We start from the raw sequence: 72,089 nt of genomic DNA on the forward strand, positions 1-72,089 counted from the left end.
CGTGCAGGCATGCTTCGTACTCGGTGACGTTGTTTGATGCCGAAAAAAGGATCCTAAGGACGTAACGCAGTTTGTCCTTGTTAGGCGACACGAAAAGTATCCCAGCGCCGGCGCCATTGATGTTCAAGGACCCATCGAAGAACATTGACTAGTGGTCGTAGACGTCGGAAACGGGAGGCTCGTTGAGATCCGTCCACTCTGCGTTGAATCGACCAGGGCCTGAGACTTGACTGTGGTACGGCTCTGAAAATCCAGGGAGAATGGGCATAATTCCATTGCCCATTTTACGATTCTGCCGTTGGCGTCTTTATTGCGCAGAATATCCCCAAGGGGAAAACTGGTGGTTACCAAGACCCAATGGCCGTCGAAGTAGTGCTTTAGCTTCCTCGACGTTATTAGAATGGCGTATATGAGCTTCTGTATTTGTGGGTATCTGGCCTTAGACTCGTTTAAGACTTCGCTTATGAAATAAACGGGTCTTTGGACCTTGTAGACGTGACCTGGCTCATCTCGCTCGACCACTATTGCCGTGGAGACCACCCTGTCGGTTGCTGCAATGTAAAGGAGTAGATCTTCATTGGGCTGAGACGCTGTGAGGACAGGTGGAGAGGTGACGAAAGTCTTGAGCTGGGTGAACGCAGCGTCAGCTTCCTCTGTCCAGGAGAATTTTTCCGACGCCTTCAAGAGTTTGAAGAAAGGAAGGCCTTTTTCTCCTAGTCTTGAGATGAAGCGGCTGAGAGCGGCCATACATCTGGTGAGCTTCTGAATATCCTTGACATTCTTAGGTGGTCGCATGTCGAGTACTTCTTTTACTTTTGAAGGATTCGGTCGTATGCCATCGCGGCTGACGACATTGCTGAGTAGTAGACCAGAAGGGACCCCAAAGATGCACTTTTTGGGGTTAAGCTTCCACTTATACTTGTTTAGTGCCTTAAAGGTTCCGTCGTCTACACAAGCCTCGACGAGGTCATCACGAATCTCGTCGTGGAGGCATTGCTGGATGGCCCGTTGATAGGTGGCTCCGGCGTTCTTGAGTCCAAAGGACATGGTCATGTAGCAGTATGCGCCAAAAGGAGTAATGAAAGATGTTTTGATCTGATCATCTTTCTTTAGCGAGATCTGGTAATAACCAGGGTAGCAATCTAGAAAAGAGAGGACTTCGCATCTGGCCGTTGAGTCGACCACCTCGTCGATGCGAGGGAGACCAAAAGGATCTTTAGGACAGTGTTTATTGAGATCAGTGTAATCAACGCACATTCTCCATTCATTATTCTTTTTGCGTACAAGAACTGGATTGGCAAGCCAATCGGGATGATACACTTCTTTTATGAATCCGGCTACTAGAAGTCATGTTATTTCTGTCCTAATAGCCTCCTTTTTGTCACGAGCGAACCGTCGCAGCTTTTGCTTGATGGGTCTTGCGGTCTTCGAGACATTTAAGGAGTGCTCGATCAGGTTTCGTGGGACGCCTGGCATGTCTGCGGGTTTCCATGCGAAAACGCTCACGTTGTCCCTTAGAAACCTAACGAGCGCGTCTTCCTATTTGGGATCCAGGTTGGCCCCGATGAGGGCCGTCTTCTCAGGGCTGCCTTTGACCAGCTGTACTTCCTTGTACTCCTTGGATTTTGAATTCTTCCTGGCGGTCTCCTGCTCGGGTAGTCGGAGCTGGTCGTGAGGGAGCTGTGCAGCTTGGGCTGTTGTTTCTGCCATGCGAATTGAAAGATCGATTGCTTCAGTGATCTTGAAGCTCTCTTCCTCGCAAGTATATGCAGTGTAGACATTACCCCTGACGGTTAGGACGCCCTTCTCCGTGGGCATTTTAAGGACCAAGTACGAGTAGTGTGGGACCGCCATGAATTTTGTCAGCGATGGTCGGCCCAATATCGTGTGGTAGGTCCCGTCAAAGTCAGCGACCATGAAGTTGACGAACTCTGTTCGAAAGTGGTCGGATGTTCCGAACTGGACAGGCAGAGTTATCTGCCCGAGAGGTACTGAGCTTTGCCCTGGCAAGACTCCCCAGAATTGAGCGTCATAGGGCTTTAGCTATGCCGGAGTTATCTTGAGAGCAGGCAGGCTATTGCAGAAGAGGATGTTGATGGAGCTTCCCCCATCGACGAGCACACGCTCGAATCTAATGCTGTTAATGCAGGGATCCAGGATTAGGGGGAAACGTCCTAGCTCCGGGATGGCGGCCCACTGGTCCTTTATGTTGAAGGAGATCTCTCTATGCGACCAGGGGGCAAATTTCGTATCAGCGATCAAACCATCTGCGCTGTCTATGTTGAGGCAGGCTCTCTTTAGAAGCTTTCTTTCTCGCTTGGACTCGATGGAAACCCTGCCCCCAAAGATGGAGTGGACCACATCGGTGGGACTGACATACTGGTGTCGTGGGTCCCTATCCTGGTCCTCGTCCTCGTCTTCGTGATCGCGCCCGTCTTGTTTCCCGTTTTTCTTGGCGGGGTCGTCTTGAGCAGCCCGCCGCGTAAAGATGCTTTTGAGGACGCGGCATTCTTCCATGGTGTGGTTGGACTTTGGATGCAGTTGGCATGGTCCCTTCAACGTCTTGTTGTAGTCTTCTTGGTAGTCCCGCCGCCCGTTGGGGCGCTTGACTGTATTCACTTCATGGTCGTGGTCGCGGGGGCGCTTTCCTCTGAAATCGTCGCGATTGTCGCGCCGCCTGTCCCAACCTTCCCTATGATCGCGGTTGTCGAGGCGACGATGGTTCCTGTTGTCGAAGCGACCATGACTATCATCTCACCGAGGAGGCTGGTCGGGTCCTCTCGCATCATCCCGGATGAGTTTTTCTGCGTCATCAGCGTCGGCATAGTTTTTGGCCGTGGCAAGAAGCTCGGCCATCGTTGTTGGCCTTTTGCACAGTAGCTTGTTCCTCAGTGCTTCGTGGAAGCGCCGCCCTTTTATGAAAGCAGATATGGCCTCGTCGTGTGAAATTTTCGGGATCTTGAGGCGCATATCCGACAATCATCGGATGTAATCGCGCAGTGGCTCGTTTTTTGTGTCCCGTATCCTTTTGAGGTCGTATTTGTTCCTAGGCTGTTCGCAGGTAGCGATAAAATTGTCGATGAAAACTTGGCATAATTCTTCCCAGGAGTCGAAGGAGTCCTCGGGCAGGCCTAGGAGCCACTGGTGACCAGCCTGGTCGAGGACGACCGGGAAGTAGTTGGCCATGACGTGCTCATCTCCTGCTGCTGACCGGACGGCGATCTCGTATAGGGTGATCCAGTTTTCTGGGTTTTCCTTGCCGTCGTATTTTTTGAGTTTTTCGAGCTTGAAATTGCGGGGCCACACGACTTGGCGGAGGTGAGAGGAGAACTGTCTCAGGCCCGGAGGACCGTGCGTTGCGTCATACTCAATACGACGCAGGTTTTTGTGAACTGCTCTCTCCGTGGTGCGCCTGTTGATGAGGTCCCGGGCGTCTTTGGGAGGGATGTTGTATCGAAGATCCCTGTGCTGGTTTACTTCTTGACCACGCCCGTGATTCTGCTCGTGGTGACCGCCAACATCCCGACCGCCGTCGTCACGCCGTGAATCTTTTCGATGATTGTTGGGGGAACGGCTGTGGTGGTGCCTGCTGGGCTGTGGTGAGGTCCGGCTGCGATGGGTCTGGTCGGAGGAGACCTCTGTATAGGAGATAGCTTGGACTCTTTTGAGCAGAGTGGCTGTCTGACCCATCGCGGCGATCATATGTGCTCGAACGCTGGATCGGACCCCCTGGCATTCAGGACTATCAGAGAGTCGATCTAGATTGGCCATGGCGACAGCCACATTGGCGCTTGGCGTTTTGTAGACTGGCTAATCCCCGACCATGTCGAAAGCATCGGTGAGATTATGCGGCGGGAGCTGGCGTTCCTCGCCCGCGCGTCGTCGGGCGCGGTCAGCATTGCGCTGCTCGCGGAGCTGCCTCTCCTTGTCAGTTTCTCCATCGACAACCGGTTCGTCGGCGCTGACGTTGAAAACGAGGTCTCCTCACCGGGGTGGGAAGACCGGGAAACGAGAGAAACCCGGAGGATATGGTGGCAAATCCAGGTCGTAGTCCTCGTCCTCGGAGTTTATGACTTCAGTGGGAACGGAACCAGTGCTCGAATTTGTGCTAGAAGCCTGGCCGTCCGGTAGTTCTCGGATTGTCACCATGTTGACGCAGTGACGAGCTGGTCGACCGCTCCACTTTGACAACCAACCAGCCTCGTTAAAGAGGGATTGGACGTGCCGCGAGTAGAGAGAGGCCGAGTTGTTCAGGCCGCAAGGATAATCCTCCTCCGGATCAGCCTCGAGCTTGACGGACCGTCCTGAGGGGGTGGAGGTTATCGTCAGAGACGTTCCCAGCAGTTCGTGTGTGATGACACGAGTTGGCCGGTAGGAGTTGAAAAAATCCATTGATGTGGCTTGATCAGGCTGGCACGAGATCCCATCTACTAGTCGGGAAGCTTCGAGAAGCTTGAAATCAGCGCGATCAAGGGCTCGGAGAAGATCCGAGCCATCGATCTTCTTTCCCTTGTAGTGCGGCAGCGGTGGTCAGGTGCTCGGAGCCAGCATCTGCATGGTTGGAGCCGATGCCGCCGTCGTCCCAGATTGGATCTGGGTTCCTTCCGGAACCGTGGTCGTGAGACCGCCGCCGTGCGTCGTCTACGTGATCTGGCCGACGGTGAACGTGAGGCCTTCAGGCACGGCCGCGGAAGCTGGAATGATGACCATCTTGTTCGCCGGAGAAGTTGTACGCACACCCCCTTCCTGGCGCGCCACTGTCGACGAAAGCTAGTCGGCAGTCTACCTTGGGGTATACCCACGGTAGTAGTTTATCGGTAGACGGTGCGCAAACTACGAACTCGATGGTGACCGAGACACGGACAAGCTTTTTATCCAGGTTCGGCCGCCGAGCTGGCGTAACACCTACGTCCTGTGTCTCGTTGTATTGATTTGTGTTGAGAGAATAATGATATCCTAGGGGGGTCCCTTGCCTCTCCTTATATAGTCCGGAGGGCAGGGTTACAAATCTGGAAACTAATCCTAGTCGGTTACAATTGCCATAGATAGTTCGATATCAATTCCTATAACCGACTAGAATCCTGCTTGATCTCTACGTCTTGTTTTCTTGTGTGAAACTCCGAGCTGTCGGATCAAGCCTTGAACTTGTCTCGTAATGGGCCAAGCCTCCTGGCCCAAGTCTAGCCGTAAGGGTATAGGGGTTTATACCCCCACACCTCCACTATCAGATTTCCACCTCTTAGCAATCCCTACCGCAACTCTACTTTATGGAAGCTTCTCTCAATTCTCAGGAACTTCACTACCAACTGCATTTTCTAGCTACTTGTGAATTGTGGCTATGTCGCCTCCACCTCCATCAGCAGGATAGTTGTGATAGCTAATGATGGTTCAGAGAGTCACTCATATTGCTTCAAGCAGTTGTCACCTTCCACAACCACTGTGAAGTTTGAGCATAGCCTTGCCTTCAAGCAGTAGGCTCTCATGGCATATGCTAGTGTTGTCTTGCTCAAGACCATCTAATTAGCTCGTGAGGGGATTCATTCAATTGTATTTGATGCCATCAATATAGGCATCGGGAGTGGCACTGCCCCGATTGATTTCTCTCCTCTACCCTATGCCCATCCTTCCCAACTCACTATCTTTAACATCCCCAACTAGCTTGTAGTTGGGTGGATGTTTGTCAAGTCAGTTCCATATCTTTGTCTCCACAAAGCTTTGTGAGGGAAGCATGTACATGACTATGATGACCATGCACCTCGATGTCTGTTCCATGCTTGCACCTTTAATTGTTGGAGTCCTACACTCAGAGCTTGAACAACAGATCATCATCTATTTGGAGGATCTGGTGTGGCCTTTGAGAGATGAGATTTCAGCTACCAAGTTTGTAGCTACACGTGTGGCCACACACTTGAAGCATGTGGAGCTTCCAAGTGAGGATCCCTCTGTTGTTGTGTCTAGCTCTTCAGCCCATGTTCTCCCATTTGGTGCTCTCTAACATAGTTGATCCCCGCTTCCCTTGTAGAGGCTTGCACGTGATTGTGGTGCCCTTGGAGACCCCCAACTATTCAAGTAGTAGAGTAGACATAACTAGAGCTGTCACTCTTATAGGCGATATTCTTATGGTGGAGGATGTATCTAATGATGAGGAAGCTACCTCAAAAGTGACAATTGAGGACCCTATCTTTCTCATCACCATCGAAGATGCCATACAATCTATGGGTCAAAGCAGAAGTCCCCCAACTAACAAAGGATCCACCGATAAAGGCGATGTCTTCTCTGTATACCACAACTAGGAAGGAGAAGGCGTGGTATGTCCTCCTATACATCCCTCTTCACAACCTTCCATGACAGCAAGATACTAGTGTAAGTCCTACATGGTAGGCCTTCGCTTTGTCAAAATGCCCACCTTGCACAATGCATTTTTTGTTGGGAAGGATGAGAAGCTCAACGACGATGCAATGCAAGATGTTGTAGAATCTTTGAGGGATTTGCTACTGCTAGACCTCCTCAAATCATTGATGAGTTTAAAAGATCATGCCTTCTGGGACCTTGTGGCGGAGGTCTCTTTATCTCTTTGTAAGAGCAACTCTAAGAGCATAGGTAAATTTGGATAGGTGCATAAACTGGCTCTCCAAAACAATTTAGCTTATCAAAGTACAAAAGTTCCATAGTAGCTTTTCTAAAACAAGCTCACTATTTTTTCTAACCTGTCGCTAGTCATTAGGTCAGCAATGAAGTATGCACTACTACAGGAATGATTTGTAGGGGTGGCTGGGGATGGTTTGAAAGGGTGGCTCGTCTAGCTACCCCTGCTAGGGTGTTTCTACAAGAAAGGTATTTGTAGGGGCGGTTCTCTGACCACCCCTACAAATGGACTTTTAGGGATGACTGGTGTTTTTAGCCGTCTTAGAGCATCTCCAACAGCTCACCAATATTTTATTCCCAATAGAATGATATTGGTGATCACCAATACAACTTTTTAGATTATTGGGGGGGAGATGTCTCCAACAGATCACCAATAATCTCCCCCAATACAAAGGTCCACCTGTCAGATTATAATTTTTTATTTTTTTTCTCTTCATCTTTTCTTTTCTTTCCTCTCTCTCTGTCTATGCAGCGACTCTTTCCTCTCTCTAGCACTCGAGCACAGCCTGCCACTCCCCACCCATCGAGCACAAGCACTCCCCATTGCTCCCCACACCCATTGAGCATGAGCACGGCCTGAGCAGGACCCCGCCTGTCGTGGCCTCCCCTCTCCTCCTCGCATCTGCCATGCACACACTTCCTCCTCCTCCTCCTCAGATCTGGATTTGGCACACTCCTCGAGTCCTTGACATGCAGCCCTTCCTCGATTCTTTCTTCGGCTGAACGGTCGCTACCCCTCCACAGAACTTCCACGAGCGATGGCGGCAACCACGGGCGCTCAGGCGGTGGGCAGCAAGCGGCAAGCCATGCTCGGCCGGCGAGCTCCGAGGTACGCGCGGGCGAAAGAAAAAACTGGACAGTGACGGTTGTGCGTGCACCTATAGTATCGGGGGAGTTGCATCTCCCCCTTTATTTGAGGGGAGTTGGGCTTGTTTTTGGTGATCACCAATTTATGGGGATGAGAAGAGGGGTCTGTTGGAGCTGAGATTTTGAGCCAACTCCCCCAATATAACGGATTGGGGATAGGGGAGTTGTTGGAGGTGCTCTTATAAATCCATTTGTAGGGATGGTTCAATCTACAACCGCCCCTGCAATATATTTTTCATAAAAAAACAAATATATAATCTAATCACAACGTATATATAATTCAAATTCAAATTTGAGCACAACATATATGCATCCACAAACACAATTGCATTACATATACAAGTCCAATTCACAACAATATATACTCCCTCCATACCCATAATTCTTGACATTTAGGACATGATTGTGCTAACCAAGGAGTGATTAATTAGGGGTTAGTTTTCCATGTTTGCCCCTAATAAATATGGTAGCCGAAGCTCTCTGTACAAGAAAATAAACTAGGGGGCTATTTGGTTGGCCGCATGAGACCATACATGCATCTCGGAATGCAGCGTGGCCCTGTTTGGTTGCCTGCATGCAGGTTTGGGCCAGGCTCTGGGCATGCAAAAAGGAGCCCTCAGCCAGGCTGAGGAGGAACGCCCAAATCGGCCGTTCCTGGCCAGCCAGGCTGGGCAGATGCAGCCGTTTACGTGGCTAATTGTGTATTAGTGCGTGATTAGTAAATATCAAGTGATATTAGTATACTTTAAAGTTGATTAAGATATAATTAGATAAAATAAGACCTATAAGAGTGTATTCGTACAAAAATAAAAATTATAATCACAATCTTATAATATTTTTATCTCATACAACTTACCTTCATACAGGCAACCAAACAACATCTAATCAGAGCCTGGCTCCACATATGCATGCAACCAAACTAGGCTTCTAGCATGTATCCAGCCAGGCCAAAAGCAGCCTGGCTCCCTAGAGCTGGCCTGGTTGGGATGAGAAGGGAACCAAACACACCCTGCCTAGCAACTAGAGCGTTGCATCCTAGGTTCGAGCCCTGGCAGCAGCCACTCAGTTTTGCTTGTTACTTTATTTTACATGCTAGCAGCTAGGTGGCCTGCAAGGGACGCGAGCGCGTGCAGTGGCCAGCTGAACAGACACCGCGCTTGGCAGAGGAAACGGACGTGAGCGCGTGCAGCTTGCAAGGGATGCGGGTGCAGCGTCCAGCCGAACAGACGCCGCTCTTGGCAGACCAAAAGGACGTGAGCACAGAGGTATCCCCGTCCGCGCCAGCAGCTGCCACCACAGAACGACAAGTTTTGCAAAATGTACACGGGATTCCAGAACGTCAACTTTTTTAGTATGGAGGGAGTATAATCCATCATTACATAATCATAATTCACAAATTCAAGCCGTTCCACAAGTCAAATTGCATGCACATTGTTATCAACGGCCTAGGGCTAGCTTTTCAATCTCTTGAAGGTGTTGGTACTTAGGACTACAACCTAAATCAGAAGCTCACATGGTAAGTGCCTTTGACATGCACAATCTTGTCCAATATGAAGTTACAAAGGTCACGACTCACGACGAGCTCTAAGAGTTGATCATCCTTGTATGTGTCTCTTCTATTTTTCTCTTCTTTCCACTATAAGAGAACGAGTTTAGGTCTAATATTTCGTAACATAAGCTAAGTTTTTATACTATGAGCGAAGAGATTCAACTTACCAAACAAGGGTCTCTCCTGTAGGCAGCAGCGTTACTCATCATACAACATATGTAATATCCACAATGTAGACTCCTAGGCCTTTGCTTGAGAAACTGTGTGTGTTTTGCATATGGAAATGTTAAGTAATGCTATAGACAAGCATGTAATGGAGTGCCAAAGTAAGTTATACTTATTGAACATATAGCTTTGATAGCTTATCTGATTATTCTATGATTAAATTCATGCAGCAACCAATTTGTATAGGATAAGTATAACTTACTCAGATAAGCTATTTTGTATCGAACAAAAATATATTGAACAAAGCTTTTAAGTATACAGTCAAACTTACTTGAAGTTGTATGGTACCCATATGACTTCGTTATGTTGGAGATACATAAAAGATACGTCAATGTATGCCACAACCTTAAGGGATTCTTGCCTTATTTTCTTTATCCGGATGTTCTCTTTCTCCGCAACTGTCCTTCCAGCAGCCAACTCTTTGCAATCCAGCTTTCACTTTTTGGGGTAATACCTGACTTTCAGGCTTGGCATTTTTTCGCAATGCGTGCTTGCATTCTATAAATCATGACGTGGGTTACAACAAAATCTAAGTAATTTACATTCATATCATATCGAGAGGGCAAGTACTTACAGACACCATGTGCGAATTAGATTCATTTCCATTGATCCGAGGTGAAAGCATGTCTCGACATCATTGAAGTCAAAGAAAGTAATGGCTGCTATATATACGTCAGGCATTTGTAGGGGTGGTTAGTGATTGAGCTGCCCCTGCAAATGGCTCCAGGAGGAGCGGCTATAATCACCCCTACAAATCAAACATTAGGGGCGGCTAGTGATTAAGCCGTTCCTATAAATCACCCTATCTGTAGGGGCGACTGACTGTGTCATTTGTACGGACGGCTACTCTGTTGGGCCCGAGTAAGCCTACTGTAGAGGTGGCTCCAGCTCTAGCAGCCCTAAGAAAAATCCTCCTTCCTACAAGCAGTTTTCTATGTAGTGATAACGGCATCACTTTGGAGCATACCGACGAACACCTTCATGGCATGCCTTGCTTCTCGTCGAGGTGTCATGCCTCACACTGCCATGTAGTCACGCAAAGATGCTCCAAGTTGCCTACACGGATCTATTGGTGCCGTACAAAAAAAAATGTAGCACACAATGGATGCTACTAATTATAACTCTCTGCCCACGCTAAAACTTCCAAAGTCATATCGGACGAGGCCACGGGCTGCCAAAATAGGCCACCGCCGTAATGTGCTTGTGCGGGTCGAGCGTCAGCAGATCGATGACGTTCGTGTTCGTTAAGGAAAGGCCGCACGAGCGGTCGCGTAGGAGGAGGGGGGCGAGCGAGAACAATATTTACTTGTATGGTCTAAAAAAATGACTCTTCCTTATATGTTTTTCTTGAACTTCCCGCTCTCAAATGAACTTTTATTCCTTCCATGGTCTGTCGTCCGTTTTCAGTACTTAACGGTGTTAAGTGGAGGGTACAAAGACCATAATGCCCCTAACATCAAAAAATTCGCAAAGTTTGGTTTGTTTCTTATATATTTTGAGTAATTGTCAAATAAATTGACAATTTAGATATTATAACAGTACATATTTGGATCACAATAAATATTTAGATAGCATCACAGTACAGTACGGTATGTGCTCAAAAATTTCATTTATATAAGAAACAAACCAAACTTTGTGAAAAAAAATTCATGCCAGAGGTATTATGGTCTTTTTACCTTCCACTTAACACCGAAAACGGACGGAAGGTCATAGAAGGAATAAAAATTCAATTGAGGGCCATAGAAGGAAGTTCAAAAAAAAGACCCTACAAAAAAGAAGCATTTTTTAGCACACAAGTAAATCTCTCTAGAATGTATGGTTGGGTATTTTAGAAATCTAGATACAATATCTGTTGAAGACGGTTTTTACTTAAAAATTGTTATATTTGACTTTACAAAACGATTTAGCGGTTCTCTTAGAGTTGCTCTAATAGGTCATACAGTATGACGTTGATGTGGATGTCTATATCGTGGTTTGCTCATGTCGCTGTTGGCTGAGTTGTCTCTCGATCTTTGTTTTTTTTTATTTTCTGTGGTATTATTATTGGACTAGTATGAACCTTCTTATTTAGGCTTTAGACATATATCTAAAACCTAAATATATAGGAAAGGATATTTATGGAATAAAAGGTAGTAAAATATATAGGAGCTATGTTTCAAAATAAAATTTTTGTTACCAAGTAGTATTTTAATCAGTCAATCAAAGGACTTAAAAGAGAGCAAAGATAACCAATAATAATTGATGGCCGCACATAGTAGATGATATATAAAAACCACCAGGCTTTTATAACGAGCTTGTATACGCATACACGATCATATACTAGAAAGAAATAAGTGGCCACTGGCCAGCACAGCTAGCTAGCGCTTTCAGTGTATGGATGGTAAACATATATCATACATATTTCGTATCGTCTCATACGTGGCACGTACTATATACACACACTATGCAATAACAATAACAACAACGTACGGCGAAGCTGTGTATTGTAACGTAACCGATCGACGACGTTGAATCGGAGAAACGAAGGAGGAAAAAATTAAATCTCAAGGTGTACGATTTCAATGTCCTTCATTTTCCGGCCCACTTTTTTTGTCAAAAAGGAAACAAAAGAGAGAGCGATGGGTGGTGTGACAAGCATAGGGCCGGGTTTGATTTGCACGCGATCGCACGATTGCACGTGCGCTTGCATTTGCACCAACAAATCGATGAAAGTCTTCACCGCGCTAGCTACTGGCCCCTCCACTCGCTTCCACGTAAACAAAACCCATCACGATCAGGCGACGGCCACGACGACCACACGCGGTGCGCCGGTGGTGGTGTCAGCGTCTCGGATCCGATCTGAGGCATGCAACCGGCGTCACGCAACTCAACACACCTCGCATTTATTTTTAGAGCGGTCGCCCGTATAATAATGTCTACGACTACTTTATAAACTCTCCTTTACAAATTTCATGGTAGAGTAGCTCTACAGAAAACTAAAGTTTATATAGCACCTCTTTAAATGATCTTACAACTCCACTATTTTTTCTTAACTAGAAAATACGTGGAGCTAAAACTATTTAACAAAAAACGATGAACGGAACTAAAAAAACATGAAGCAAGGAGTTCCAAACGTCCAATATAGACGTTGTTTAGTTCCCAAAAAATTTCGAGATTCCCCGTCACATCAAATCTATGGACACATGTATGAAGCACTAAATATAGACGAAAATAAAAACTGATTACACATTTTATCTGTAATTTGTGAGACGAATCTTTTGAGTCTAGTTAGTACATAATTGAATGATATTTGTCAAATACAAACAAAAGTGTTACAGACTTACAGTAGCCAAAACTAAAAAAATTTCACCAGCTAAACAAGGCCATAATCGTGGAAGACCTCGATCGCTCTCCACACCGGCCGGCCAACGCGTGTTGCACCACCGGTTTATATATATACACGACGACTCGCCGGTGCCGGCCGGCCAGCCCGCGAACGAACCCGGTACGCCTCCTCACAAGCTTAAGCGCTTATATAGCTTGCTAGCTTGCACAGTGCAGTCGATCTGATCGACGTACTAGCTACCTACTAGTAATATAATGCATGCGAGACCAATAGCTAGCAGCGACGCGCAGCAAGGTCCATCCATGGCGGCGGCGACGGCGGTTGATCGGGTGGTGTTCGCCCTGAACGGGCAGCGGTATGAGGTGGCCGGAGTCGACCCGTCGACGAGGCTGCTGGAGTTCATCCGCACCCAGACGCCCTTCAAGGGCCCCAAGCTCGGCTGCGGCGAAGGTACGTACACGTACAGTGCGTGCTAGGTATTAGTTTTCTCATCTGCTTCTGCTTGAGGTCATCATGCATACAAAATTTTAGATTACAACCGGATAGGACGAGTCATGGCCAGGCTTGTAATAACCATGCACCGTCTAAGCATGCATACAAAAGTTTAGATTGGAATCGGATAGGACGTCTCATGGGTAGGCTAAAATACATTATAACCATGCACCGTCAATTAGATTAATGAACAAGTAAATTTAGCTAATGCTAACAAATGCGGATCTTCTCACTGTTTCTCATCTGCTTCTACTTGAGGCCATCATTCATACAAAATTTTAGATTGCAATCGGATATAGGATGTCTCATGGGTAGCTAAAATATCCTGTAACCACGCACCGTGTCTAATTATATATACAAAAGTTTAGATTGAAATCGGATCCGATGTCTCACATGGATAGGCCAAAATATCCTGTAACCATGCACTGTCAATTAGATTAATGAACAAGTATTTTTTTGAGAATTACACCGTATAACACAAATGCTCACAACGCACGCACACTTGCCCCCTATAATCTTATTCGAAGACTGGTCAACAAATCTCAAGATTGACGAAGACATTATAGAGGTCTCTTTATCAACGAGAACGTCGCCTATCATAGAAAGAAAGTAGAACGTTGTTAAATCTTGAAATATATGCTCCAATGGAGAGTCAAATCAAGACTTGTGATGCTATTAAGGCTCTTGTAATCACTAGGCTAAAAAAAACCGTCCGCAATGAACAAGTAATGAACAAGTAGATTTGATTGGACGAATGATGGAAAAATTATCAACCTACAGTCGGCAACGGTTTTTTTCTAAAAAAATAATAATAATATGTATTGTCAGATCTAAAACAAAGTAGTACATTCGTCTGTTAGTTGAATAAATATGAAATTGAGGAACCAGCGCTGCACTAATCCAACGGTACATTTGGTACGGCTTCCGAACCAATCTGTCCTTCTCCTGAAGTAGTTTTTTTCTATAAAACCAACCAAACGGGTCGAGGAGGAGACGCTCTCTATAGATGTAGTCCCGTGTTTCCTGCTCCGTAGAGTGGAAGATAAAGAGAAAAGTTGAAAAATACCAGCTTCTCCCTACTAGTCCTTGTTCCTATGGTCCCACACGCCCAGTGAGGTAAGATTATTGATGATGGTGGGCAACGACATCCATCGGAAGGAGGAGCTCAAGTCGCCACAGAATCCCTGCCTGCCTGGTCGTCGTCATCTAAAAATTAAGGAGATCTGAAGGGGGTGTGAGCTCCACCACCGAGCATGCATGGGTCGTCGTCGACGTTGGGATGAGGAGGCGCATGTCGCGATGGCCAGTGTAGGAGCACAGGTTGCGACGGCCTCCATGGAGAGAAGGGTTGGCATGGAGGTCGGGCGCGAAGATGGGGTGACGGTAGTAGCGTAAGAGAGATGCAATTACAGGTGTGTGCGAGAGAGAGGAGATAGGAATGAAAGGGTGGAGAAAACAATGAAAAAATAGGGCAACGACAAGTAAGTCTTTGTGTCAGTGAATCCACAAGTGAAAAATATACAATGAGCTGTTTTGACAAACGACAAGTAAGTAATTACTTTATAAGTGAAGTTGTAGAAACAAATAAAACCTGCTCCATTGTAGAAGCCGGAGAATTTTATCATATGGACCCTAAAAACGGCAGGACAATAGAGAGTGCACTAGAGCGGTAGCAGTCGTGGCGTGCTCTATAGTCCAACGTCCATTGACATAGACTAATGCAGTCTGGTACGTGATCGCACCGATGACGACGATGCAGCCCGGCCCCTTAACTTTCTTTGGGGGTACGGTTGGATGGCAACTCGATAGTTAGAGTCAAAACTTTACTATGTATATGTACTAGCTACTAGATAATAGCTCACACATCGCTCTAATTGTGTCCCCATTACAGAATTGTATGTATGCATACGCATATATGATATATAGATGCAAAAACCAGCATCTAATTACAGTTGGGATGATCGAGGCAAAGATATTGAGGTGGCCTCCCTCGGTCCTAAGAGAAATATATTTCTAGGTTTTAGTGGCGGAATCAGAATTTTTGATTAAGAGGGACTAGACAATACCATGACACTTTATAAATAAAAAAAATATATATATACATTGTGTATGTCTCAATAGCTTTTTTAGTGCTTTTACATATGTATTTAGTATTCATAACAAAAAAAATACATTAAAATGGAAGAAATAGTAATTTTTATTTTTTCGCAAATACGCCAAAGGCTCCTGTTTCATTAAGTGGGTAGCAGGTTTACAAGCCTCTGCTAATGCCGAGCGAGATGCCCGCGCGAAGCGCACACACAGAGACAGAGTCGAGGAAACACACACGATACACACTAGGCGCCACACGCACGCAATCATCATGCATGTAAGAGTTGTCAAAAACTAAAAAAAAACATCATGCATGTAAGCAACACGCAAGTCCGGCGGCCCCGCTGCCGCTGGCTCGTCAACCCTCAACGCCCATGATGTTTGATCGGTCATTGCATATGGAGAGGTAGCTGTTGAATAATAATGCCTGCTAGGTCGTAGCTACTAAGATGTTGAACTATCTGCTTAGGAGCCCTTGTTTTAAAAAAGAGTATAATTCTCGATTTGAGTTCACTGATAGGGTGAGGTCTTGATTTCGAATCACACCGACCGTGAAGCGACGATTTTACGCGAAAAAATACGTAACTTGCAACTTCGACGGACCCTCACATGTGGCCTTCTTTACCACTCCACCTATCACTCACTTGTGTCTATTAAAGTTTAGTTCCCCATATATTATCCTAAACCGATTATTTGAGGCCCTAATAAATGGATTCAAATGGAAAAGTTGTCAACTACAAAGTTTGATAACTTTTCAAGATCTACAACTTTTATATTGGTAGTTTCTCCATCTGAGGTCATTTACAAAATTTGAATTTCAAATTTATGAGACTCAAACGTAGTTTTCGATGACAAGATGATCTCAAATAAAAAAAAATTAAACTACAAAGTTTCATAATTTTTTGAGATCTACAACTTTCATTTTAGAAGTTTTTTCAAACGAGGTTATTTAAAAGCTTAAAAAATTCAATTTCAAATTATTTCTACAGGCGGTTTTCTTAAACAATCGCCTGTAAAAATCAATTTCAAAGTATGTATTTCTACAGACGGTTTTGTTAGAAAAATCGCCAGTAAAAATTGATTTTTACAGACGGTTTTTTAGTCTGGCCCGCTGATTTCTTTTCACAGACGTTTTCTAATTGAAACCGCCTGTAAAAAATATTCACTGCCAGCATAGAGCGGTTATGTACTGGTGAGGATCCGGTGAATAGCTCGGCGTTAGTGAGCTCCTTCTGTCCCCCTCCGATGAGGGGTGTTTTGGTCATCCTACACATCATAGTGTCATGCTTAGTCTCTTTTAATCCACCAAACCAAACAGGAGTGACTAAGTTTAGCAACTAGTTTACCTGACTAAAATTTAGCAGACTTGAACCAAACAATGAAACAAATAGGCTCTAAGTTAAAAAAACAATATTGTTATCCATATCTATAAATAGATTTATATTTCATATTCATAAAATATGCTAACTTGTTTTTTAAGCAGCATTTTTCTGACAAAATGTAATTGTGTACTCCCTTCGTCTCACAAATAAATGCACTTTTTTAACTGATGCGATTCATGTTTGATCATTCGTCTTATTTACATTTTTTATGCAAATACTAAAATAAATAAATCATTATAAAATATATATCTAACAATAAAATAAGTCATAAAAAATAAATAATATTTATTATTTTTTTGAATAAGACGAACGGTCAAATATGAATCATAGAAGTCAAAGAAATGTGTCTATTTGTGGGATGGAGGGAGTAGTTGGCTAACTAGTTATTACAAGTAGCATTTTTCTGACAAAGCATGTAAACTTTCTTGGCCTATATGTTACATAGATTTGGATTTCAAAGACCCTAAAACATTGTTATTATCATTGAAAAAATATGCATGTGTACATCCATTTGGCCTGTAAACTTTGTTGCTAAAATTTTGCCCCTTTATATGCCTCGATGTTGTCATCATTGAAAGAATATTTTATCCGAGTTCAAACACGTGCCGACGTACGATCATGCTGGGGGTGATCATAAATGGATTATGGATGACATACGTGGATATGCCGTATTATGAGATGCAAAATATCATGTGATGTGGTGGCTTAAGCTTGAGTATCAATTAAACTATCTTCGGAGATAGCGATTGGGCTATAGTAGCGTACTACATGTGTGATTATAGACCTGCCGTGGTCCAAAGACGTGCAATAGTTGTCAATTCTTTTTTCTTTTTCTTTTTATTTTTATTTTAGGAATGGTGCATGAATCTCACAGCTATAAGAAAAACCAGTCCAAAGATTTGCAACGCCATCGTTTCGTACTTTTTTTTTGCAGTTAAAATTGATCATTTATAGATTCAAAAAAAACCTTATATTAAGGTCCTATTTGAACCGACTAAAATAAGTTACTAGCTGCTAAAAAGAGCTCTAGCCGATTCAAACAGTCCAACTTAGAGCTTATTTTGAACTAATAAGTTTATAATCTAACTTATAGCTTTTTTTGAATTATTTCACTACCCAGCTTATAAAAAGCTGGTGTTATAATGAGCTGGTGTTACGTTAATACTTTACTCCCGCCATTGTAAGTTATAAAATGTTTTGTCTTTTCTAGATTCATATCTTTTGCTACCCACGTAGATATGAGTTGTATCGAGGTAGTAAAACTATGTATCTAAAAATATTAAAATATATATCTTATAATTTAGAATTGAGGGAGTAGTAGCTAAAAATAGCAGGTGGACATCTAGAGAGGTCGGCTAATTATTAGCAGATTGAAGTGCTAACAATTAGTTTATTAGTTGGTGAAGGGATGCCAATAGGGGATAATAGTTCATATGCACCTTGAACCAACTAACAATCACTTATTAGTAGGTGGACCTAAATAAGCAACTTTTTAAGGGAAAAAGGCAACTACTAATAGCTTTTTAGCTATTACTATCTAATTATCAACACTAGTGGATCCAAATGGAACTCAACCAATAGGTTAGCTAATAACCCTTCTAAGGAAAAGGTATTAACTAATTTCACTACTATATAAACTATTTTTTCGAGGTGCATCCTATTTAGTCTAGAGACAACTACATCAAGAACCATCTAAGTCTACATAATTTAAAATTCTTTTTTTTAGTTTTTCAAATGACATTGGATGGAGAACAATATATACTAAAATTATAGTAGTCTAAGGGAACCAAAATTTTGTAGTTGACTACTTTTTTATTTGAAACCATTTAGAGTTCAAAAATTATGTTTTAAGTTCTTAGATTGGCAATTTTATTTGTTGAATTTTTTAAATGACTTTAGATGGAGAAATGATCTAAACTAAAGCTATAACTGGAAGAGATCTAAAACTTAAGTTTAATTTTTTTCATTTAGATTAGCTTAGTGTGTCTAATAGTCACTACAACATATGCTATAGTGAATATAAAAAGCATACTGTATCAACCACTTAGTCTGAAGTGACTTAAAGGTGAAGTAGAAAGAAAGGAACAAAGAGGACTTGAGTTGTGAGCAGTGGCGAATCTATGATTTTGTCTAAGGGTATGCTGTCCACAAAAAAAATTATATACTATTCGGTAAATCCATTTTAGTAATTCAGTAATAGTTGTAAAATTGACAACATGATTCGATATATATATGTACTAAATAACACAATAAGGGTTAAAGTCATGGATTAAGTTCAAACCATCTACGAAGTATAGTATAAATAGTTTCAAAAGCCATACCAATAATTGAAATAAGGCATAAAAAGAGAACCAGAGACTTACAATGCTATTCTTGTGACTTTTTTTTGACGCTTTCGTTGATCATATTATCTTCATCAACTTTAAAGAAAATATTCCACTCAATGAAAGTGACCAGACAGTCATGCAAAAGACTATCTCCCATCTTATTTGTTATCTTGTTTTCGCAAAAACCATTACAGAAAATACCCTTTCAACACTTGTCGTTGCCATAGTTAGAAGAAATACATGGAGGATGATGTTGCATACAGTTTTGTAATAAGATCCTATCGAGTATCTCCAGGCCTAAGCAAACCCATTTCTTGATGTAATCCAGTTCCAGATTCAATTTTACCACAGTCAAGTACTTTATTGACATTCTCAAGCCAAAGAACGGGACACGAGGTCACAAGGACTAGTAGGCCGGGCAGGGCGGCGAGATGACTCCAATAAGTCCAACCGATGTGCTGCGCCTCGATCGATCGGTAATTCTGAATTGGCGTTGCCGCGCGCGACGGCGTTGTCCCTTGATCTTGTCTACGTTGCTTGCCGCATGCATGGGCCGCATTCCCACTTGGGCGTCACGCTCGCTCAGCACTCGCAGGCCTGCCTCTCACTCGTGGCTCCTCATTAACTACCATGCTTATTGGCAGTCAGGCTCCGCTCTCCGCCACTGGTTGTGAGTTTGATCCCCATGACTACAGACGTGTAATGTGTCTATTTTGAGTGACACGCAGCTCTTGGAAGTTGCCTAGTGGGCTTCTCCCAAGGTAATTTTTGCTGTTTTTTTTATCTGATTTGTAAATTTTGTAAACAATTTCTAAAGGCGGTTGGATTCGTTGACTACCTCAGAATAGTGAGGTGTCGGTTCGTATAGAAATCGGTTTTTAGAGATGATCTCTGAAAATAGATTATGAAAAAAACTAAAATAACTTATGATACGAAGAAGAAGGGAGAGAGTAGTTCGTATCATAAGTTATTCTAGCTTTTTCATAATATATTTTCAGAGATCACATTGACATATGAGGACATGTACTAACACTTATCGTGTCTTCATTAGTCGAATCAACTATTATGTCGAATCCATGTGTTAGTTCAAAAAAGGATTGTAAGTAGTGTGAGCACATCTCAGTGTCACATCAATTACTTCAATCCATATTTTTTTTCTAGTTTTTTCCTTAAAATAAAGAAAAATTATTTGACTTATCATGATTAATACTCCTCTGCTTCTAAATTATAGTATGTTTTGTTTTTCCTATGTGTCTAGAAAAGCCAAAATGTCATATAAATTACAATCTAAATTATAAGGCGTTGTGGTTTTCCTATGTATCAAAAAGTGGAAAAATGCAAAATCAGTCTCAGAACGCTAAAGTTATTTTTATCACATTTTAATATCCATCCAAGTTCTAAATTATTTTTTTCATCCTTTCAAAATTATCCCTAAAATATGATAATAGCACATTAAACAAATGGGAATAAGATTTTATCCATTGGTGTTCATCTCTGTCTAGAGTTGGGGAACTATTAGCATAATAGTACGTCCACAGATCTTCATAGGCTAAAAACATCCACATAAGAGCATCTCCAACATTGAGGCCTTGAGAAAAAAAAGTATAGGTCTATCAAAGCCTCTACTCAAGTCCTTAGATTTGGATGGCTCTTAAATCATCCTATCGACACTCATTCCTAGAAACTCTCCACCTGGCCCCTACTTGGCAATTGAAGCTGTTTCTCACAAGTGCGAGTCCTCTCCTTTGGCACGAGATCCCACTCCTCGCGCGCACAACTCCCTTTTCCCGAGGAGCCCCTACGGCAGTGGGCACCTCCCCCAGTGACCCATCGAGCGGCTCCCACGACAAGCCCGTGCTGGAGCGGATCCCTATAAGGTCGCGGTGAGTGGTCTGCTCCACAAGTGAGCCCCTACGGGTCCCGTAGCGAGCGGTTCAAATCCTAGTGAGGCTGCAGCGAGGCATGCGCCTAGGCGAGAGGCCTCTTGCAAGCAGCTATGGATCCCGGCGAGGCCACACCGAGGCCTGACCCTGCAGGAGCAGCTCCCCCGGTATGGCCTGCCCCTACGGGAGAGGATCCGACAGCGGCCTCATGGAGACCGATGTATAGTAGCCTTCTCATAGCAAAGATCGATTCCCCCGCGAGGCGTGCCCCTACAGGGCAGGATCTGCTGGCAGCCTCGATAAGACTGATGATAGAAAATGACAATTGGGTCAGTGTCTCTCAAAAAAAAAGATTTGAGGGCTTTTGTTGGAGTAGATAAAAAAACTAGGCCTTAAAAAATGAGGGGAAGCCCTTAAATAAAAAATACTAGCTCTAATTTGAGATATTATTATATTTGAATCAATCTTTGTGTATTGAAGTGAATTATGATAAAAACTACTCTCTTCGTTCCAAATAAAAAATATTTTAGGTTTTTTATACGTAGCTTTATCTATGTACTTAAATATACATTTTATTTAGATATATAATAAAAAGGTGTCTCGAAAACTAAGGATCTTATAATTTAAAACAAAAGAATTACTTATTTTTCACCTTAATCTACTCCAATATATATGGACTAAGATAAATACATGTGCATTCAAATAGTGTCTTAGTTTATTTAAGTTTAGTATTTTAAAAGTAATGTAGAGTTAAACATATAGTTAGTCGACCTCCAACTTTAAAACATCACTTATTTATCACCAGAAGAGTTAAATACATGAGCGGTCTCTGGACTTATCAAAAGCTAAAACTTAGCTGAACAAACTTTAGAAATATACTTCTGGATCTCTAAACTTGTTAAGTAGCAGACTGCACATTGTTAAATGGTGCACTATAGAGTATATAGACTATATCAAACTGCGGCGTACCACTTAATAATAAGTTTAGAGATCCATAAATATGTTTTCAAAGTCTGCGCTCCTAAATGACATTCTTTGATAAATTTGAGAGCGGTTTATGTATTTAACTCTAATTGAATGGTATAATAAGACTTGTGAAGAAGATTTTGCTTTGACGCTTTTCGTCGAATAGCTTGCAAACACCTTTTCCCACCTCGAGCGACGCCGTCGCGCGAGAGCCGCCCGCCAGTCTCCACGCTCTCTAGCCGTCGACGCATGAAGAAGCCGCCATTCCTGTGCCTTGCTTCGCTGATGCGCTGCAGAAACCGGAAAGGGACTTTCCTGTCCATGGCGCATGAGTTGGGGTGGCCGCGGAATGCTGCCACGAGATGAGCTCGCTCCGGACAGAATTGCGGCAGAGATGCCGCCGGTATCGAGCTCCTTTAGTTCGTTTGGTCTTGGTGGCGCCCTTTACATGATTACATCCATCAGTGACACCAGGGTAACGAAACAATGTTCTATTTGTCCTATGTAGTACGACTTCAGATTCAGGTTAGGTTTACATTGCTTGATATAGATAGGAATTTTTTTGGGTCAGCGAACTTGTGAGGGAGTTGAATCTAGAGAGTGGGCTATCTGCCTGGTTGTGTGACATTGCAGGTATTAGGAAGTTTTTTGGCAAGGCTCTTAAATGTTCATGGAAAGGCCACTAAAATACAATGTTAAAAGTATCTCTTCTGAAAAAGAAGCATGCAGATATTTGTAGTTTGTATCCGCATGACAGTAATCCTTAAAATTGCAAGGTTGTGAACTGAATTAATTCGTTACCAATCACTTTGTTGACTATATTTGTTTTTTTTTTGGAGGTTGAAATTCAGGTTTGGAATTAAAAATCTTTACCGGACAAGTCAAATCGCAACATATTTGGTTATTTTAGTTAGATTCAGATCCTTCAGTTCAATCTATTCTTGCACATCTGTGTGGTATATTTAGTATGACTTGTTCTCATTAATTCATATTGCAGGCGGTTGTGGGGCTTGTGTTGTCCTTATAGCAAAGTATAACCCAAAGACGGATGAAGTGACTGAATTTACAGCAAGTTCATGCCTGACACTTCTTTACACATTAAATTTCTGTTCGGTTATCACTACTGAGGGTCTGGGGAATTCCCGGGATGGCTTTCATGCTGTTCAGGAAAGGATGTCGGGGTTTCATGCTTCTCAGTGTGGCTTCTGCACTCCTGGAATGTGCATGTCTATTTTCACTTCCCTTATCAATGCTGACAAATCCAATAGTCCTGAACCACCAAAGGGGTTCTCAAAACTAAAAGTATCAGAAGCAGAAAAGGCTTTCTCTGGCAACATGTGCAGATGCACTGGTTACCGTCCAATTGTTGATGCCTGCAAAAGTTTTGCATCAGATGTTGACTTGGAGGATTTGGGCCTTAATATATTCTGGAAGAAAGGTGATAAGAACCCAGATTTAGTGAATTGCCAAGTTACACCCTTGGTGGCGGAATCTGCACCTTTCCTGACTTTCTAAAAACTGAGATAAAATCTTCACTTGATCATCTGAGTAGTCCTTGTATTGCAGTCTCCAGGGAGGGTTGGTATCATCCAAGAAGTATCAAAGAATATTATGAGTTAATAAATTCTTGTTTATTTAGTGACTCAGTCAAAGTGGTTGTTGGGAATACTAGCAGTGGTGTACCAGGATACAAGGATCAAGACCTCTATAGTAAGTATATTGACATAGGAGGCATTCCAGAACTTTCAAATATCATACGGAGGGAGTCTGGCTTTGAAATTGGAGCAGCTACACCAATCTCTAGGACCATTGAGATACTTGAGGAAGAATGTGAATCTACATCCTCTGCAAAGGGAAGCGTGGTTTTCAGAAAACTTGCGAACCACATGAGCAAAGTTTCTACACCTTTTGTTCGTAACACAGCTAGTATTGGAGGAAACATAGTTTTGGCACAAAAATTCCCATTTCCATCAGATATTGCAACCATACTCCTCGGTGCTGGTGCAACAGTTTGTCTTCAGGTAGTTGCAGAACGAAGACAAATTACTTTGGAAGAGTTCCTAGAGCAGCCTCCTATAGATGCTACTACTTTACTCCTGAGCATATTTATTCCACAGTGGATCCCAGATTCTGGGACAAAGACAAGTTTGTTGTTTGAAACTTACAGAGCAGCTCCTCGTCCTCTTGGCAATGCTGTTTCATATGTAAATTGTGCTTTCTTGGGGCATGCTTCTGTGGATGAACAATCAGATACTCTTGTATTGAGTAATCTGCGGTTGGCTTTTGGTGCATATGGAACGGAACATGCTATTAGAGCAAAGAAGGTGGAGGAATTCCTTACTGGTAAAGCACTCACTGCTTCGGTTGTACTTGGTGCAATTCAATTACTTAGAGAAACGGTTGTACCAATGGAGGGAACATCACATCCTGAATATAGAGTCAGTGCAGCTGTTGGATTTCTCTTCAGTTTCCTATCTCCGCTTTCTAAATGCATCCCAGATCCGGGAAAGTCTCTGACCAGTAGTTCTGCTGGTTCAGCAGATACAGATGATGTCCATAATCTGCCATTATCATCACGTCGAGAAACATTTTCCAGTGACGAGTATAAACCAGTCGGTGAGCCGATTAAGAAGTACGGTGTTGAACTTCAAGCTTCAGGTATGTGGTTACATTATATCACTTGAATTTTTAGTGTTGTTGTAAAGATATTTTCCAGAATCTCTTTGCAGAGCTAGATTTGAAGTTTCTGTTGTGCTATATACAGGGGAGGCAGTATATGTAGATGACATTCCTGTTCCAAAGAATTGCCTCTATGGAGAATTTATTTACAGCACACAACCCCTTGCTTATGTCAAAAGTATAAAATTCAAATCTTCTTTAGCATCAGAGAAGATCGTCTCTTTTGTTTCTGCAAAGGATATTCCAAGTGGAGGACAAAATATTGGATCATCCTTCACGTTTGGTGACGAACCACTATTTGGTTATCCAATTGCTGAGTATGCTGGTCAAGCTCTAGGCATTGTGGTACTTACCCTTTCATGTTTGTAGTGGAACCACTCACAGGAATTATTTCTCTTAAAAATCTCTTGATAAAATACAATTATGAATATTAATGACCATAATCAATATTGCTAAATCGTTACCTCTACCTCAGATTGCAGAAACACAGAGATATGCTGACATGGCAGCCAAGCAGGTTATTATTGAATATGACACAGAAGATTTGAGCCCAGCGATCATAACTGTGGAGCAAGCAGTGGAAAAGAGTAGCTACTTTGATGTCCCCCCAGAATTGTATCCTAAAGAAGTTGGTGATGTTTCCAAGGGCATGGCAGAAGCTGATCACAAGATCCCATCAACAGAAGTATTTTAGTTCAACAACTTTCCAGAATTGTTAATAATTTAATTTCACTTGCATCATAAAAGAATGAAGGGAAATTAAAGCATGCAGTTCTATGTGCTCCAAAATTTTATTTTTTCATCCTGTGTAGAGTCTGCTTTAAGCTATACTCTACATACTATTCCACTAATACATCAATAGACAAAGAAACCTGATACATTTGAGAAGCCAGAAGTTGAGCTAATCTGCCTGAGTTTTTTTTTTTTTTTGATAAATATCTGCCAGAGTTGAATACTGTCTAAACCACTACTTCAGAAAGTTCGGATTACTGAGTCACTTTTGTAATGGTTACTTCAAAGTAATTGCTAACAGTAGCTACTTCGAAGTTAAGATTGAAGTAACAATTACTAATAGTAATTCTCTGTTTTGTTTTGAGGTGATTTAGGTGTAGAACAGGACTTGATTTAGATTAATAACCAACTTTCGTGGTATATGTATTGCTTGATTCCATGAAATTTATCTGCACACTGGAGTTGCAATGCTTGTACAGCAGTACACCCCACCAACCAAAGTACCAAAGTTATTTCCTGCTAGATGATTTTTTATATCCAACTTTGACTTGAAATATATACATGTTAAAAAATATATAAGTTTGAAATTGCATAGTAAGACCCATCAATGTACTTTTCACTAGTAACTATCCTACTTCCCGTTTCATGGAAGCTAAGAGAGGATATCTCATGTTGCTTTGATGACTGCAGGTAAAACTTGCCTCTGAGTACTACTTCTACATGGAAACACAGACAGCACTAGCAGTTCCAGATGAGCATAACACTTTGGTAGTCTACAGTTCGACACAGTACCCTGAACTTGCACAAAGTGTCATAGCAAGGTGCCTAGGTATTCCATTCAGCAATGTGCGTGTCATTACAAGAAGGGTTGGAGGAGGTTTCGGTGGAAAGGCATTCAGATCATTCCAAGTGAGAATAAACAAAACTAGATAATAATAACCAAAATCTTACATTTTATGAAAATTAATTATTTTTAGTATAAAACCTTTATCCTGGAGTATAATTTATTGTACTTTTGTATCTTTTTTTAACTTATGATGAGGTCATTGCATGTTTAGACCAGGACTAGTGTCAATTTTTTTTTTATATAAAAATCCTGATTATTCTTCAGTTAAGAGCTTTTTCCTTAGGGACATTGAAAGTTTACATTTATAGTACAGATGAAAAAGTTATTGTTCGGTTTTCTATATATACAGTTTTAAACTTTGGAAATTGTTAAATGCAATATTTTTTCTACTTTATTATTTTGTTAACTGCGTTGTTTGTGGAAAATAAATGTTGTATTGATAGTTTGTAGTATGAGGTTTGATTATGTAGGAATCATGTTTTCCGACGAAAGCCATTTAGGCTGAATGGACAATATATTCATCAAACCATATGCTTTTACACCATGCAAATGCATCTAACCCTAGGGCAAAATCAATTTAAGTTTCAATGTACTTTAGAAGATCTCTGGCAACTATTTTAGACTTAAGTTGACATATTTGATATTTTCATCTGTGGTGATTGCATATGACAATCTGCTATCAATATCATGAAATCATAAAGACCTAGTACATTACCATCTGTTTCTTACATATGGTACATGCTTGTGCAGGTTGCAACGGCAGCTGCACTCTGTGCGTACAAGTTACAACGCCCTGTACGAATGTACCTTAATCGCAACACTGATATGGTTATGATTGGTGGTAGGCACCCAGTGAAAGCTCATTATTCTGTCGGATTCAAGTCTGATGGGAAAATTACAGCCTTACATCTAGATTTATTAATTAACGCTGGGATATCTCCAGATGCAAGCCCCATAATACCAGGCACTATTATATCTAGTGTCAAGAAGTACAACTGGGGTGCTCTGTCATTTGACATCAAGCTCTGCAAAACAAATAATTCATCTAAATCTGTTATGCGTGCTCCTGGAGATACACAAGGCTCTCTAATTGCAGATGCTGTAATTGAGCATGTCGCGTCTGTCCTGTCAGTGGATGCGAACAGCGTGAGGGAAAAGAATTTTCATACCTATGGCACTCTTCAGTTGTTCTACCCAGATAGTGCGGGTGAAGCTTCTACGTACACATTGCATTCTATTTTTGATAGGCTGGTCTCAACTTCAAGCTACCTGGATCGAGCTGAATCCATAAAGGAATTTAATAGTAAGAACAAGTGGCGGAAACGTGGCATCTCTTGTGTACCCCTCATTTTCAAAGTAGAGCCAAGGCCGGCCCCAGGAAGGGTTTCTGTGCTCAATGATGGCTCCATAGTAGTCGAGGTTGGTGGAATTGAAATCGGACAAGGTCTGTGGACGAAAGTACAGCAGATGACTGCTTTTGCTCTGGGAAAATTATGGCCTGATGGAGGTCAAAGTCTTCTTGAGAGAGTGCGTGTTCTACAGGCTGACACCTTGAACTTAATACAAGGTGGACTTACTGCTGGCAGCACTTCTTCTGAATCTAGTTGTGCAGCCACCCTTCAAGCATGCAATATGTTGTTTGATAGATTAAAGCCAGTCTTGGATAGGCTGCAGCAGCAATCAGAAAATGTCTCATGGGATACTTTGATTTCCCAGGCAAGTTTATCCTCCTCTAGTTTGTGCTCATGCTTTGTACAATACTATTTCCTGCTGTAGCAGCAATCAGAAAACATCCTGTAATGTTTCCATGCAGGCCTCGAAAGATAATGTTAATTTATCTGCAAGTGCGTACTGGGTACCTGGCCAAGTTTCTAATAAGTACCTTAACTATGGAGCTGGTATAAGTGAGGTGTGCCAAAATTCTCAAGACTAATTTACATCTGTGCAGTAAAATCATGTTTGGATGTCTTCTAGGTGATATACTCTTTCTATTCGAAATCTTCTAAAAAGTGCAGGTGGAGATTGATCTTCTTACAGGAGCAATTACTTTAATAAGGGGCGATCTTGTGTATGACTGTGGGAAGAGCTTGAACCCTGCCGTAGACTTAGGACAGGTTGGCTGTCGATCCTTTTATGCTTCCTATCTTAATCAATTTTAATTTTAAATGTTGTTCATTGATTTATAGAGTATAGACCATAGTTTTGGACTTGATGAGGGTAATATAATTTAAGTATATGAGAAATATGAAGCACATTTTCTGTTAATTGTTTGATATGTATTAGGCATTTTCAAATGAAAATGTGTTAACCGCTAGGAATTTAATTTTATATTTGCAAACATTCAATTTATTGCAGGTGTAGTTTTGAAGTGTTGCATGTTTGTTTTTGTCCTTGAACTGCGTATCTTTAAAGAGAGAGAGAGAGAAATAATAGACCCTTACAACGCAATCCCCATAATCTCAGTTAAGTGGGGCTGCTAAAAGAGAATAAAAATTATCACCTGATACAGAATGACTGAATGTTGTATGTTTTCATATTTTGCAACATTCAGTCTTGGTGACATTTGCAAACCCTGTATCTTCCTGATTAGTAATGTGATGGATATGCTAACAATGAGATGCAACTAACTGATAGAACTAACGTTGAGCTATTTGGGCGTTTACTCTGCCCTGTTGTGCTCCATACTGATCTCTTGAACACATAACTACAGCTAAATACTGGCACAGGTTTTGCAACATAGCTAGTGCCTTATTGGGCTCTTGTACATTAATTTGATGGCACCATATCTTATCCATGGAATTTATCTTGCAGATTGAAGGTTCCTTTATACAGGGAATTGGTTTTTTCGTATATGAAGAGTATATTACGAACAGTGATGGCCTGATGATTAGCAACAGCACATGGGACTACAAGATCCCAAGTGTGGACATAATCCCAAAGCAGTTTAATGCTGAGGTGCTGAACACTGGATACCATAAGAACCGTGTGCTTTCTTCAAAAGGTAGTCACTTTAGTTATTTCCTCATTGCATTGTAGATTGAAATAGGCTTGGTAGATACCAATCATTTTGTACTGTTTCTGCCAGCTTCTGGTGAACCTGCCTTGGTTCTTGCCTCATCCGTTCATTGTGCACTGAGAGAAGCTATCCGAGCAGCGAGAGTGGGGTTTGCTAACAGCACTGTATCTGGATGCTCACCGCTGGAGTTTCAGATGGATGTCCCAGCACCAATGACAGTGGTGAAAGAATTATGTGGTTTAGATATTGTCGAGAAGTACTTAGAACGTCTATCTACCTATGAACGTGTGGCTGGGGCGTAATCTAATCTGAAGTCATGTTATCTCATAAAAAAGTGTGGTATCAGCCTATTGTTTGTTTGTATACAATAAAACGTGCCGCGCGGCGTGGGCTCTGTGTGTGTGTGGGCACAATATTTGAATGTTTTCAACTATCTGTATTCATGACTCCTTATTAAAACTACTGGAAGTGGTTATGTTTAAGTAATCTATTGTTATGAAGTTTGAGTGCTGGTCAATTTATAAAATATTCTCCTGCAGCTTATAGTTAAAAAAGCTGGAAAATCAGAGCTTTTTTATTCGAATGAACGTACATTTCATTACTTATACGATTAAAGGTTTAGTATTCTCTCTGTAATTTTAATTTTTAATTAATCAGGTTTTTTTTAGAGCCATGAAAATACTTTAATGTCTTTGTATTAGAATATAGAAAAATCCTATTATAACGCACGTGTTAAGCATCATTCAAATAGTATGCCATTTGCGTTTCATAATCGTGGCATGTGTATGCTCAGCCTCAAGCACTTAGGCCTTGTTTAGTTCACCCCAAAAACCAAAAACTTTTCAAGATTTCCTGTCACGTTGAATTTTGCGGCACATGCATGGAACATTAAATATAGATGAAAACAAAAACTAATTGTACAGTTTGTCTGTAAATCATGAGACGAATCTTTTAAGTCTAATTACTCTATGATTGGATAATATTTGTCAAATAAAAACAAAAGTATTACAATATCAAAATCCAAAAACTTTTTAATTATACATGTAGGCATCTCAGGTAGCTGCTGCCTCGCAAAACCAACGAAAAGAAATTGCTTATTGCACTGCACGCCGTCTTCACTCTTCAGTCTGCCCCTCAACTGTTGTGACTGCTTGAAATGAAATACTGTAGAGGCTTTCCTCCTGCATTCACTAGATCTTGGCAACCGCGCATGTGTTGCTTTGTGCCCCGATTTGGTGAACCAAACACGTATTAGACCTTGTTAAGTTTTCAAAAAAAATTTGTAATTTTTTTCAAATTCCCGTCACATCAAATCTTGCAGCATATGCATAAAGCATTAAATATAGATAAAAGAAATAACTAATTACACAGTTTATCTGTAATTTGCGAGATGAATCTTTTGAGTCTAGTTAGTCCATTATTGGATAATATTTGTCAAACATAAACGAAAGTGCTATAATACTCATTTTGCAAAAAATTTTAGATGCCTTGACCATCGAACGACCATGTTTGCCCTCTTCCTCTGAGTGACTTTGATCTGTGTTGAACTCAACTCGTCTTATTTGCATGTCTTTAACAAAATTTATTGAACTTATAAGAACCATGCAGTGAGAAGTTTATCTGAACAAGCCTTCTAATGCATAACGGAGGAGCCACAACTATTGAAATTTTACTCCACATACAAGAAAGTCTGCCTACTCTACATCTGGGGCGTGTTTCCGAGGGTAATTGGAGACGGCCAGGCCTGCCCCCAAGGCCCAGGCCGGGGTTAGCCAGTCCAAATCGCTGCAAGCAGCCTTGTTTGTGCATCTGCACAAAACAGGCCTGGTCCAGAGGAGAATATGTTTATCAATAAGGCCGCAGCCTGGCTTATCATCCAACTACCTCCAACTACCAAAATGAGATTGTGTTTGTGCACCAGGTCAGAGCCAGGCCCATTGATAGATTGCACAAATATGACAAAGCATGCAATCCAAAGACTTCAGATTTAAATTAAATAAAGCCTCAGTTAGTAAGACTCATCATTAACTCAGTTCTTGGCATTACTTCAAAGCTAGTGGATCAGCTTAATGTTCCTTCAAAGGCAACCATAACAGCAACAGAATACAAACCAAATGAGCAGCACCAACAGGCATGACTGGACAGGTGCTTGCAGCTCAAGCATGTACAGGTGAAGGAAAATAAACATGATCCACACATAATTGTGCCCAGTTACAATATCAAATTTGGGCCTTAGTTACAACATCATTGGCCATTGAAATTCATGAAGTTCAGCAGACAATATTTAATCTGAAAGCTAGAAAAGCACCATCAGCTTCCTCCCTGGTTTTGAAACCATGATACACGTTATTCTCCCCTCCAGCAAGAGCTAGGCATAGTTGTGTCCAGTTAGAGTAGACACCTGGGTGTCTATCTCAGTATACAACATACCAGGTCATCATGGAATAACTGCAAGACCTACTTATTTGAAGGACAAGTGTAGGGACATAGAAAAGCATGGCCAGCAAAAGCACAAAAAGAAATAAAGCAATAGGAAGGAAGATGTTCATTCTTGCAACAGCTTGCTTGGGCTCCTTGCCTTGTGGATTTGGAAACACTTTGGTTTCCAGGACATCTTCATCACAGCCCATGTACTCCAAGAAATAGGCTACTGTCTCTTCCTTTGTTAGAAACCCTTGATAGTTGTTCTTCTTAAAACCAGCAACCTGGGCATTGCAGTCAGCCCAGTTTTTATACACTCCAGGCTTGTAGCCTTTGTACACAACATACCAAGTCATGATCCTTCAAAAAAAAGTAAAGGACCAAACATTTAGTAGACATCAATATAAATTTCAATTGTGCCTGTCTTTGATATGAATCTGACATAGCCTCAGTCATAACCCAAAAATTTTGAACAACTATGAATGCGGCATTGAAGAGCTTCAGTTTGGTTTTAACCAAATGGAAGGTCTTCCATGCCGCAACCGTATGTTGCTTTAGAACTACTCCATCAGACATCATAGGCAACTAATTAACCACATAATAGGGGCCTCAGATCTTAATGTTTTTGCACAATTTTTACTTAAGACAATCATCCTTGGTAGCAACTATCATGAGACAAAAGAACTATTTCATGAGTACCATGGGGGCACGAGACACGCCATCCTCAGCCATCAGGTGGTAGGTCCAAGACCTGTTGCATTGGGGATGGATGTATCTCAAGGCCTGATGATACACATGAATGAATGATAGCCATACAAAACAACAACAAATAAACATCTAAAGCCACCTTAGATTGTTATGTATGTCATCATAGGTCTAATGTATGTCATGATCCCTTAAACTATTTGAAAGGACCAAACTTTTAGAACAAACAACCAAAACAATGTACACAGATTTGAAAGATAGCATCTGATGGCCTCACACTTTGGTTCTCAAGGTTTCTGTAAAGATTAGGTAGTAATTGTTGACGGTCCTTAAGTATCAAATTTAGTTATCAAATAAACAAAGAAAAAGATCCAAATGAAATCAACATCTAGACATAGGGTTTTATCTGACAGAATTCCACGAGTTTTGGTGTTTGTCTATTTTTGCAGGGGGTTATCAGAGAATACGGAAGAAAGGCCCACACGTCGGGATTACATAGAGATATTAACGTGCCGCGCAATTATCTTACATCTAGAAGACTCCAGAAGCCACGGGAAGAAAGCGGAGGCCAAACGGGGCCAGAGGTAGGGCGCCCGCCCTCCTGCCCTGGGCGCCCGCCCCTTCTCTGAGTCCAATCAGGACTCTGTTTCGTGGGAGATCTCCACCGACCTAAAGGATCAAGGATAACCGTTCAATCAATGTCGGTTTGATCCAACGGCCCATATTCACTTGAAGAGACTATAAAACCAGACCCCCTGGCCCCTGGAGGAGAGAGCCTCTCAACCCTAATTCATTATTCCTCAAGAGAGAAGAAGCCTCTGATCAAGATTAGAGCCACCACATCAATTAGACATCTAGATTAGCATAGCTACATAGGATTAGAACTAGAAGGAGTCAATCTTCGATTGGTTTCCGGATCTGTCAAGAGGATTCTTGGTAATTCTCTAATTGTGCTTCTAATTGCTTTCTAATTATCTTTGTTCTTCAATATTATGAATATGACTTTGTTCTACTTCAATATATTGCTTATGACTTTGCTCTACTTGTTTATATTCAAGATTATATTGTTCTTAGTTTATCATAGTTATGTACTTGGCTTAGTTAGATTGGATCTATATACATTCTTAGGATCGTATAGCGTTTATCCATTGGATCCATGGGTAAATGATAGATATTGTGTAGGCGTGGTGCTTATACCGTATTTATCTGCGATTGTACCCAATATGCCAGATCGTGGGGTAGTTCGTGATAGTGACAGCTTCATTGATTCTTATATAGTCCCCCTCTCGTGTATTGGGCTGGCAGAGCAATATTATTACAGGGGAGTGATTGCTATGTTTCTCATTTACCTTGCTAATATCACTATACATGGGCATAGTCTTGTCTCACAATGATTGCTAAGTATGCTTGCACTAATTATGATAATGCTAGACTATATAGTTGAGAATAACTTAGGAAATATTCTTGTAGTTCGTTCTAATTCCATGCTAATGACTTTCTAGAGTATCTAATTGAGGTGCTTATCATATTTATTATGTGGCTAGATCAGATTAATTATCTTTGTCACTATTTATTACTTCATATATCTTTTATGTGACACTTATCCCTATATGAAAGAGTTAGATAAATGTTCTCAATTATAGATGCAATGATAGATGCTCAATCTCATGTTCTATTCTGTAATCAATGTTGATGATTATTAGTCCCTTCCCAGTGGTAAAAATATAAATAACGATACCTGGAATACTTCCCGGTTAAAATGCTACATCGGTATTAATCTGTGCGCTTGCAGATCCCATTCATTATTTATTTAGAAGAGCAATTGCATATTTCAATACCGCGTCTCTCATGTCATGCTGGGGATGACAACTTGGCTTAAGTGGTGTGAGGGATAGGTTTGGCATTTTTTTGGCACCGTTACTAGATTTAGAAAACTGTCTACTTTTGGTAATGATGTTAAGAATATCCAACAAGCATTTTTGGCGCCGTTCCCGGGGAAGGTTGATTACTAATCAGGGATGGAATAAAGGATTTTGAGTTAATCATTCGCATCACTAATATGATTGAGCTTATCTATTCTCTCATACAGTTTTACCCCGATATTTTCTATTTTTACCTTATGCAGGGGAATGTATGAATAGAAGACATCTTCCATGAAATTTTATTGACAATCCCGAAGCATTATTCAAGAAGACGAGAGCCAAGCTCAAGAAGAGATCATCAACACTTCAGCAAGAAGCTTCATCCAATCAAGAAGATCACCGGAACTTGTCTTCAGAGTTCGAAGCCATGGCGAACAAATCAATCCGCGAGTTCTCAACTCCCACTACGGACAACATCCGCACTGGACCTGCTATAGAGATCGATGGCAACTTTGAGCTCAAGCCTGGACTTATCAACATGGTGAAATCCAACCAGTTCTGTGGGAAGGCACATGAAGATGCTAGTGCTCATCTACAACACTTCCTGGAGATTTGCAACACATTCACCATATTAGGAGTTTTCAGAGATGCTATACTACTTCGCCTCTTCCCATTCTCACTGTTAGGGAGAGCGAAGCAGTGGTTCTACGCTACAAAGGAGAAGAATACTACGTGGGCACTCTGCTCAACAAACTTCCTGGCTAAGTTCTTTCCCATGGGCAAGACCAATGCTCTCCGTGGGAAGATTACAAGTTTTCAGCAATAAAATGACGAATCTGTTCCAGAAGCATGGGAGCGCTTTCAAGACTACATCCTAGAATGTCCCCATCATGGAATGGAGAGTTGGCTATTGATGCAGACGTTTTATCATGGGCTCGGCAACAGTGCCCGAGAAACCATGGATGCTGCAGCTGGAGGAGCATTCTTATCACTTACTATATCACAAGCCACAGCTCTTGTGGAGAAGATGGCGTCCAACCAAAGCTGGAATGAAGAAAGGACCTAGACACGCAAGAAAGGTGGAGGTATGCATCAGCTCAAGAAGGTAGACATGCTGTCTGCAAAGCTAGACCTGCTCATGAAGATGCTCGACGATAGAGCTGGAGATAAGAAAGAAGTTATGCACATCTACGACTCTCACATAACTTGTGAGGAGTGTGGAGATACTGGACACTCATGCAATCACTGCCCTGAGATACTTGAGGATGTAAACTACATCAACAACAACAACAACTACTACTACTACCGTCCTCAACAAAGTCAAGGTTGGAATCAACAGAGGCCTAACTACTCTGGTAATTATCAAGGTAACAATTCTTACAACAATAATAATAATTTTCCACCTTTGAGAGAGTTAGTGTCTAATCAAGGAAAGCTAATGGATAATTTATCTAAGAAATTGACATCTAATGATAAAATGCTAGAAAATATAAATAATAGAATGGATAATTTCTCTACTGCCATCAAGAATCAAATTAGCTTTAATAAAATGATTGAATCTTAGTTAAATCAAATAGCTGCTGCTGTTCCTGCTACTAACCCCGGTATACCATCACAACCGGAAGGATTAGAATCTGCAAATCTTGTAGACATGTTTGATGCAGGTAATAATTAGCCCCGTCACTGAATTCACTACTGACCTTCTGCCGGTCAAGAGAGGAGATCCAGGACGTCCCGTCATCCCGATCTCCATCGGCATGGTGGACGTCCCAGAAGCACTCTGCGACTTTGGCTCCAGTGTCAACATTATACCCAGGGTACTCTATGAAAAATTCTTTACATATCCTTTGTTAGAGACAACCATGTGTTTGCAGTTTGCAGATCAGGCAATAAGTTTTCCAAAAGAAATAGTGAAGAACCTTTGTGTCCGAGTTGGTACCTTATATGCCCCAGCAGACTTCGTAGTGGTAGAGACCGGTAATGATGAGAGAGCACCTATCATCTTAGGGAGGTCATTCTTGAACACCGCGGGAGCTATCATCTACGCTAGAGCTGCCAAGATCAGTTTCTACATCAAAGGGAGGAAGGAAACATTTTTCTTCAAGAACAAGACTACACAAATTCCAGATCAATCCAGACGTGAATCAAGGAAGAGGACCAACAGGAGGAACAGGAACAAGCAAGTGTGGACCGAGTCAGCGAAGATGGTCACTACAGTTCATGGAGGCCAAGATCACCAACTTAAGTCACCGTTTTTGACCAAGAAGGACGACCCAGGAATGCCAAGCATTTACTGCTCCATAAATGGATACAACTTCTACAAGACGACTTGTGACACCGGATCGGGCGTCAACATAATGGCCGCAGTCACCTATCGGCTCTTGTTCGGAACCATGCCCCTGAAACCAACATACATTCAGCTCCAGATGGCAGATCAGACGTTTCGAGAAGTTAAAGGAACAGTAACTGATGTTCCAGACAAAATAGACGATCATTTTGTCTACACAGACTTTCAGGTTATTGACATGGGAGAAGATGAGTACGATCCACCCATCATCCTTGGAAGACCGTTCCTCAGCACCGTGAAAGCAATCATCTACATTGGAACTGGAGAAGTCCATATGCACTTCCCCTCAGAAATGGTACGCCGTTATTTTACTGACCCTAACTATATCGTTGAAGAATCTAAGCAGGTAAGAAAACGACGCAACTGCAACCAGAGGAGGCAGATCATCAAGGGCGGATGAGCAGACTATGAAGGAGAAGTGATAAGGTCAGAAGACGTAGAGTTTAAAAAAAATTATCCAGAGGAGACCGAAGCACCTAGTCAGGTATGGAAAGAGAAGATAACTATACATGAAGAGGAGGCACCACTGGAAGTACCGACTCCGCTACCTAACGAATCCTAGGACAATTGAGAAAACGGAGAGTCCCGTTCGAAGGACTTAAAAACACCGAACGCCTTGCCAAGAGGTAAACTTGGTAGTTATCCTTTTCCTTTTAATTATTTCAAATAGTTTACTTAGTTAATTATGTTCATACTATCCTAAAAAGAAAATAAAAATGTGAAAAAACAGTAAGCCCCATGTGAGTATACGAGTGGCATAAAACCCATAAGTACATTCACTGTGGTGGCATAAAAATAAAATAAATATTTCTTTTCTGCTTTATAAAATGAAAATATAAAAAATAGGGAGTAATAATCATTAAGGAGTCTCAACATGATAAAGGCTGGATATTTATGCTAACACTTAATCAGTTCCACAAGCTTTGTTGTCTATTTGAGCTCCACAAAATTTAAGAATCAAGAAGACTAGCAGACGGAGGACATTCTAATCGCTGTCAGAATACTGCTGACTTTCAAATACACCTCTGCCACCTGCTAGCTACATCAAGAGAAATTACGTCAAAATTCAGCTTGGGGGAGAGCACCCCCATTTATCCCGCTAAGTATTTTTATCTATCTATCTTTATACTTATACTATTTTAGAATATAAATATACATAAACCAGGAAAAACCAAATAAAGATTTTGTGCTTATATATATATCTTTGGCTTAGTGTGTTTAATAAATAAATAAATTGGCTATGCTAATCTGTATCTAAATAAAACTCAAGCATGGATATGATGAATAGTTGCTCTGCCTAATTTGCACATTTTAAGTTCTCTCTCAAGTTTAGACATAACTATTATAATTTAAAGCTTGCTCTAGACCTAAACTTGTGGGATGAAAACTTGATCTGAAGTCTAAGTTGTTAACGGATACGATATGGGAAGGTTGAGCTGCTGTTTATCTGTTCCTAGAGATGCTAGAATTCTGGAGAATTTTATCTTTGAAAATCTTTAAAATGTTGCATGATGAGTTCCTGTATGATGAGAGTTTAAATTCCTACTACAACCATATATACATGCTTGCTAGACTTTAAGCCATACATTTACTATTTACTGCTTATGAGCATTGAGTGTGGTCAAGCTGTGTAGACCCTTAGGAGCTTGTCATGTGGTTAAAATCAAGATTCACTTGCACGTTCACTCACATATGCTGCTTCCACTCCGGAAGTACCATCCACATATATCCACTCATTTCCATCTCCAGAAGCACCTAAAATTATTCTACTCCTGATCCGGAAGAGAATAGCCAAAAATATTTCTGTTTTTCCCTTGTGAAATAAATGCTCAAGTTATCTTGTTACTACCACTTGCTATATTATCTCAAGAGATGAGTGCTCTAAAAAAAGAAAAAAAATACGAGGAAATAAAAAGGGGCAAGTGCCCGGAACCTCGAAAGAAAAGAAAAAGTGAGACGAGAGGTAAAAATGGACAAGTGTCCGACAGTAGAATTAAGGGTATAAGATACCCACCTGAGAGAAAAGAAAAAGAAGAGCATCTCATTCTCCTCAAAATGTTTCAAAAAGCAAAGAAGGTATGTATCCCCTCAAAGAGCAAAAGTAGAATTAGACTTCCACCATTGTTATCACCATCATCACCATACACCATTCATTCGCCACACATGCACATCTTGATTTGGCTTATTGATTTGTTTCTTTGGATCCATGGTTTGACTATGCAATAAATGTCTTGTAAGTATGTATATTTTATCTCCCACCTATGAGCCCTAGATATTAAAGCCTTATTAGAGTAGGGTGAGAGAGAAGGCAATGTCACTATGCCTTATACCACAAATACTACATATTTTGAGAGAAGGCATATACCATCACTACCTTGGTAAGGATCCAGAAATACCACAAAAGAGAGATATAAGAGAATCATACAAGGAATCTCTGAGTTTTATTTGAAAGTCTACAAAAACTCCAGAGCTATAGGTGATCAAGAATAAGAGACATGACACTTGACTAGACTGTTCTATCTTTTAACTACTCAAGATGGAAGTGACGGTTACAAGTCCCATGGTGAAAGGTAAAGTAAGTAAGTTTTAAGTCTTGACAGTTTACTCTAACTCAGAGATGAGATCTTATTTAAAAAGCATGTGTACCGCTAATTTTTAAGATATTGCAACAACTTCTAATCCATTGCTGAGTCTATCCTTGCTCAGGGACGAGCAAGAGGTAAGCTTGGGGGAGTTTGTTGACAGTCCTTAAGTATCAAATTTAATTATCAAATAAACAAAGAAAAGGATCCAAATGAAATCAACATCTAGACTTAGGGTTTTATCTGACAGAATTCCACAAGTTTTGGTGTTTGTCTATTTCTGCAGGGGGTTATTAGAGAATTCGGAAGAAAGGCCCACACGTCGGGATTACATAGAGATATTAACGTGCCGCGTAATTATCTTACATCTAGAAGACTCTAGAAGCCACAGGAAGAAAGCGGAGGCCGAACGGGGCTAGAGGCAGGGCGCCCGCCCTCCTGCCCTGGGCGCCCGTCCCCTCTCTGAGTCCAATCAGGACTCTGTTTCGTGGGAGATCTCCACCGACCTAAAGGATCAAGGATAACTGATCAATCAATATCGGTTTGATCCAACGGCCCATATTCACTTGAAGAGACTATAAAACCAGACCCCCTGGCCCCTGGAGGAGAGAGCCTCTCAACCCTAATTCATTATTCCTCAAGGGAGAAGAAGCCTCTGATCAAGATTAGAGCCACCACATCAATTAGACATCTAGATTAGCATAGCTACATAGGATTAGAACTAGAAGGAGTCAATCTTCGATTGGTTTCCGGATCTGTCAAGAGGATTCTTGGTAATTCTCTAATTGTGCTTCTAATTGCTTTCTAATTATCTTTGTTCTTCAATATTATGAATATGACTTTGTTCTACTTCAATATATTGCTTATGACTTTGCTCTACTTGTTTATATTCAAGATTATATTGTTCTTAGTTTATCATAGTTATGTACTTGGCTTAGTTAGATTGGATCTATATACATGCTTAGGATCGTATAGCGTTTATCCATTGGATCCATGGGTAAATGATAGATATTGTGTAGGCGTGGTGCTTATACTGTATTTATCTCCGATTGTACCCAATATGCGAGATCGTGGGGTAGTTCGTGATAGTGACAGCTTCATTGATTCTTATATAGTCCCCCTCTCGTGTATTGGGCTGGCAGAGCAATATTATTACAGGGGAGTGATTGCTATGTTTCTCATTTACCTTGCTAATATCACTATGCATGGGCGTAGTCTTGTCTCACAATGATTGCTAAGTATGCTTGCACTAATTATGATAATGCTAGACAATATAGTTGAGAATAACTTAGGAAATATTCTTGTAGTTCGTTCTAATTCCATGCTAATGACTTTCTAGAGTATCTAATTGAGGTGCTTATCATATTTATTATGTGGCTAGATCAGATTAATTATCTTTGTCACTATTTATTACTTCATATATCTTTTATGTGACACTTATAGATAAATGTTCTCAATTATACATGCAATGATAGATGCTCAATCTCATGTTCTATTCTGTAATCAATGTTGATGATTATTAATCCCTTCCCAGTGGTAAAAATATAAATAATGATACCTGGAATACTTCCCGGTTAAAATGCTACTGTTGACGGTCCTTAAGTATCAAATTTAATTATCAAATAAACAAAGAAAAGGATCCAAATGAAATCAACATCTAGACTTAGGGTTTTATCTGACAGAATTCCATGAGTTTTGGTGTTTGTCTATTTCTACAGGGGGTTATCAGGAAATATGAAAGAAAGGCCCACACGTCGGGTTTACATAGAGATATTAATGTGCCGCGTAATTTTCTATCATCTAGAAGACTCCAGAAGCCACGGGAACGAACGGGAGGCCGATCGGGCCCGGGGGCAGGGCGCCCGCCCAAGTCCCTTGGGTGCCCGCCCAGCTACAGTAACCAATCAGCTTCAACTTCGCGGATCATGCTCCACCGACCTAATACTTCAAGGAAAACCACACGATCAATGTCGGTTTGATCCGACGGCCCAGATTCATCTAAAAAGACTATATAACCAGACCCCCTGGCCCCTGGAGGAGGCACCCCTTGATCATTATTCATTATTCATAGACAGAGCAAAAGATAGGGTTTAGAGATGAGAGCTCTCCTCTCTTCTCTAAATTAGAGTAGATCTAGATAGTAGCAAGATGGAGAGCGAAGGAGGATTAGAGGAGAGGCCGGCCTGTCGGTTCTTCCTCCGGTTGTACTTCGTCATGATCAAGCTCTAATCAAGCTTGCTCATGGGATGACTCTGGTAATCTACTTCTAATTCATTATGTAATTACTAATTATGTATGTTCTGGTTCACAACTCTTTTGAGTATTCTAATCTATAGGACGCTATAGGTGAGAGTTGTAGTATAGGTGTAAGCGAGGTGCTTAGACCTAGATTACTTGTGGATATCCCCTGTCTAGCTGGATCGTGTGGTAGGCCTCGTAGGTGACAATTACGTTGGTCCTCTGTAGTCCACCTCTCGTTAGCAGGACGGGTAGGGTTTATCGGCCTAAGGATAAGCATCCTTTGTGGTGTACTCTTATCACGTGGTTCGTCCCAGACATAGACATACCCCTTTGAAGTAGAGAAACCATAGTTATTCTCTCTATTCTGCTACCATCGCCCATATACTAGATTGCTCTATTCTCTATTTCCATATTATCACCCATTATTATCTTATCTTTAATATTGTTCTTATTCGATTCTACCATCTTTCCTATTTACATTTATTTACTTATCTTGGTTAAGTTAGAGCGTAGATCAGTTCTCCCGTTTCCCTGTGGATACGATAAAACCTTTAACTGGGTAAAAGCTTCAACGGTATCCGTGCGCTTGCGGATTATCTGTGTGCGTATAAATACCATAGTACACTCTAGTGCCATGCTGGGGATGACAACCTAGTATTCAAGTGGTGTTAGCAAGTGTCAACAGCTACATCGGTATTAATCTGTGCGCTTGCAGATCCTATTCATTATTTATTTAGAAGAGCAATTGCATATTTCAATACCGCGTCTCTCATGTCATGCTGGGGATGACAACTTGGCTTAAGTGGTGTGAGAGATAGGTTTGGCATTTTTTTTGGCATCGTTACTAGATTTAGAAAACTGTCTACTTTTGGTAATGATGTTAAGAATACCCAACAGTAATCATTGGTAGCTGTAATTGAAAATCCAAAGAATCGTGGCATGCATGGCATCTGGAGGACTATAAACTGCTTGCCATCACCTTAAGTCATGGACCCAAGTGTTGCTAAGTAAAGTTTATGATTCCTTCATATGTGATGAATGACACAAGAAAAACAAGATAGCCACCTCATATATTTTTTGTCATCACAGGCCAAAAACAAAACCAAAGCCTTAGGATATGTAATGAAACTCATGCATGCCATGGAAGAATGTGTAGTGAGCTGGCGACACAACAAAGTGAGTAACAACCTTGTGTAGGCCAACTCACTAGCACATTCTTTAATGATAGGCATTACATAATATAACTTAGTAATACTCATCATTGGCAAAGAAACAAAAGTAGATAGAAAACAATGTAGAAAGAATAGATGCATGAAATAAGCAGTAGCCAACAGAGGCTGCTAATAGTATGTTACAATAACTTGTTCTGCCCAACATGCTATAGGGCCCAAATTGTTAGCCACCCTCCTAGCTAATCCTTACTAAAAGGTCAGCAATCAGTCCTACAACCTGCCTGCACAAAAGATCTACAATAGGCACCTCCCAGCTGGAGTCAAAAGTAGAGGAGAGTGGGTCAGGGAGGTGGAGGAACTATACATATCTACAGTCAACCCCCTTGCTGGACAAGCATACCAGCATGTACTGCACCTACATGAAGTAGTTTTTGGCTAGGAAGTTCCTTAGCCAAATGGTCCTATGTCCATCACTCATGTTCACAAACCCCCTGCCTTGTGCCTTATTGCACAACAAGAAGGTGTAAGCAACCATCAGTGCATCCTCAAAGTAACTCACCATCTCTATAATAGCCAGGTACAAGCTACCATCTACATGGGCAGGTCCAGTCTCACTAAGAGCATTAGCGACATTGTTGGCTGCATCAAACATGTTTGTCAACATAAGCATCTCCTCACTAAAATTCCCTCTCTTCCTCTTGCCACCCACAACTGAGGATGACACCTCTGTGGCCTTGCTACCTTCAACAATCTCAGTCTGTGTAGTGGTGTAGGTCATTGGAGGGCCCTCAGCCTTGGCAGCCACACTAATAGTCTGGTTTTGCCCCAGGGCTTCACCAGATCCAAGTGCAAACCTGCATGTGGTCATGTTGCCTCCATAGTTTCTATCTCAGTGTAGAATCTAATTGGGCAGTTCAAGAACTCAGCATCTTTTGGATGGTCCTGAACAATTAGGTGGAAAAGGAATAGTTATAGGAGAGGTAATGAATACAAGCAAGGTAAGGAGACATATGCAGCATGTCATTAGTGACTACCTTGCAGTGACCAAGGTAGTGTTCCTCATCAAGCATGATAGCATTGGTGTCACTATCCCATAAAGCCCCACTAAGGTCCTTTAGCCTAGCCACCCTAGCCCGTTTTTGCCTCCATTTCCTCAGGTGGTTATAAACCTGAGTTGGGCTGACCACCTCACCACAATATTCCTTAAGGGCTTTGGCCACATGGTTGACATCCTTATATTTGAAGACCTTGTCAGGCCTGCTACCATCCCCTACAAGTTGAGCCATTCTCCTAAGAACAAAACCTGAGGTGTTGTTGTTCCACCTCATAGCTCTACCACCCCCAGCAACATGAGGAATAGCATCAGCTGCTGCTAGAGCAGTACCAGTAGATAGTGCAACATCTAGTGCAACACCACCACGACTACCTCCTACAACAGCAGCAGCAGACCCAGTCCTTAACATCTCATCAAGCACATCAGCAACTCCAACAAAACCACCCTCAACACCAACCACAACCTCAGGGAGTGAAGGCATCCTAGTTGTGTTGTCCATGTCGGAATCAGGAATAACAAACAAAGCAAAACTACCAAAATACCTTTCAAATAGGGAAAACAATAATTAAGGAAAACTGCACACTAATGTTATTAAGAACCAAGTCAAAAAATGGTCTCAGCCATGTCCAGCAAGAAATGACATTTTCATAGTACAAACAAGAGTTCCAAAGCATGGCTACCTAGCACAAGTTTTTGTAGCATCACACCCTTGAGGTTCCCCTTCCTTCCCACATTGCATTGCAGATTGCATCCCTCTTTTCAGCCATGACAATTGAATCTTGTTCTTGGCTAGCACTATCTACTGGATCAGGAAAGGTCCCTGTGAATCCTTCCTCAACAAGGACATGTTCATCAATGCCGAAGCCAATGATCTAGTTGTGGAGGATGGCACAAGCCAACACAAGTTTGACCTATGTCTTGTACTTGTGGAAGGGTTTGTTGTCAAGGATACGAAACCTGTTCTTCAGTGCACCTATAGCCCTCTCCATAGTGACTCTAAGTGATGAGTGCCTAAGGTTGAAAAGTTCCTTGGCATTAGTGGGTCGATTTCTGCTCCCAAACTCACTCAAATGGTACCTGACCCCCTGTAGGGGGGTAGGAAACCATTGCGGCATGCATACCCAGCATCCACCAAATAAAATTTACCTACAATGGCACATCTACTGTGAGGCAATGTGATATTGTTTAGGTGTACAATTTCATGGATGTAGTTGTGCAATTACCTTCAGGTACAATGAACCCATCATCCCTCTGAATGGCAGCTAGAATCAGAGCATCATGGGTAGAACCCTCCCAACCAGCTAGTACATAAGTGAACTTGAGACCAAAGTCCACAACAACCATAACATTTTGAGTGGGATCCTTTTTCCTACCCTTGAAAGCTTTGCTACATGTGCCTAGGCACCCTTGCCAGCACATGGGTGCCATCAATGGCACCAAGACAATCCTAAAATCAGACAAGTGAGTGAGAGAAAATATAGATTATGAACAACTAATGAACCCAAGGTAAACAATTACCTTTAGGTATGGATTCCACCTATGACTTCCCAAGACCTTAGGGTGAGTGGTGGAGCTAGGTCCCTTGATGATTTCACTCCTAAGCTCAGCAATAGCATACAAAACCTGATGAAAGTGCTTGTGTACTGTTTGAATGGATTTCCTAAAGGAATTATGCACTACTCTAAACCTTTGGTGGTGGCCAACTACATGGAGGAACATGGCAACCTGCTCCTCTACTAAGACCCCTTCTCTATCATTGACTAGCTGTCTCTCTCTAAAAATAGTGCACAAAGCAAAGAAAGGAGCTCTCCTCATTCTAAGCATGGAAATGCACTCTACATCAGTGGAGTGGTAAATGAGGCTCAATGTCCTCTGTCTGTGTTGTTCATTTTGTTCTCTGATAATAGGTGCCAAAGGGTCAGGGACAATTTTAGGTTTAGACATTTTTCTCTTGAGCCTGGTACTAACAAAAGAAACCATCACTACTGTCAAGGCAGCAGCCTGCCTACACAACATGTCACGGCTCAAAGAGGGATCCATCTACATGCATGCAAAAAAACAGATAACAATCACTGCCACACGTTCGGGCATTAGCACCGGTCGGGAAGGGCCTGTTGCCCCGGTTCCCGAGCCGGTGCTGCCCTTCCGGGACTAAAGGCCCACCCTTTAGTCCCGGTTCGGGTAACCGGGGCTAAAGCCCCCCCTTTAACACCGGTTGGTAATACCGACCGGTGTTAAAGGGTCCTGCCAGGGCTGCCACGTTGCAGGACCCTTTAACACCGGTTGGTATTACCAACCAGTGTTAAAGGGTTTCTTTTTTTTTGTTCACTTCTTCGGTTCTGTTTATTATTTTTATATAATATATAATAATAGGTTTTTCAATACATGTTTTTGCTAATACAATAATATATTTATATTACACGCATATTAAGAATATATAAATGAAAATTATAGGCTTAGCTTAATAATTAAGCTTTGCCTATAATAAAATGAATAGGCCACATCAAAAATTAAATAGATATGTAAAAAGCTTTATATATATAGTTTTATATGTACAAAATTCGTAACACAAATATACATAGAGTTTTTTCTCTCAATGTCTACAAACGATACAAATGATCATCGTTGTTTGGATTGATCACTTGGTCGCGGAGAAATCCTGCTATCGTCTCTTGGATAGCTTTGATTCGGTCTTGTTGTAGGACCTTTTTCCTCAACCATTCCGTCTTTAATTTAAAATAAATAAAAAAGGTATTAGTTATCTAAGTTATTCAATATAATTTAGGAGATAATGAAAAGAGACATGTAACGTACTCTGAGCGTCTCTGTGGGTGTTTGATTGACTTGTGCCATCATGAATTTGCACACGTAATATGCACATAGATTGTTCCCCCCTTGTCTTAAACACCAGTGTACGATATATATATATATAAAAATATTCACGACCACGACAATAAGAAGGCTAAAAGTTAGCGAAAGTTTGTTAGCTAGTAGAAATTACTTGTGGATGTATTATGTTAAGCGGCACTTTACATCTACTGAGATGTTCACGGTCAATGAATCTTTCCCAAACCCTATACACAGCCATTGTGGATCGTGAACTAATAATTACAGAGTCATATTATGATATTTTTGTACGTACCTTTGAATAATGTTTACCATTTATTGATAATTTTCTTATGGTTTTCTCATTGAGTCAAAGATTATCAACCGGTTCTTGAAAATTTCAATGACTATGAGTATCTAGTGAAAGCTGTTTACACACATATATATATAGTCAGTCCTATAATGTAAAATAAAATATGCATGCACTTAATAACATATAACTCACTCGAAGTTGAAGGGGAAGAGTATTTTTTTGTTTTTCTTTTTGGTTCACAAAGAACCTCATAAGATTGGTGCAGACTTCTGTCTCATGATCTGCTGTCCACACTGCCTGCGGAGCCTTGAAAACAATATAAGGGTCAACGAACCCAATACTATTGTCATTTCTCATTCTGAGCTCTCTCATTTGGTGCTTGCATATATACATACAAATCCTAAGTGTGTAAGGATTATATACATGTAATTAAAGAAGTTAGAAGTATAATAAAAAGAAAAAAATACTTACAGACAAAAGCAGCTGACAAGAGATTAGTCAAGAGCGTCGAGGTGACATAATTGGTGCAATTCTTTGAACTGCACGTATATGAGGTCATCTCCACGGAAGTAGTGATGTTGTCTAATACGAACAGAAATCCAATTCTCTCCCCTTTTAGACGCCTCAATGCACTATTTGTTTATTGCAAACATTTATGTGTCGAGCTCGTGTAAACGCTTAGGGTCGAATAGACTCCTGCCCGGTTCATATCTTGCCCTCCATTGATCAACTATCTCGGCTTTTTCAAATGTTTGGCATCCAAGAATGGCGGCAATTTCTTACATATTTAAACCGCTCTATCCAAAGTAACGCTCAAGCGAGTCTAGCTCAGACAACGCTAAGGATTTCTTTGGCATCAAGTCTTCATTTGAGCCGTATTGATTTGGCACAATCAAAGGGGGCACCGGTTTTGATACTTCTTCGAGCTGTGGGACCCCATTTCCTACTCTCTTCTTAGGCTATGAAGACTTGACCAGAGACCGCTCATAGTCCGAAAGTGCTGGCTTTTTCTGAGCTTCGCGTTGCTTCTTTTGATGGTCCGCCACCTTCTGCCTCAGTTCCGATGGCTTTACATAAAAGTACGGCTTTTCTGGGTTAAGCCGTTTTTTCCTATCCTCCTTCAATTTATCAAAAAATTGTTTGACCTCAGCTTTGGATGTAGCAATTACCCCATCTTCACTCTTTTCGTAAGGTAATTTTTCTAGCGTCTTAGCTCTCTTTGCTGAGGCAGCCTTCTTTGTCGGGATGCAAGCGGGCCTGTCTGCAGACACCCTGCACGACGCCGCGTCACCTGCCTCCAGAATCTGCTTGCTCCGCAGGACCCGCCAGCTCGTGCTTTGCTAATCGCCAAATCCTGTTAGGCTTTGCAGTAATAAATAAGGAGACCTGCTGCCTGCAGGAGCCCGCATGCGAGCCCGCAACGCCGAGTATACACTTCTCCAAGCAACCTAGCTAGCGCATCTTTAGAATGCGGTTGGGGCGGGGAGGAGACAACATCGGCCAAGGGGGCAAACATGGCTTTCAAAGATGAGATCGATGGAATGATTAGCAGATTGGAAGAAAAAGAACGAAGAAGAGAGGAAGAGACACATGGATGGTTGTCACCGGAGGAATACCAGGGTTGCTGTCTTCGCTCCGAAGACCGGCGCTTCCCTAGCGACAGTGCGCCACGGCGACAGATACATCACTCGAGCTGCTCGAAGTGGATGCGGCGCTAGCACCACGGAGTCCACGCTCGTGCGGCGGATGCAGCGCCGGTGCATCGCCACGTAGTAGGTTCTGTAGGTCAAAGCAGGACGGTGCAGGAGCCCTGTTCTAACACATTAGGCATTGCAGGCTTTACTGCTTAAGCCCGCATCAACTCAAGAAGGCGCCCGCAGTATCCACAAGGTCAGTTTTTGCAGGCGGGCCAAGCAGGCAGGCAGGTCGGTCTGCACCTGCTTGCATCCCTACTTCTTTCTACTTCTTTGAGGTGGGACCGATGACATCGGTCCTTCTTGGACGGACCGCTTGTGACTACCTCACTTTGGAGGCGAGGGGACCGACCGTGCACTCTTTGGAGAGGGCGGTGCAGGCGGTGAAGGTGGTGGGGCCGATCTTTTCGGCGTTGGAGAACGCGGTGGAGGAGTTGGAGACCTCGGTGGAGGAGGTGGAGACCGTGGTGGAGGCGGTGGCGGGGTCGGTGTGGCCGCCGCAGGTGTTGGAGGAGATCCAGCATTGTCACCGCCCGCAGCACTATGATGCGCTGGGGAGAGAACTGGACTTAGGTTGGAGGAGTCCCTACAAAGAAAACAATTACAAGTCTTGTGAGCAAACTTTTTTTATTTCAATACATAATAAATAATATAAGAAGTAAAATCACACACAAACCTATGTTGAGGAATAATTATGAAGCGCTTGCGCTAACAAATAAATGTCTTCTCAGCTACACCTAAGGTCTTCTCTCTGTCTCCCCCTTCTATGTCTAGAGGCACATTGCCACAACCTTTCTCAACCCTATCAACCGAGACGCTAGCATATCCACCAGGTACTGGTCGATTATGGATTCTTGGAGTTCTCGTTCGGTTGATAGGGTTGACAACAGCGATAACCACCTTTTTGCTTGCATTCCCATCTGGTACATGCAGCTCACAGGTAGTAAAAGCCTCTATGACATCATCCACGAGGAAGTGTAGCTTCGTGTCATCCTGAATGGTTGGTACTTCCGTGGATGCGCAACTGCTTTTCAACTGGCCTGGGGGGCTAACATTGACCTCAGGCTGTGATGTACCTTGCCCTTTCGTCATTTGACTAAGTGCTGCTTGCACTTGCCTTTGAATCTCTGTCTGCATCCATTCTTCACGAGCTTTCTCGCGCTCTTCTGACTGCAGAACAAAAGCTTCTAGGCGGCGGATCCGCTCTGCCTCCTCATCCTTCTTTCTCTGGCGGCTTCTGTAGGTATCTTGATCGGCTTGGAATGATTGCAGCCACGGAACTGCCCCATAGCCTCTCGTGCGCCCACCGTGCTCAGGATTTTCAAGCGCATAGGTGAGTTCATCCTTCTCCCTATTAGGCCTGAACTCACCAGACTGAACCGTCTCTCGTGCACGGACTAGTCTCTCTGCTGCTCTAGAGATTTCTTGGCCCCAAACTAGCGCCCCGGTGTCTGGGTCCACGCTTCTCCCATGACCGTAGAACCAATGCTTGGAGCGCTCGCTCCAATTCTTTGCTATTGTCTCGGGTGTGACCCCCTAGCAAGCATCTCCTGTTCCATTCGGTCCCATTTAGGAACAACACTCTTATAACCACCTGATCCCATATGATGGTGGTATGTCTTTTTACTTGCATTCTCTTTGTTTCTAATGGCTCGTTCCTCGCTCTCTTCTGATGTTTTGTACTGCACGAAGTCATCACAGAAGGCACTCAGCTTTACGTATTGCTTGAGGTTGAAATTTGGAGTCTCGTTTTTCTTGACATATTTATTGTACAAAGTCTTCTTCCAATTCTGGAAGAGTACTGCCATCTTCTTCATAGTCCAGTCATAAATTCGCACCTTCAACTCTTCATCGTTGGTGTCGAAGGTGAAAACGTCTGTGACGGCTTTCCAAACTAACTCCTTGTCACGATCAGAGACAAAACTGATCTCACGAGCACCTCGCTTCTCTCTCCATTCACGAGCACTGATCTGTATTTGATCTCTCACAAGATATCCACAGTGACTAACATATTTATTTGCATATTCACCAAGTGGTCTGCCTGTAGCTATCTCAAACTCAGAGATTACATAGCGGCCCTCCAACGGCTTCTTTGGCCCTCTTGGAGGTACGCTTCTCTCCGTAGAGGTCGATCCAGAAGGCTACACGTAGATATAGAAACAAAAATACTAAATTAATAACCAAGTAATAAGTCTAAAACCTAATGTAAGAGATGCATTAATTATATATGTTTACATTTACATATACCTCGCCAGTATTTTCTTCTTGTTGCACGACAAGTTGTTGCTCAGGTGCATTGCCCTCTTGTTGCTCAGGGGCATTGCCCTCTTGTTGCTCAGTCGAATTGCCTTGCATGATCTCATGGTAATCAATAAAGTACTGACTACCGTCGTCGATCATATTTTGAATGGCAGCTTCCATATAATCAGGATCATCATGAGGACGGTCAGCCATTTCTATGTATGCAACCATATATATATATATATAGATAAGAAATTGTCACACCTCAAAATTTTCGATTTTGCGTTCTGCATAGAAAACACTAAATAAAATAAAATGAATTTAATATTTATATAAGATTTGCCAAGTTTAGTTTGTGCAAATTAGTTCTAGAAAAAAATGTGAATTTCCAAATTGTTTCGAATTAACTTGATAGGCTTTTGTTGATGTGATGTGATGTTTGCTTGCTTGTTGCATGACTTTGTGAGTAAGTAAAACTTTCAAAACGCATTTAGTAAGTCATTGATTTGTATCCGACGTGTCTCAATTTTTTTAATCAAGTCTCCTCCCTCTTGATCTTAATCTTTTATTTGGTGTTTTTCATATCCTCTTATTCTACTCTAAATCATTCCTTTGAGTTCATCTTCCATCAACCGACCTATTGAACCTTCTTCGAAAATCTCCCACCTTTTTCTAGAATTCTTTCTCACTTTCTACAAGCATAATCTAATTTTTAGATGCTCTATTATCATGAGGTCCAGATACTTTATTTGGGTTCATTATATTCTGAAAATGTCTCTAAAAGTTTTACCCAAATTTCTAGATTTTTTTGGAGTATTTTTCGGGACTCAAATGATTATTCTAAACTTCTCTAAAATTATTTTAAATACATGAATTAAATAATCCAAAAATAATAAATCCTAATTGTAATTTCTTTTCCATTTTAGCCCAACTTCAATCCTGTTTGCCAGACGCTATCGAGACCCAGGAGCATACGCAAGCCCTACCTGCCGCCCTATAAAAAACAAGCGGCCGCCGCACGCACCGCTTGGCTCGAGACTGGAACCTCTCGATTGATCTTGCTTGCCGTCGTCCCGTCCTTCTCCGTCCTTGCCGTGCAGTCGCGACCTGCCGGAAATTTGGCAACGCAAGAGCAAACGAATTGATGCCACCGCCGGAGGATTTTGGCACGGAGCGAGCAATTGCCGGAGGACCCTAGCTAGTCTGGCCACGTGAAGAACTGATCAGGTGCTGGCTCCCTCGATCTACATATGGTGATGAATCGATCATCTGATGCCGAAGCCATCGAGCCATCTTAGTCTACGCAAAGATCCTAGGTGAGCTCACAACTTTCTTCCAGTATTCCTTCCATGCATGGTATTTAGGCCCTGTTCATGTTTTTCCTGGAAGCTCTTGCCATAGCTCACGGGTACTGCTGCACCGGCCATCTTCACTGAAGCACAGGACGATTGCTAGATTGATGATCTCATGATGATCGTATGATGACATCGCATAAGTTTTGTGCCGTTTTCCTTTAGAGAAACAAATCTAAAAAAATACAAATAAAATACACTATTTTGTTTTAGCCATTAAATGCTCTTTCTAACTCCGATTTGATCCGTTCAAGTTGTGTTAGACTCATAGCAATGTAATCTACATGTTAGTGCTAGTGTTTTTCATGTCACACGTTTTCATATATTGCTAAATATTTAATTGTTTAATATGCTTGTAGTTAGTTTTATAATTAAAATAATATAGGTTTGTCTTGTCTATCCTTTGTAATTAAATGAGCATGAATTTAACTAATAGTAACTTGAATATGTTTTGCTTAGACAATCACGATATATACCATAAACTTATTTAGTGTTCGCATGTTATATTATTTTACAAGTTGAAGTTTAACCGGCATAAACGATATAAAATTATGTATGAATAAAATATGATCATATCCAACACGTATCACGTATAATTGGAATAGATGTTTTCACACATTCTTTGAAAAGTTAAAGATTACTTTGATTAAAATGGTACGTGCATGCTTATATTTGAAATATGATTATTGATTAAATAATAGACATGTTCATAAATAAAATATAATTAGTTCCAATTTATTTATTTATTTTTAATTAAACTATAAATTGACTAATCTGAATTAGTAGGTTACACATGATAGTATCTAAAACTTCCTGTAGTCGTTTCTTTTTAATGATAGTTTTGGTTCCGGCGTTTCTCGTAACCTTAGCATCAAGTCGTGCCGTTTTGTGTGCTCTCTTTTAAAGCTTTTCTTTTTGATTGATATGTTCTTAGTTGTCTCTTGTTTGTATGTTTGTCTGTGTGGTGCTTGCTGCGAGTAGACGAGAACCGCCTGTGAGTATTGAAGATCAGAAGATGATGACCGAAAGCTAACGGTGTGATAATTGAGCAATTGGATTAAGGCAAGTATAACTTGAGATCATCCTTGTTACCTATTCGCTTATAACTACACATATATATCATATGCATGCTATCACCTTGTCGACCTTAGCAAAATCATAGATGATTGTTACCTGGATTCCTTGCTACCTACTTGATATGCATTTGTTGTAGATGTGCTAGTGCTTGATATAATCCATGATCTTGTAATATGATTAATAGCAATGCAATGAACATAAAAGAATGACAAATAACTGTATGAGATCTTGTCTGTAAGTGATCACCGGGACAACAGTGCAACCATGAGGGCTATAATGGCTCTGGCTTTAGCTTAGTATGAAGAACTTTTCTAGTTTGTTAGAGGTTACCCGAAAGGGCGGAGGGGCTGAACCGTTTTGGGTATAGTGCGAGCCCCTGTCTCTATGTGTATAGGCTGCGCGTCATTGTGCCATTCGGAAGGGGGTATCTATATCTACGCGCAAAGGAAACCTTGCGGCCCTAACATGTTAGACGAACTTTTGAAAGGCTTCATAGTGATCCCTGCCGACCTCCCTAGGAAGGGGGTTAAGAGACTAGCTACCTCGGACGAAAGGGTAAATCATGACTCATGGGTAAAGATGTACAACCTCTGCAGAGTGTTAAAAGCTGGTATACTAGCCGTGCTCACGGTTATGAGCGACCTTGGGGGTTCTTGCTGCGACGACGATGAGCTTGTTAAGTTGTCATGTTCATTAATTATGCTTACACTTGATCATGTGATTAATGGATTATTTATGCTACCTTGACTTTTGCTATTTAATTATGAATATGCTATCCACCATTAAAAGCTAAATGCAGTTAAACCAGTGTCAGCTTTTTGAGCCTCATGAACCCCTGGTTATACTTGTTGAGTACGACATATGCTCACTCTTGCTATTTCCTACCACTCCAGTCTACTAGAAAGGGATGATTAGAAGGATGGTGGAATCACGAAGGACGTTCTCAGGATAAAAAAGTGCTAGGCATATGTTACCCCCAGTCAGCCGTCCCTGTGAAGATTAAGCCTGAAGATTAGTTACTGTGATACTCTGATGTAAGTGTTAATTTTAAGTATATTTCCGCTATATAACATTGTTTTTGATATTATTGCTTCTGTTGTTGTATGTGTGGACTTCCTGGGCACACATATGGCTAGCCTGGTTTTGTTCTTTAAAACCGGGTGTGACAGAAATACACTAGAATAATATACTAAAAAACAATACTAGAATAATAGTACAAATAATAATATATACAAAACACTACTAGAATAAATTTGGTGGGTAAAGACTACTAGAATATATAATAGAGACTTATATACTACTACAAATGAAAGTGTTGGAGTGCTCTAAAAATAATACTAGAATCTTTTATGCCAAGTAATACACTAGAATAATATACTAAAAAACAATACTAGAATAATAGTACAAATAATAATATATACAACACACTAGAAAATAAAATATGATACAAGAATAATACAAAAATAATATACTACAAATATATACTAAAAATACTACAAGAATATATATTACAAGAATACTACAAGAATAATAAAAGTGTTGGAGTGCTCTAAAAAATAATACTAGAATCTTAAGCCTAGTAATACACTAGAATAATATACTAAAAGAATAATACTAGAACAATAGTACAAACAATAATAAATACAAAACACTAGAAAATAAAATAGATATTAGAGACTTATATACTACTAGTACTACTACAAATGAAAGTGCTGTAGTTCTCCACAAATAATACTAGAATCTTAAGCCTAGTAATACACTAGAATAATATACTAAATGAATAATACTAGAATAATAGTACAAACAATAATATATACAAAACACTAGAAACTAAAATATGATACAAGAATAATATAAGAATAATATACTACAAATATATACTAAAAAATAATACTACAAATAATATACTAAAAAAATAATACTACATAATAATACAAGAATAATATTAATATATTACAAATATATACTAGCATAATATAGTTTATAATAACAGGTCAATACTACACTTATACTAATATACTAATTAAAAACTAATATATATAATATATACTAAAAACTAATATACATTTCATTCTGCAGATTATATATATATATATATATACTGCAGATTATATATATAAATTATTGGAGATCGATTTAGTGTATACTTAGAGGATGTAGATCTGAGACGCGGTCGGAGTTCGATCGATCGGTGGCTGGAGATGGTGGCGGCCGGTGCTGCAGACGGCGCCGCGGCGGCGGCGCTGGAGATGGTGCCCACGGCGGCACTGGTGGCCGGAGCTGGCCGCGGCGGCGCTAGAGATCGGCGAGGTCGCGCGCGGGCAGATGAACGGGCGGCGGCGCTGGAGACGATGAACTCGATGAAGACGAAGAACTGCTCAGATACAGGGCGCCCATGACTTAAATAGGGGCGGACCCTTTAGCACCGGTTCCAGCCACGGTCCCCCTTTAACACCAGCGCGTAACACCAGCCGGTGTCAAAGGCCCCTTTAGCACCGGTTCCCGCCACGAACCAGTGCTAAAGGGTCCTAGGCGGGCTCGGGCGGGGTCCTGAAAATTTTCAGGACCCTTTAGCACCGGTTCCCACTATGGGCCGCTCCTAAAGGCCCTGTTTTTTACTTTAGGGTTTTTCAATTGTTTATATATACAGTTTATATTATAAATTGTATAGTAAATTAAATATTTTGCATAATATTTTTTAAACAGTGACATATATTGTAATTTTTTTAATGTACACATGAAAATTTTTAACCGTAAATATCTTACTATATTTTTATAATTTGCAATGATTTTGTAAGAAATATTTAGTATTTTGTTAATGCAAAAATATATTATTCCAATAAATTTACAAAAACTATATCCAATCAACTGGAAATATATTTTCACATCATATTGACGTTAAACTTTTTATTTTTGTTATTTATTACTCGATTTGCTAGTAGGGTATAGTTTTCATCAAATAAAAAATCTATTTATAATATAAAAATATATATCTTGATGAACACACCCTTTGACCGAACCCTAGATTGTCTCAAATGGAAAAGTCATAAATACAAAGTTTGTTAAACTCATCAAGTTCTACATTTTGCATAATGGTCAACTTTTCTTTTGGAAAAGTTTGAACCACTGAATTCTACATTTTCAGAGAATTCATAGCCACGCAGCGGTTTCGGAACCCTAGATGGTCTCGAATGGAAAAGTCATGAATACCAATATTGTTCCACTCATCAAAATCTATATTTCATATATAGACCATTTTGCATTTGACAAAGTTTTAGGAAGGTGTAGTTGAAAATCCACAATTGACACATATAGTTTCATATAGTTTGTGTGAGATTCAAGAATTGGTGGGTATTGTTAACTTAAACTTTCTCAAATGGAAAAGTTATGTATATAAAAAGTTTAGATCTTGATGATATCTAACAACTTGGTATTCAAAATATTTTCATTTTAAGTAATTTAGTTTGTCATTTGACCAAGTTTGACCAAAACCCGTCTTGGATTTTATAGAAATGTGATTAGGATTGGCTCAAAATTATCCAAATGGAAAAATGGACAATATATAAAATGTAGATCTTGATGATCTCTAACAACTTTGTATTCAAACTTTTTTTATTAGAAGTCATTAAATGGGCCATTTGACCAAGTTTGACCAAAGTCAAAGCATTGGTTTTTACAAAAACACTCTTTGACCGAACCCTAGATTGTCTCAAATGGAAAAGTCATGAATACAAACTTTGTTAAACTCATCAAGTTCTATATTTTGTCTAATGGTAAACTTTTCTTTTGGAAAAGTTTGAACCACTGAATTCTACATTTTCAGAGAATTCATAGCCACGCAGCGGTTTTGGAACCCTAGATGGTCTCGAATGGAAAAGTCATGAATACCAATATTGTTCCACTCATCAAAATCTACATTTCATATATAGACCATTTTGCATTTGACAAAGTTTTGGGAAGGTGTAGTTGAAAATCCACAATTGACACATATAGTCATGACAATTTTTGCATTTGATGATCTCTAACAATTGGAAAAATCATGAATACAAAGTTTGTTACACACATCAAAATTCACAATTCTCAAATATAGTTTCATACAAAGTCAAGCCGACACAACAGTGAACTTCTTCTTGACGTATGACCCTTGGTTATGATCCTGCCGTAACCATGGAGTATCCTCATTGTTTAACAGAATGCTTGGGTCTTTGTTGACTATGAAGGGCGGAATTCGATCATCCCTTTCGTAATCGCCTGACATGTCTGACTTGTCCTCAATTCTGACAATGTTTCTTTTCCCAGAAAGGACAATGTGGCGCTTTGGCTCATTGATGATTGAGTGGTCATCATTTTTTCCTCTCTTTGGTTTCGTAGACATATCTTTGACATAGAACGCCTGACTCACGTCTGCAGCAAGGACGAATGGTTCGTCTTTGAACCCACTATTGTTAAGGTCCACGGTTGTCATCCCATACTCCTTGTCGACTGTTACCCCACCTCCGGTCATCTTCACCCATTGGCACCGGAACAAAGGAACTTTGCATAGACTAGTTCCCATATGTCTTCTATGCGTCCATAATATGTTTGTCTGTTCCCATTTGGATCCGTGGCATCCACGCGTACACCACTATTTTGGTTGGTGCTCCTTTTATCTTGGCCAACTGTGTAAAATGTGTTACCATTTATCTCGTACCCTTTGTACGTGAGGACATGCCATGATGGTTGCCTGGCCAACAAATAAAGTTGCTCATCAATGTTTTCATCACCTTGACATTTTTTGCGCAACCAATCGCCAAAAGTTTCCATGTGCTGACGCATTATCCAAGCTTCATTCTTCCCGGGCCATTGGGACCGTAGGAAATCTTTGTGTACCTCAACATATGGTTCCACCAATGAGGAGTTCTGAAGAACTGTGTAGTGTGCTTTATTGAAGTAATCGTCTCCCGTACCAATATATGTTTTCTTCCCAAGTGTTCCCTTTCCGCTGAGTCTACCCTCGTGTCGAGATTCAGGAATGCCAATTGGGTCAAGGTCTGGAATAAAGTCAACACAGAACTCTATGACCTCCTCTGTTCCGTAGCCCTTGGTAATGCTTCCTTCTGGACGGGAATGACTATGGACATATTTCTTTAGGACACCCATGAATCTCTCGAAGGGGGACATGTTGTGTAGGAACACAGGACCGAGAATACGAATCTCTTTGACCAGATGAAATAGGAGGTGTGTCATGATATCAAGAAGGATGGAGGGAACACCAACTCAAAGCTGACGAGACATTGGACGACATCATTCTGTAGAGTAGCTAGTTGCTCTGGATTGATTGCCTTCTGAGAAATTGCATTGAGGAATGCACATAGCTTTACGGTGGCTAGACGTACGTGTGGAGGTAAAATTCCTCTTAAAACGACCGGCAGCAATTGCGTCATTAGAACGTGACAGTCATGGGACTTCAAGTTCAAGAATTTCTTCTCTGGCACATTAATTATTCCCTTGATATTGGAGGAGAATCCAGATGGGACCTTGATGCTGCTAAGACATTCAAACATGCTTTCCTTCTCTTCTTTGCTCAGAGTGTAGCTAGCAGGGCTTAAGTAATGACGTCCATCATCTGTCTTTTCTGGATGCAGGTTGTCTCGTTCTTTCATGCGCTACAAGTCTTGTCATGCTTCAAGTGAATCCTTAGACTTCCCGTAGACACCCATGAATCCGAGCAAGTTCACACAAAGATTCTTTGTCAGATGCATCACGTCGATCGCGTTGCGGACCTCTAGGACATTCCAGTAAGGTAGCTCCCAAAATATCGATTTCTTCTTCCACATGGGTACGTGTCCCTTAGCATCCTTGGGAATAGGTTCGCTGCCTCGTCCCTTTCCAAATACCACTTTTATATCCTTGACCATTTCGAGTACATCATCCCCGGTTCGATTGAGAGGTTTGGTCCGGTGGTCTGCCTTGCCTTTAAAATGCTTGTCTTTCTTTCGTACTGGGTGGTTCACAGGAAGAAACCGACGGTGGCCAAGGTACATGACCTTTCGACATTTTTTCAAAAATACACAGTCAAGGTCTTCATAACAATGTGTGCATGTATTATATCCCTTGTTTGACTGGCCGGAAAGATTACTCAGAGCTGGCCAATCATTGATTGTTACAAACAGCAATGCTCGCAGGTCAAAGTGCTCTTGTTTGTACTCATCCCACACGCGAACTCCTGGTTTGCTCCATAAAAGTTGAAGTTCCTCAACTAATGGCCTTAGGTAGACATCTATGTCATTGCCAGGTTGCTTCGGTCCTTGGATAAGCACCGACATCATAATAAACTTCCGCTTCATGCATAGCCATGGAGGAAGGTTGTAGATACATAGAGTAACTGGTCAAGTGTTGTGACTACTGCTCTGCTCACCGAAAGGATTCATACCATCTGTACTTAAGGCGAACCACAAGTTTCTAGCATCATCTGCAAAATCTGGGAATTCTCTGTCTATCGCTCTCCACTGGGATCCATCGGCAGGGTGTCTCAGCATATTGTCTATCTTACGGTCTTCTTTATGCCACCGCAACAACTTTGCATTGTCCTTATTTCTGAACAGACGTTTTAATCATGGTATTATAGGAGCATACCACATAACCTTGGCAGAAATTTTCTTCCTATGATGTTCTTCACCCTCAACATCGCCAGGATCATCTCGTCTAATCTTATACCGTGATGCCTTACATACTGGACATGCATCCAAATTCTCGTATTCCTCCCCATGGTAGAGGATGCAGTCATTAGGACATGCGTGTATCTTCTGGATTTCTAATCCCAAAGGGCAGACAACCTGTTTTGCTTCATACGTAGTGGTGGGCAATTCGTTGCCTTTCGGAAGCATCTTTTTTATGATCTTCAATAACTGCACAAATGCCTTGTCAGATGTACCATTTTTTGCCTTCCATTGCAGCAATTCCAGTGTGGTACCCAGCTTTTTTTGCCCCTCTTCAGCGGTGGGATATAGTGATGTCCTGTGGTCCTCTAGCTTGCTCAAACTTGGCTTTCTCTTTATCACTTTCACATTCTCTTTGTGCATCACGGATGGCATCACCAAAAGCATCATCGCCCCAATCATCTTCTGCCGCTACCTCTTCTTCATTATCTCCCCCCATTGCAACATCATTGAAGCCACCGTACTGAGCAATAATATTGGCATGGTCCAATTCTTCTTCTTCTTCTTCACCTTCATCCATTATAATCCTGCTTTCTCCATGTTTGGTCCAACAAATATAGTTTGGTACGAAACCATACATTAATAAGTGTGAATGAAGAGTTCTTGAGTTAGAATATTCCGTCAAATTCTTGCACACGACACGTGGACAGCACATGAAACCGTCCCTCTTATTTGTCTCGGCCACACTTAAGAAATAGTGCACGCTATTAATGAACTCTTCGGAGCGCCGATCGGCATTATACATCCAATTACGTGTTACCATCTGCATTAAATATAACATATATATTATGAAAACCATGCACACATATAGTTTCTCATCTTATTGCACAACATGTCTAAGATACATAGTTGATTAATTCAGAAAAGCTTGGCTACAACAAATACAATCGCAACTAGCACTAAAAAAACCAAAACTAAAATGCACTTAAGCAACATAATTAGTTCGCGTCCGATCCCAACTATAATAGATAGATCATTCGCTTGATCAACATCATTGAACTCCTTTCGTCGGCTCACTGCCTCACCACCTTCAGCCTCAACCACCTGTGCAAAAGATTTCTTAATGTGTTCAATGTATTCTTCCTCCCAGTACCAACCTGTACATCCGCCGGTACCGTCCCACTGAAATTAAAAGAGAGAATCAAAAGTTTAATTAATTTCATTTAAAAAAATATGCACATATATAAGCAAATGTCTGGAAATAACTCACATTACGATCCGGACACTTGTAGAATATACGACCCTTGTTTACTCTCTCTTTCGACACTTTGTACTCCATCAAAATCTTCTGCCCACACTTGCCACAAGTAATGAGAGGGAGTTCCGGACGGTATCGCTTTTGAACCCGTTGAGAGACCGAAGACCCGGTCACGGTTGCCATCTACTATCCATACTCAATTTTTAAACAATTATAAATTCCACATTTACTAGTAAACATGTATGATACAATGGACATTATGTAGTAATAAAAATAAATCAAGTGATATTAACAAACCAATTAATTTGAACTATCCTACTTTCTAAGATCATAAAAAGATACTATAATTCATTCTTGCAAACTACATTAATAATAGGTCAACCATGAAATATGATATATATATATATATATATGGATACTAATTCATGTGAATGATTCAAAATAACAAAGTGGATTTGAGCTAAAAAATGATGGGAACATCACAAGCCAAAAATAACATGAAAAAGACAAGAAAGGCTGAAGTTAGTCACCTCCAAGCACGAAGAGACGATGATGGAGTCGAAGAAGATCAACGATGGGCGTTGAAGATGAAGAACAAATGAAGAACAAGCAAGAAGAAGCTCCAAGAACAACAATGGTGCTCTCGGTTTCAAATGCGCAGAGGGGAGGAGGGAGTCGGCCTATAAACCAGACATTTAGCACCGGAGGGTAAAAACCACCGGTTTGTGTTACAAACCGGTGCTAAAGGGTCACCCTCGGCCCGTGGCACTGGCCGGTGCTAAAGGGGACCCTTTAGCACCGGTTTGTAACACGAACCGGTGCTAAAGGGTCCCTGCCCCGACAGCACCAGTCAGTAGCCGTTGGGCAGGACCCTTTAGCAGCGGTTCGTGTTACGAACCGGTGTTAAAGGGGTCTTTAACCCCGAGCCGCAAAAAGGCCGAGGTTTTTGGCCATTTTGGGCATCGACCAATGCCTCATTCTGTAGTAGTGAATTCATCTAAAGAAGCCCTACTAGGCATCAACATGTTTGCACAATGAATGATCTAACAAGAACAGCACGACTGCATCATACAGGTGATGCCTCCCTGTGATTAAAATGGACAACATCATCGACCCAATCTAAAAATAAGACAGCCATATTCGCATCATGATAATCGGGCAGAACAAAAGCAAATACGAAATCACACATGAAGCAAGAAAGAGTACAACAAATCATAAAGACCATGCTTTTGGACCAAACCCTAACCAAGGAAAAACAAGATTGCAGTTGGATTTCACCTTGGGCTCGGGGTCGTAACCACGCAGGTGAAGAGGAAGTAGATCTGGAGGTAGGGGAAGCAGATCCGATAGGAGACGAGCTGAAGAGGAGGAAGAGGCCACCATCACTACGGAGTCCCGGCAACAGCAGTTGCACGCCGACGTACTACCAAAGGGGAATGGAGACAAGGCCGCCAGAGGACGACGCCGTCGCCACGCAGCACTGCTCAACGCCGCCGTTATTTCACAAGGGAGGAGGGAGGCGAATCATCGAAGAGAGAAAGGAGGACTCGACAGCGGCGGCACCAATACTTATAGGCGACCGATTTCGCCGGGGTGGAAAGCGCGGGCGGTGGTTTCACCTTCCCGCGCGAGCCCGCCTCAGCCACCCTCGCGCCCGCCAATCGCCCCCAAATCCGCCCGCCGCGCGCCACAACCAGCCGAGCTCTAGAGAAACAAACCCTAACAGCGTTTCTAGAAGGCCAGGCGCAGGCACCCCTTTTGGCTGTGCAAGGCCGGGCTGCGGCTTGGGCCAACCACACAAACAAGGTGCATTGCAGCCCGAGGGCACAACCGACCTGCTGGGCCATCCTCGCAAACACACCCCTGATCTCGTCAGACAGTATAAAGTGTCATATGTAGTTTTGAATGTCATAGCAATTTGTGTGCATTTGTTCATGGTGACAAAAGTACTCATGGACCCACATCATATATATTAAAAAATGCTAACTCTAACCACATTTTCTGTCACCAATTCACAACAAAAAAAGGCAAGAGGAATCCTCAACTTTTCTTCTTTTACTAAGATTGTCTCTAGTAAGCACTTTATTTTTAAATAAGAACCAAAGGAAGCAATGCACTATGGGTGGAATCTTTAGACTCCAAATGGCTGAGACAAAAATAGGCTTTATACCTCTAAAATTAACAACCATATAAAGGGATTGAGAAGAGTAAATCTCATTCGAAGTGAACAGCCACACTAAAGAGTCGTCTTCTTCAAAGAAGTTAATGGTTGAGGCTAACTAAACAACCTCCCACCACTGTTCCTCCAAATTACTATATATATACAGTTCTTGTAAATGTGCATTTGAGATTCTCGCCATCCCAAATCTCTGCCATAGTCATATTTTTTCTCACTAACTATCCTGTATAACTTCCAATATTGAATAGCTAAACTGGAGGATCTCAACCAATTGTACTCCCAAGACCGAACCTTAGTACCACTAACTATCGTCCAATAGTACATAGCCCATTATATTCTTTTCACTTGGGCAGTCCACATGAAACCTTTGAAAAAACTTGAAGCTCCCTCTGTCCTAGTCTAAAGAATATTAGTAGGATTACAAGTGTTGTACTTGTAATCAAGAAGCTCTTTTTCGAGCTTCTCTCTATTTACTGTATATCTCTTAAGCCAAGAAAGACAACAGGCAAATGTTTAAATCCCTAAGATTAGGGATGCCTAGACCACCATACTCTTTACCACATAGCAACTCTTTACCAGGTGGCAAGGTGGCACTTACTATTACCTTCTGAGTCGTCATTCCATAGGCAATTAGCCATATGAGAATTCAGCAACTAAATATCCCATTTAGGGGGTGTTTAGTTCAAAAAAAATACAAAATGTAAAATGCCAACTATATTGGAACGATGAAATGCAAAATGTTAAAATTTTCAAGGTTATGTTTAGTTTCCATCTAAAATGCAGAATTTATTGTCCTCATGAGGGCCTCTTGAGGCTCTTTTGGGTTTTTTTGGCCTTTTGAGACCAAAATACTAAATGAAGAATAACCATATTTTTGCCAAAAATTATGTAAAATGATGGACCAAAAACCAGAATTTTTTGGAATAGTAGGGAAACTAAACACTCCTTAGTGTACTAACGAAAAGAAAGGATGTAAACTGGAATACTAGCTAGACAAGTTTCAATCAGAACACCTCTAGCGCTTTCAGTTGATGGATGGTAATTAAGCACCATATTTCGTCGCGTCTCAGACGTGGCACTACGCTGCAATAATAACGACAACGTAAGGAAGAAAATCTCGAGGCGTACGATGCAATGTCCTTCATTTCCCCGGCCCATTTTTATCAAAATAAAGAAACAAGAGAGAGCGATAGGTGGCTGGTGTGACACGCATCGCACGATTGCACGTGCGCCCTGCACCTAAAAATCGCAGTCGTCGACGTCGCGCTATAGCTACCTGCTAGTAGCTCCTCCACTCGCTTCCACATAAACAAAACGCATCACGATCGCGCGCTGATGCTCGCCAACGTCACCATCGGCCGGCGACGACGACGACGCGCGGTGGTGCCATATATTTCCGATCCGATCCGAGGAAACCGGCGGCGTCACGCAACCCAACACACCGCCTCGCATTTCTTTTCAAAGAGAGAAAAAAATACTATTGAATGATTAACTAGGATCATGTCCGTGCGTTTCAACGGGTACAAAATAGTATCACAATAATTTTAAGTGTGAACGTATGTACTTACCATAAAAAATAATACTTTAAGGACGACGTTTGCAACAATGATCATCACTATTACATGAGTTTTCTCAAAGCATAAGTAGAATAGAATTAAGTTTTTGATGTAAAATCAAAACAATGTACTTCGTACTGTAACAACCTTGCTATTACGACTATCTACTACCAGCCATTGTCTATGGTACCCTTAAGATAGTCTTGTGACTTTACATGAGTTGAAATTCGCCTAGAATTCCCCTACAAAGTCCATTCGGAGCCTTTGTTCGACCATCCTGTGCAAAGTCAGATATAGCATTATAGATTGATGACCAACATATTAGGTTTCAAACTAAACCGTGGTAGGCAGAAACATGCAAGACTTAGAGGAATATCTTCAAACAAAAAAATGCAAAACTGATTTTGTCAGATAGTGATAAGTGGTAGACAAAGGCCTAAAATTAAAGTTACTATGAAACACAAGACTAAACTGATCCTATATAGTTACAAGAATCAGTAATCACAACTATCAACATGACAGGTCCATGTTCTCAACCTGTTATTCGATTTTATTCAGATAAACAAGCAGTACATACCTAACCCTGTTTTCTGAATTAATCATGGAGGAAAACCAGCTTCATAAAATCTGTTGCAAGATGAACTGAAAGAGTTGGACCTTGAAACTGAAAAATTCAATCACAGAGCAAAGATCATGTCAAAAGCTTCAAAAAATCCACATAATTCAGGACCAACGAATCCACATGAAAAAAGTCTGCTTCTCTGATGATAGCTTGGTTACTTCCTACCAACACAACATGCAGATTTATTAGTCATCCCTATTATTAGACCAGTTGACATAGAGACCATAAGACCATATCCATATGGGCTTCATGCCAATTCAGGACCAATGCATGGCTTCTATTCTGTCTTACCAAATCCATTTTTTGCAAGACGTAATAAATATAAAATACTTATTTGTATCGGAGTTCCTAAGCCAAAGGAGGCAAGGATTATGGAAAATCAGATGCATGCAGTCCTATTCACTATTTGATAACTCGAGATGAATGATATGCATAACCTGATTGATGGATTCTCCTATAATCAATTATTGTGCAAATTACCACAAACACACGTGCTACATGTAGTGGTTCATGCATGGATCTGGATCACTATTACTCTCGCCTATAGTGTATCAGTCATTTGTAGGTACATTTATTAGCAATTACAGGGATACAATCAGTCAGAAGATGGTCTATGATGACACCTATTTTGAATGGTAGGAAGAGAATTTTAAAATGCTTAGTAATAAATGCATAATAGTGAATAAGGTGTGCTAACCTCATTATGTGCCTCAATACCTTCAGGGTTATCATCACAGAAAAAAAAACCTACAGACTAAACCAAATAAAATGTGAAATTGTTACATTGCTCTAGAACAGGATATCAGTTTTTAGTGGCATAATCTTAGATAATGGTACTGAAAAATCTAACAAGATGTTCAGGTAAATTGTTCAACAGAGATGACATTGCCACTGGCATCCCCGAGAGAACTGAAATCTCATTCTTGGAGCCAGCATTGCCTTCGGCCCATGCCATGTCGGCCCTGCACATATGCATTGTCTACATGACCATGCAAATCAAGATACAGTCATGCACAAACTTGCCAATATTACTTATCGTAATAGAAAAGATATCCCTTCTTCTAATCAATGGGTTATCATCATGTGGACTTTCTGAATTTGACCATACACAACATCGCTGCTTTCATTTCCTTAATCACAAAGACCATTTCATTTGTAGTCATTACTGCACTGTTGCGTTTAGCTTTTCAACACCTTGAGTTCAGTCGTATGAGTGTTACCATTCTATACAAAAAGAGGAGAATGCTGAGTGTGTTACCTTTTGGTATGTGCACTGGATGACATAATCTCAGATTGTGCTAATCCTTCTTTCATTTGGTTCTCCATCTCACTGTCTCAGAAGTACATAATTAACCAATTGAAAACAATAATTATGGTCAAATCAAGACTTGTATGATCAATGAAGCGAGACTCACCTGGATTAATGAAGCGAGTGCTGCTGGTTTGAATCGATGAAGACACTGATTGAGCCTCCTCCCACTTCGTCAAAATAAAGAACCTGTTTGAGCAATGTGCAATGATGATGGACTCAGTGTAGTTTTTGGGAAACATCATTCCGGGTCCACTTGCAGGGAGTGAGTCATTGCATGACGGAGTAGCGTGCGAGCGGGGGGAGCATTCATAGGTTGTGAATCATCGGTGGGTAAACATTTTAGTTGATATTAATCATTCCTTCTCCTCCTTACTTTTCTCCTCTAGCAGCAGCACTGCAACAAAAAAAAATTGTAGCAAACGGACAGGGGGCTACACAAATAAAATATTATGGCATTAAATTTAGTTCGCACAAATCACAGGCACACAATATAAGGGAACTATAGGGATCACAACTAAGTATCATATTATGACTCCAACATCATGTCAATATAGGACTTAACAAGAAAGGGAAATAAGGAGGGTTCTAGCATGTTAATATCAGACCCCTAAGTCAACTCATATAACTGATCCTGATTGGCAAGAAGATGGTACTATAAATAATAGAGATAGGAATAGCATCTGTTTTCAGCTTTGCATGAGAACAAGTAGCATCTACATTAAGTTTTTGCAATTGTCGTACTCCTACAGTTTTATCATGCAATGGGGTACTGCATACTGTAAAAGAAAAATCCATACCTTCACCTATGGATTCCATCCTTTAGTTATTCATAGTGCAGTAAAGAACAAGTCTGAGACAGTTAACTACCTTGTGCAAACAATTCACAATAGCTTTAATTGGAGGCAGTGTACACTGGAGCAGTTGAATTGGTTCCCGGTACAGCAGATAACTAATGCCAAATACGGTACAGAAGAAATCAGTTTCACTAAGCAAAGCATGTGCTGAGGCAGCTGTTTCAACCCATAAATCAGTGAGCTATTTCAAGCCTGACGAATAGATTATGTTTTCAAGCCATAACTGTACATTCAGTTAGCATGATTTTGAAAACAATTTTTTAGCATGGTTCACTTTTCTCAAAAAAAACATGCTTACAAAGGAGCATCTAGGTTCAGCACTGAACTGATTCTGCTACCCACAACAGTAATATAATATACAGAAATCACGCACATATGCTATAGCACCAAATTTGAAACGGGTAACACTGCCCAGGACACATCACCCATCATCGAAGAAATCCAACCCAGCGGCAATACACAATCCTCAGCACTGCACTGTACCCAGATTGCAAGACGACTCATGAGAGAGGGCGGGCTGGTGCTAGGACTCACGAAGAACTTGTAGATGTTGAGGTTGGCGTTGATGGTGATGACCTGACGCCCACCAGGAGAGGCTAGGAGCGGAGGTGGCGGCGGCGTCGCGGCGACGACCAGGTAGCCTGTCAAATCGGTGGCCTAACCACGGTTTTAGGGTTCGGTGGAGGGCACCAGCGCCACCGGTGGATGGAGGGCTGGGAGCAAGCGTGTCGAGGCGGTCTCCGCAACGCAGAGGCCGAGAGCGGGGGTGGAGGTGGTCTCTGCACCGTGCTGAAGCCAGAGGACACCCGCCTGGTGGAGGCCTGCAATGGGAGCGGAGGCGACACCGGATCTCAGGGGATTGGAGGAAGCAGGGAGTGGGGAGAGGGGGTCGGGAGGGAGGGACCTCGAGGCTCGGGAGCAAGTGTCAAAGGGAGCTCGGGGTTCGGGGCTTGGCAAGCAGTTGGAGGCCGGCGGCGTCGGCGTCGGCGTGGGCAGGAGTAAAGTTTTCCAAACCGGCCGCGTAAAACGGGCTGGCCGAGTCCGGTGCGAAAAAGCCCGGTCCTAGCCCGGTCCAGCCGTGCCCGTGCCTGGGCCACGAGGACGGCCCGTAGTGCCGGCCCGGGCACGGCCCGCTCCAACGGGCGGCACGGCTGCGGCACGGCATAGCCGTTGGATGAGGGGAGGAGGGAGCACAGCCGTTCGATTTAGGGCGACGGGGCTGGCCATATATAAGCCAGCCGCTGCGGCCGCTCCCTCTCTAAACCCTAGCTCCTCTCATTCTTCTCCCTCACGCCGCTCCTCGCGCCCGTTCGCATCTCGCTGGTCGCTCTTTGCCCGCACCCCGTAGCGGCGCAGCTCGCTCGCAGGTCGCTCGTCGCCCTCTCGCTCTCTCCCTCGTCGTCGTTCCCTGCTCCGCCGTATCCATGGCGAACTTCGGCGGGTAAGAGGTCACATGTGGTGGGTTTCGTCCTCAATCTTGACCCTCTCTCCTCCTCTCTGCCCTCAATCTCCCCCTCTTCTCTATCAGATTTGGTGGTTCCCGCCCTCAATCTGCATCTGTTCCCTTGTTCTTGATCTCTGAGCGTGAGAGGCAATTCCTCCCCGACTGCTCCGCGTCTTTTGTCTGTCATTCTCATCGCCGGCTAGCGCACCCTCCGGGGCTCCGGTCTCCGTTGAGGTACCGGGGGTGTGCTCACGGTCCTTCCCGTCGTCTCTGGTGCTCCGGCTGTACAGGTAATCCCTAACCGTAATCTCTAACCCTAACCCTAATCCCTAATCCTAACTACTTGTTCTGTTCCCTTGTTCATTGCTGCAGCCGTCGAGGTACCGGAGACGGCAAGGATGGCCCTAGGCGACGATGAATGCGAGTTTGATCACTCGCAGAACGATGAGCTACGGATGTGCGGGATGACCGGGGATGATGAGGACGACAATGTCCAAGACGACGTTGTTGCGGTCTTTGGGCGGTCTGCTGCTGATCCCCATCCCCGTGATGATGATGGCATCCCGGTGGATGCGGCTGCAGCTGCAGTTGATCCCGAGGGTGACGGTGGTGAAAGCGAGGTAGCAGGCTCCAATCGGCCTTCTACCTCTGCTGTCTGGGATGATTTTGAGAAGCTTTTCAAGAAGGTGCCAGGTAAAAAATACCCCGTCAGGTATGCTGCTATTTGCAAACACTGCAAGAGACGATACTCTGCTTATTCTGCTAATGGAACTGGTCATCTTACTCGACATATTAAGGTATGTGTTAAGCGTCGTGAGAAGTGTCGCCTATCTCAAACCCATATTGGTTTTAATCCTGATGGAACTGTTTGAAGCTGGAGTTACAATCCTGAACTTGCTCGTGTGGAGCTTGTTCGTATGTTTGCTAGGCTAGATTTGCCCTTAATGATTGGTGAAACAGAAGCATTTAAAGAATTCATTAAAAAGGCTCATAATCCTGCTTTTAATCCTGTGTCTAAGCAAACAACTGGTAGAGATCTGTTTAAGTACTTTAATGCCCAACGTGAAAAGTTGATTGCTTGTTTGCAAGATAATGTTGTGTCATCTGTTGCTATTACCTCTGACATTTGGTCTGCAAAGGCCAAAGAAGATTATCTGTCTGTTGTGGCTCATTTCATTAATGATGATTGACAATTAGAGAAAAGAGTGCTTGGTTTAAGGTTGATTGATGTCTCACATAATGCTGATAACATTGCTGAGCGTGTTAAAACTGTCCTTGCTGAGTATGGTATAATCAACAAGGTTTTCCCTATGACTTTGGATAATGCATCTGCCAATAAAAATGCAATGGATAAATTGAAACCTATACTGAAAGAGTATTTAGGTGCTGATCTGTTTTTGCATCAAAGATGTGCTTGTCATATTATTAACCTGATTGTTAAGGAAGCATTGGTTGCTGTTACTCCTCTCATTGACAACTTTAGAACTGCAATCTCTTTTTTGAACTCATCTAATCAAAGAATTGCTGCATACAAGAGTTATTGCATTGCTTCATCTGTTAGACCTAGGAAGTTCTCACTAGACATGGATGTGAGGTGGAACTCCACCTACCTTATGCTGAAAACATTGTTACCTCATAGGAGTACTTTTAGTACTTTTATTGAGGCTAATTATCCTAGAGCACCTGGTGGTCCTTTCCTGATGATCACTGGGAAATGGCTGAGAAGATGTTACAATTTCTGGAACTGTTTTATGACTCTACTGTTGCATTATCTGGTGTGTACTATCCTACTTCTCCACTTATGATCCATCATATTGTCAAAATTGCTATTCATCTGCATAAATATCAGCATGATGAGCATCTGAGATCTGTTGTGCAGTCCATGATTGACAAGTATCACAAATACTGGAAGAACATACCTGATCTTTACTCCATTGCATTCATACTGGATCCAAGAGCTAAGATTAAGGGCTTTAACAAAGTCCTAAGAAAGTTGAATTCTCTTTTTAATGTTGGTTACACTAACACGCTGCTGGACACTAGAGCTCTTCTTTTCAGGATGTACAACAGGTATGATGCAATGTATGGCTCTGTTAGGCTCAAAAGGGTTGTACCTACATCCCTTTCTGGTAAGAAAAGAACAGCTTGGGCTGACATTTATGATGATGATGAGCTTGACATTGGAGCTGGTTGTTCTTCCCTCCCTTCTAATCTTGATGAGTCCAGGGGTGTTTCTGCCACCTCTTTACTACATGCAGCTTCTGCTTCTAACTCTAGTGAGCTTGCATCCTACCTAGACTCTGACACAGTCAGCCAGTTAGATGATGAATTTGACCTCATGCAGTGGTGGCATGAGCACAAGCTTACTTATCCTGTGTTTTCTGTTCTTGCAAAAGATATCTTTACTGTGCCTGTGTCAACTATTTCTTCAGAATCTACCTTTAGCACTACTGGCAGGATCATCGAGGAGCGTCGCCGGAGGCTGAACCCTGAGACTGTGGAGGCACTTACCTGCATCAAGGACTGGGAGAATGCTGAAGCAAGACTGCAGCACATGGTGGAGGACAAGGACCTTGAGGAGGCCTTTGAAGCTCTTTATCTTGATGTTGATTAAGTTCTCCATTTTTGTAACAGTTATGTAATAGCTTGGGACTTGGAACATTTTGGTGGCTGGATGCCTGGATGGATGTCATGAACTCATGAACTATATTAGGAGCTGGTTGTACTCTTTTCCTGTTAGGGTTTCTCACAAGGGTGAGTTTTACCTAACAGGTTTTTAATGAGGCAGCCATTGCACAACTCCTACTTTAATTAGTTTTAGTTTCAAATTTGTCAATGTATTCTTTGCTTTTCTGTGCAATTTCTGTTCTTTTCTAGTAGTTTAAGAATACTATAAATTTGCATTGTGAAATTTCAAGTTGAATGAATATATATAGACTTGTGAAGTTTTAGTGTCAGGGCCGGCACGGGGCACGCTGGCCCGGCGTGCTGGCATGGCACGTTTGGCACGGTCCTAGGATTTTAGGGCCGTGCTAGTGCCTGCTTCCCGGCACGGTAGCACGACACGGCACGACACGCTTCTTTTACCGTGCCAGCCGTGCCGTGCCCAGACGGGCCGTGCCGAGCCGTGCTAGGGCCGTGTAGTGCCGTGCCGGCACGTTTGGAAATCTTTAGGCAGGAGTTGGTCGCGGTGATACCCGTGCTGCAGAGGGCTCGTCGTTGGCGCAGGGGCTCAACCACGGCGTTGGCGTGGCGGGGATCGTCGCCGACGGGACTCAGTCGTTGGCGTCGCCGTCGTTGGAGTGGAGGCGAG

General features: G+C 41.7%; 1 long non-coding RNA gene and 1 pseudogene across 10 annotated transcripts; one reads left to right on the forward strand and one right to left on the reverse strand.

The window, feature by feature from the left end:
• Positions 12,733-29,543, forward strand: LOC8057287 (annotated as a pseudogene). Its single transcript, XR_002450180.1, has 10 exons — positions 12,733-13,061; positions 22,750-24,410; positions 24,517-24,776; positions 24,907-25,116; positions 25,854-26,072; positions 26,761-27,726; positions 27,824-27,919; positions 28,026-28,124; positions 28,822-29,011; positions 29,096-29,543. The product of XR_002450180.1 is annotated as a putative aldehyde oxidase-like protein (transcript).
• On the reverse strand, positions 64,552-68,317 carry LOC110433027. Of its 9 annotated transcripts, none has more exons than XR_002450397.1 (6): positions 67,867-68,314; positions 67,346-67,427; positions 66,582-66,872; positions 65,864-66,496; positions 65,122-65,208; positions 64,552-64,821 (listed from the first exon to the last, which is right to left on the reverse strand). It is a non-coding gene; the product is annotated as an uncharacterized LOC110433027 (long non-coding RNA). The 9 variants fall into 9 exon arrangements; XR_002450402.1 differs by lacking the exon at positions 67,346-67,427 and having other exon boundaries at positions 65,864-65,920; positions 66,425-66,496; positions 67,867-68,307; XR_002450395.1 differs by having other exon boundaries at positions 66,582-67,427; positions 67,867-68,317.

Source organism: Sorghum bicolor, chromosome 2, assembly GCF_000003195.3.
Source record: "Sorghum bicolor cultivar BTx623 chromosome 2, Sorghum_bicolor_NCBIv3, whole genome shotgun sequence".
NCBI lineage: Eukaryota > Viridiplantae > Streptophyta > Magnoliopsida > Poales > Poaceae > Sorghum > Sorghum bicolor.